The 68,241-nt window shown below is 38.3% G+C and overlaps 3 protein-coding genes and 1 non-coding gene across 7 annotated transcripts; all 4 read left to right on the plus strand.

Moving 5' to 3' along the window:
- The first annotated feature begins 10,181 nt into the window (after positions 1–10,181).
- On the plus strand, positions 10,182–18,678 carry LOC116312907 (sorting nexin-4). 2 transcript variants are annotated; one of them, XM_031730435.2, is made up of 14 exons: positions 10,182–10,263; positions 11,007–11,131; positions 11,478–11,613; positions 11,784–11,933; positions 12,215–12,262; positions 12,999–13,054; positions 13,407–13,479; positions 13,869–13,930; positions 14,344–14,409; positions 14,505–14,594; positions 15,937–16,036; positions 16,212–16,357; positions 16,827–16,941; positions 17,103–18,678. In XM_031730435.2, exons 1-14 carry the CDS (start codon positions 10,252–10,254, stop codon positions 17,148–17,150), a joined length of 1,227 nt encoding a protein of 408 aa, XP_031586295.2. In that variant the 5' UTR covers positions 10,182–10,251; the 3' UTR covers positions 17,151–18,678. The 2 variants fall into 2 exon arrangements, with proteins under 2 accessions (XP_031586295.2, XP_031586294.2); XM_031730434.2 differs by having other exon boundaries at positions 10,185–10,341.
- A 2,211-nt stretch (positions 18,679–20,889) lies between these two features.
- On the plus strand, positions 20,890–41,265 carry si:ch211-39i22.1 (CD99 antigen-like protein 2). Of its 3 annotated transcripts, none has more exons than XM_039600198.1 (12): positions 20,890–21,151; positions 27,132–27,238; positions 27,367–27,550; positions 28,025–28,125; positions 28,273–28,402; positions 30,346–30,396; positions 30,757–30,813; positions 33,285–33,314; positions 33,729–33,743; positions 36,305–36,421; positions 37,857–37,916; positions 38,049–41,265. In XM_039600198.1, exons 1-12 carry the CDS (start codon positions 21,088–21,090, stop codon positions 38,075–38,077), a joined length of 945 nt encoding a protein of 314 aa, XP_039456132.1. In that variant the 5' UTR covers positions 20,890–21,087; the 3' UTR covers positions 38,078–41,265. The 3 variants fall into 3 exon arrangements, with proteins under 3 accessions (XP_039456132.1, XP_039456134.1, XP_039456133.1); XM_039600200.1 differs by having other exon boundaries at positions 37,860–37,916; XM_039600199.1 differs by having other exon boundaries at positions 30,757–30,810.
- A 2,370-nt stretch (positions 41,266–43,635) lies between these two features.
- On the plus strand, positions 43,636–53,358 carry arsh (arylsulfatase H). Its single transcript, XM_031730436.2, has 11 exons — positions 43,636–43,709; positions 44,264–44,416; positions 46,105–46,226; positions 46,332–46,454; positions 46,732–46,934; positions 48,072–48,292; positions 49,787–49,923; positions 50,185–50,322; positions 50,432–50,591; positions 50,748–50,869; positions 51,945–53,358. Exons 1-11 carry the CDS (start codon positions 43,705–43,707, stop codon positions 52,352–52,354), a joined length of 1,794 nt encoding a protein of 597 aa, XP_031586296.2. The 5' UTR covers positions 43,636–43,704; the 3' UTR covers positions 52,355–53,358.
- Positions 53,359–60,281: 6,923 nt separating this feature from the next.
- On the plus strand, positions 60,282–60,354 carry trnar-acg. The gene has a single exon. It is a non-coding gene; the product is annotated as a tRNA-Arg (tRNA).
- Positions 60,355–68,241: the final 7,887 nt, after the last annotated feature.

The following is a 68,241-nucleotide window of genomic DNA, read 5'->3' on the forward strand; positions in this document are numbered from 1 at the left end:
GTTTTCATATGTTGTTTGTAGATAGCGTGCTGCTCTTGTTTACTCCCTTCGATCTTACATCATTACAACCACAGCAACATAATAACAGCATGCACTGCAGACACACACACACAAGCAGACATGCACACACACATCTCATCCCATCCTTTCATCGCACACCACATTCACACTTCCCGTAAAACCCTAGCTTCTTAACGATGGGTAGGAACCCAATATGGGTCACAGCCCTATTTCCGGTGGGTTGCCACATGATAAGGAGTCCTTACATTGTTTAAAGAGTAAGCATCACACACTATATTTCTCATTTTGGTTTTAAGGAAAGAAAAAAAAACAGCCAAAAACATCCTCTTTTATTGGTGATAGAGCTTTCCAACCCCCATCTCTCATCCATCCCCAAAATGTTCTGGTCTCTAGCTTTAATTTCTCCCTTTGAATCTCCATAATCCTTCTCTCTCAAGATATACCACAACCATGGAAAAGACTGCATAATTGTTGATTATTACAGGAAGGGGTTACTATACACGGCTGTACAGAGCACAGTTGTTCAAAATGGATTTGCATGTACAAGCATATTGCCTAGGTTGAGGACAAAGTTTCAAATAGACAGTCAGGGTTTTGTTTGTCACTAATCTGTTTTTGGTGAACCAACAGAAATAATATTTCAGATGGTAGCATTTTTTACCAAAAAGCACAACTTCTGAATCACTGGTGAAAGATGAAACAGATTATAATGGGCTTCAGTTGCTTCTTCTATGAACAAAGTAATAGACCGATTTGATCCTGAGAAATTAGCATTAGCAAACAGGAACAACACACAAGTTGTTGTAACTTGTTGAGGCTGTGTGGGGTTGTCACATATTCATTGACAGTTGCACTGTATGGATAAAAGTATTGAACCACACTTCTTAATTGTTGAATCCAAATGTTTCAATCAGTCCCATTGCCACAGGTGTGTAAAATCAAGCTCCTAGCCATGGCGTCTGCCTCAACAAACATTTGTGAAAGAATGGGCCTTCCTAAAGAGCTCCCTGGTGCTGTAATATAATGTAATGTCAGTTTATGAAATTTCTTCCCTCCTTCCATTCTATGATAAACTCTAAGTAGTATTATTGGAACAAAAAACATGTTTAACCTCAACAACTCATTGACAAAGTAGCAGAACATGTGAAGTCACAGAGCTGGGTTGCTTAGTCCCAATGCATGTAGCACATGAATGTCACTGCAGATTTCCAAACCTGCTCTGGCATTAACAGTGCAAAAACTGAGTTAGGAGCTTTGTTGTATAGGTCTTCATGGTCAACCCACTGCAAGCAGAGTGCAAATGTTTGATGTCCAAATAAATGTCTAAATGTCTGATGGAGTCATGTAAAACATGTCACCACTGGACTCTAGAGAAGTGGAAATATGCTTTCTGGAGTAATGACTTAATTTTCTCTATTTTTGTTGCATCCTGATAAACAAGTCTGGTTCTGGTGAATGCCAGCAGAATGTTGCCTACCTGACTGCAATGTGTTAGCTGTGAAGTTTGGTCCAGGTGGGACAATGCTATGTTTTTTGTTTGTTTGTTTTTTCTGGGGCTGGCCTGTGCCCCTTATCCCTTTTACCTTTGTGGGAACTGTTTAGTTCATAAAAGCATGGCTGGATGACTTTAGCATGGAAGAAACAGACTCAAACACCTCTGGAATGATGCAGAATGGAGATTGCGAGCCAAACCCCAAAGTCCAACATCAGAGTCTGACACAAATGCACTTTGGATGAACAAGCAAATATTCCCACAGACACACGCCGAAATCTTGTAGAAACCCTTCCCAGAAGAGTAAAAGCCAACTCCATATTGACGCATATGGATTTGGAGTGGGATGTCATAAAAGCTCCAGTAGTGGATAAGTGGCTCATTACTTTTGCCTGTATAGTATGTTTTGTGATTACCAGCCAGTCTTACAAAGGTAAGACTTTGTTCATTCCCTAAACAAGTTGTATCCACAAGGCCCACAATTCAGAAAATGCACAGAGAAAAAAACACATAGCTAAATAAAATGTAAAGATATTGCTTGTATTTACAACAGTCACAGAGCAATGAGAGTATCCCTTTTTGAAAACAACAAGGCCTTATACAACCATTCTAATGAGACCGCTGAGTCAAACTTGACCAAATTTGAATAATTTGGTCAAATTTGACTATGAATAATAGTCATCTCACAACTGAAGGAAAAGAATGATGACTACTTAAAAACATTCTGATTATTCATAAAGGTACAGATTTCCTTCAGTAAACTTTTCAGTGAACTGTACCTCAAAACTGTTCGTTATAACGTTTTTTACATGATTTTAGCACACTGGAATAAATATCCCTTAAAGACCCCTCCAAATAATTAAAATAAAATAAAATACTTAGAGAAACTCCTGGAGATAATCCATACAGACAGAGAGAGAACATGCAAACTCCACACAGAAAGGCCAGCTGGGACCTTTCTCTGCAGACTGCATTCTGGGAGCATGGGGTACAGTGGTTAGCAGAGGTGGCAGTAACGTGTTACAAGTAATGCATTACTGTAATACGATTACTTTTTTCAAGTAATGAGTAAAGTAAGGGATTACTTTTGTAAAAAGGTAATTAGATTACTGTTACTTTCCTGTAAGCACGCTGCGTTACTGTGTTACTTAACTGTGATTTTGCTTGTCTGAGTGACGTATGAGTGTGCGACATCCGTGGTAGCAACAAATGTGCGTAGATCAACAATGTACAATATGGAGTGCAGGACAGAGTATGACCATGCAGCGTTTAAAGCTTGGAAGTCCTGACATTACTTTGAGTTTGATTCCGTAAAAACTAAAAAAAAACATTAGGGTCCACTGTACTCTCTGCATGGGAAGAAAACGTCTTTCTACAGCGAAAAATTAAACTTCAAATCTGAGCAAGCACCTAGCACACTGCCACGGGAACGTAAAATTCACACAGAAACCCCCGGATCCCCCCACTGACATGACCGCTGGGGCACCGAGCAAACCTCCACCCGCCCCACTCCTGCTAGATTTAAGAGCGACAGGACAGGACCTAGTGCCGCTGAATCTTTGATTTTATTTATTTTTTACTGTGTTTTACTTGCATGTATTTGAAAGAGTCAGTGTAAACACAAAAAATATTTTATTTTATATGCTGGAATATGCAAAAAATAGCTTTAAATGTTAAACAAATTTCTTCAAGTCAAAGACTGTTGCATATAATTATATTTTGCTTGATGCAATGTGCATAAAGTCAAAAGATTAAAACTAATTAAAAAAAAGAGACTTTTTCATTTGATCCAATTTTATATGATGGATTATGCAGAAAAAATACAATTGGGCTGAAAGGTCTCTTGCTTTATTAAGTATTCAGGTTGTGTATCATGTTTTTGAAAAGTAAGTAATAAAGTAACTAATTACTTTTGAAAATAAGTAATCAGTAAAGTAACAGGATCAGTAATTAATAACTAACTACTATTTTCAAGTAACTTGACCAACACTGGTGGTTAGCACCGTCACCTCACACCAAAAAGATCCATGGTTTGAATTCACTACTTCATTCTCAACTTCTATTTGTTAACAACTTTGATAATTTTGTTTAGTTTTAACATTTTGCACAAAGGTATCAATAAGAAACAAGTACTGCTGTCTTAGTTTAAGCCATAGTTTCTGCTAAACCTAGGCCGAAAGACTTTGACCTAGCTATCAAGCTAAGATGGACCAGGAAGCAGATATGCTAAAAGCATGGCGACCTGTCATTGGTAGGCTTTCAGACTGCCCAAAATGATGGTCACAAGTGCTAATGTCTGCTCTGCAGACAACAAAATAGATCATATCTTCTGAGGTTTACCAAGCATAACTGCTTTCTTCTTTGCAGAAACATAGCTTAACAACAACATCCCAGATGCTAGCTATTTGCTAAGATGTGGGATGTCACAATGCAGACAGAACCTCAGTAAAGCATGTTAAGACTCAAACTGGCAGTATGTGTTTACATGAGTGATGCTTGGTGTCATTTGATAAAGTTAATATTTCGACTTTTCCAGCTGAAACATTGTTATTGTCTTTGCTTTGGCATAGCACCTAAAACAAAGGTATTTGAAATTATTTGGGTATTTTCTGTTTTTTGATTTCTTTAATTTTGGTTTTACTCAACTATCAAAATCTTTCTTTAGAATGAGATAAATAAATACTGCATTTTCCTACAGTTTTAGTCTCTTAAAAAAACTATGAAGTAAAACTTAGAGAATATTAATTGTTTTTTACTATGTCTTACTGTTTTGGTATCAATTAAAAGGATCCATAAACTCAAATAGGATGCAAAGGCCATGTCCCTATATGCACGTACTCTCTTCTTCTTCTTCTTCTTCTTCTTCTTCTTTCTCTCTCACACACATGTACACACACTTACATACATCTTGCTCCCAGCAGATGTTTCATTCACCGCTGCCTTCCCAGAAACCCACAAGTGAGCGTATTTTCCCGCCGCAGGGTCGGGGAGCAGAACCACTGAAGAAGACCGCTGCACCCCAACATAAAACAAAACACCAGAGGGAAAAAAATGTACAGAAAACCTTTCAAAAAGGAAAGGAAGGGAAAAAAGCAAAGGATTTTCTAATCCATCCTTTATTGAGGTGGCTGGTTTTCGGCAGCGCAACCTTTTTTATGTGTGAGAAGACTGGCCTGTAATTTGGGTAGCCACGGCAACCAGAGGGACTTGTAATAAAACGAGACTCTATTCTGGGATGCTCTGTAATAATGGACGCCACCATCCACTCCTCCTGTTAGAGAAGGATGGATGGATGGATGGCTGGATGGATGGATGGATGGATGGATGGATGGATGGATGGATGGATGGATCACCTAGTCTATAGACTGAACGCAAGATGGACTGTGGATATTTAACTACTTAATCATATTAGTCAGTCAGGCTCACACTAACGATATCATTCAGTACTGATCCTTATGCAATTCTAGTTTTGATCAATACTTGATAGAACTTCCTAACTTCTGAGTTCTACCAGGTACCAGGTATCTACCAGGTCATCATGCCCTTCAACACTGTACAAGTCAATGTGGTTAAATTTCTGTATTCAGACACCTCTCTATAATCTCCACGCCATGTTAACAGTCACCCATTATGCCAAGGCCATAATTAGGAAATCACGTTGGCATATACATCCTGTCATTAGAAGTGTCTATTGCTATTGCATTGTAATTACATTTTAGTAGGTTGTTATTACACCATTTAGAAGCTGTCCGTCTTACCTCAATCTCCTCCTTAATTGGTTATGTTGGTCTGTCCCGCCCCCCTGGGTCCGCCTACCTCTTTGACGGAACATTCCAGCGGTCTAAGCATTTTAAACTGGAGTATTACAACCGAGTCTAATATGCCACAGAATGAAAGAAATGAAGAAGAGGAAAAAATTTGGAAGAGAAAGGGAGAGAAATTGGAAAAAAAACTTGGAAAGAGAAGTTTTTAAAAAAGGATCAAGAAGACATGAAAGAGGGAAAAGGGTGAAAAACACAGTTTTTGTGTTGCATGACAGATTCCCTCCCAGCCAACCAAGGCTTGTCCTTTAATACCCAGAAGCTTTAATGTGGCTTCTCAACGATTGCACATGGGGCAAAGCTGACCACATTTCTGCCATGCTGCTTATTATACTGCATTGCTCACACTCACACTGCATGTGTGTGTGTGTGTGTGTGTGTGTGTGTGTGTGTGTGTGTGAGAGAGAGAGAGAGAGAGAGAGAGTCAAAGGTAACAGCATACACATGCTTGCTGAAAAGCTGTGGCAGTCATGCAGAGAAGCCTGCAATGAGACTTGCTTGTCTTAATTTGTCAACACGTTGGTGATGGATGAGAGAGAGGGAATCAGGGGGACAGCAGGAAAAAGAAAATAATATATTTTGGATTTCATGCAAGCATTGTGAGTGTTTAAGGAGTGGTAAAGTTTGTAAAAGTCAGTATTATATATATATATATATACCATTTGACTCAGTTTGAAATAGATAACTCTGAACTAGATGCTTCTAATGCTACTATAAGAGTATAACTATAATAAACTGTCAAATATTAGGTTCACGGAGGTCACTTAAAAAATAAAAACATGACAACCTAATCAAAAAAATGCAATCTTATTGAAAATCTGAATAACACACAAGGGCATACTTTAATTGTAGGTAATCCCAAGTATACCGCATCATCATGTGTGTGCTATACAGACTCACCCACGCAAATAAACACACTGCATGAGTTTTCCACCACTCTCAAAGGCAAGAATAGAAGGATGAATGAGAGGAAAATGAAGGATGGAGACTATGACATGGAGCAAAACATGTGTTCCTTTCTACTGACCACAAGGACTTCCTCTTTATGATCTTCGTGACCAGCCTTGTGCATACAGCATGTACACACATACACACATAAACATACACATAAAATGCAACTTCCTAAAACTTGTTATTGACCAGATCTGGTTTTTAAAAAATCCCATAAATGATTGTATCTAAGCCAATCATGGACTTATTTCAAAACCATAAGAAACATTTTTTTTAAAGGCAAACAAAAACACATATTCTGACAGGATTTTAGGTCATAAAGACAAAGTATGAATAAAAGATATGCGATCACAGATGTCACTCAAACCTTAATAATTATTGATAAATTATTTGTATATTTTTTCCATCCATCTATCAATACATCCATGCATTTTCTGCAGCAGTAGCAGCAGTCTAAGCAGAGATGCCCAGATCCAGTCACTTCCCCCAGCCCTTCCAGGGTGGACCCCAAGTTATTCCCAAACCAGCTAAGAAATGTTAGCTCTCCAGCATATCTTGAGTTTTCTCCCAGGTTTCCTCCAGATTGGACATACATGAAACATGACATCTAAGATGAGCCTGGTGGAATCCTATGCCCAAACCACCTCCATTGGCTTCTTTCAATATTGAGGAGTAGCAGCTCTCCCCACTGAATGACCCAACTCCTCACACTATCTCTTAAGGTAACACCCTAGAGAGGAAGCGCTGACTGACTTCTGTATCTGTGATCTTATTCTCTACCCAGAGTTTGTGGCCATAATTAAGAAACAACTGGATCCAATAGTAAATCAAAAACTTTGCTTTCATATTCAACTGCTTCTTCACCTTAACCTACCAAAAGAACCTATCTATTGCTACTGACACTGCACCATTCCCTCTTTCCATTCCACTCCTCCTGAACAAGACCCTAAGATACTTGAATTCCTCTGCTTGGGGCTGAACTTCTCGCCAGTGCCCAGAAATGTAGAAAGGTGGTCTAGAGGCCACCAAACATGAAACCCTGCACCACTTGGCTGCACCTAAAAATTCTATCCATAAAAGTCAGATGTATAATTGGTGACAAAGGGTAGCCCAGGCAGAATCCAACATCCACAGCAAACAGGTCTGACTTATAGCTAGTATTCCAAATCATGCTCTTACTATGACTGTACAAGTATTGAACAGGCCATAACAATGGGGCAGATTGCCCCAACAGACCTCCTAAAACCATTCTGGCACCTCTACAGTGATATATTATATTACTGTCTTCAAATAGTCTATTTTGAAAATAAAAATCCAGCTATGACATACACATATATATTTATGTTATGCAATATATTAATTGATTGTCCCTGCATATGTTTATTGCTGTACATCAGAATGAATTATGCAGTGATTTGTGCAGTGTATAATGGCTGGTTGTGCATGACAACTACACAATATACTTTTCCTTGTAGTGTTTAGGATGTTGTGTTGCTAGACCTTTACATAATGTATTGTAAACATTACCAAAAACCCATTAATATTGCAGTAATATGCTTTTTCATTGAAAGTATTCATTATGCAATAATAACACATCTATAATTTGTAAAAAAGACAAATTATGTCAGGGAAAATTGCATTTAGTTGTTTCACTTTCAGAGTACAAATGCTAGTCTGTCATGATTTTACAATTACAGGCAATTAGCACCACTAGTGTATTTCTTCTGTGATTGGTCAAATGCCTACTGTGAAAGAAACCAGTTATATTCATTCATATTGATGACTGTAGCCTGCTTTATTTGATTTTTGCTACCATCTGCTGTTCAAAAGTCAAAACACCAACAGAGAACAGTTTTCTCTAACAAATTAATTTACATAGTATGCAGGCAGTACAAAGGTGGGTATATGGTAATATTCAGTTAGTAGATATGAAAGATGTTTCTCTGGTCAACAGACCTGCATTAACACTAGATTAAAACTGCAGTAGTTAATTGATTTTGGCATGCACAATATTAATTTTATCAATAGAATCAATATTCACTTGCCAAAACAACAATAGTTAGCAGTCATTGTGACAGAGATAATGAGTCTCTATATGTCTATATATCTATATCTACATCTATGATAAAACCAACAGCTTTTGTTCAGAATCTCCAAATATCAACAGTCACGCGTACACACAGAAACTATGCAAAGCTTATTGTAGCTCAGCATTCAAGAACATTGGTCAGCAAGCTCTAAAAAGTTGTCAAATGGCCAATTATAGACAGCCAAATAGGGCTGGAGGTGTGTGTGTCTATATATTTGTGTGCGTGCGGGTATATGTGGACAGGAAGTGGTGGTGGCTGGTTTGAGGTCAGTGGCAGGAAAGAATGGTAGCTATGCTGTTGCTCAGACAACGGCTGGTCACAGCTCAAGCTTTTGGTTTCCTGACACACTGCAGCCTGAAACCGCATCACACCAACACTCCTTCCATCCACCCATACCTGGTGCATTTGTGCCATCGATAATTTTAAAAGTAATGATTATATTTTTCATTTTACCATCATTTCTCTATTTTTATGCCTTTTTTCTCACTCCATCCACCCCACATCCCATAACACTCCATCACACCACTCCATGCCCAGTGGCATCTGCTTCCTTACTAAATCCTGCTCCACCCTTCTCTTTAAACATTAAACACTGCACAACAGTGTGACCACAGGAACTAAAAGGCCGTGTTTCTGTGCTGTTTACTAGCCTGAGGAATACCACATCCCTCTCATTCAGAACTGGGCCCACAACCATCTACAAAAAAAAAATGAGGCACGAAAAGATATAACCACAGTGAGGAAACTCATCATGTATGACACCTTTTTCACATTTTTTTCTACCATAAAAACAATGGCAAGAAGTCATTGTGTAAGACAAGGAATACTGTAAATGTATAGGGCAATGGCTGCTACTTTTTCATTTGCTAAAAGCACATTTTATATCATGTTTAACCAACAAACCAGTGTTCTAGCCATATAAGAAAGCAAGCTTTTTTTTAACTGCACAGTCCTTTTTTACGAAAAAAAAAAATGTTGAAAGATACTTTGCAAAAGGCAATACACAGCATACAAAGCAAGAGCTAAATGTGACACAATTAAAGAAAAAAAATCAAAGCCTAAATATATATATATATATATATATATATATATAAAACCAAGAGAAAGAAAGCAGAATTGGATTCAAGACTAAATTAAAGGGAGAAATACTGAAATGAGAGCAATGCAAAATAGGTAAAAGTTCCAAAAACACAATGCAAAAATTCAGATAACTGTCTACATATATCACACTCACTGCTTATTATCATTCAATGGACATTTACACTTAGGAGGATATTTACACACTTGGGATTTTGCAACAAGACCAACCGTTTACAAAGTATAGGGTGGAAACGAATGAGTGCCACAATCCAACCAGCAGATGTCAGTATTGCCAAAAAAAGGTGTCGAATAAGCTATGCAAAGGGTAATGGGTTCAACAATGAGGAGTACTGTATGGAAAGCTGCTTTGCAACTTACAGAAACATCTTATGCAACTATTTCACACGTGCAACCATGTTATGTTTTTTATGGTTTTGCATAATCACGAGGGAAATCCCCTTAATTCTGTAAGATCTGAACATTAACAATTATGCTAAAACTAAATAAAATATTTGCTATTATTTTAGTTATAAAATATTTTTTATATATATTGTATTTGCTTTAATCTCGTGGGCTCGCGTGTGGGATAATAATATCCAGTAGCTTAATACGTACGTGTAATTTGCCTAGATGCAAAAACTAAAACACTGAAATGATCATCGAAACCAAAAGCGCAGACCCAAACCAAACCATTTTCTCAGCTTTGAGCTGCGCGTGCGCAGAAAACAGGCAACAGTCCACTCTGCCAGCTCAGCTGACAGCAGCAGCGGCGGCAGTACTCTGGCAGCCTATAACCATGGCAGACTCTGTAAGTAGCGAAGAAGTAGCCGTGATTAGTAATACCGACATCACTTCCACGGAATCTGAGAACAACATCATAAATACGGTCGTACTTTTTGTTATTCTTTATAATAACCATACTTGAGGTTTAAAAAGCATTTTTTTTTTACTGCTGAAAACCTTTCAAATAGGGCCTAATTTAATGTTAGCCAGTTGGAGCGTCGAAGACTTTTCCACTGTTTCTACAAAAAGCCTGCGGAGTTTTATGAAACGTTCACTGACTTCCCCCACTAGATTTAGCTTACTCGCTTCTGTGGCTTAGCGTTAAATTAATTAAATGACTTAAAGTTGCTTCTGCGAAGATTGTGTCAAACTTTAGTCCTAAACTTTAGTCCTCCTGACGTTAGCTTGCTAGCTATTAAGTCTGAACGCTAAACCTAAGTTTATGTTAGCCATGTTGCCCATTCTGCTCTTTGAGTGCTAACCTGTTAGAAAGATTGAATTACGAATACTAAAGCAACTTTCCCCCCCCCCAGTATTTCGGTGATTATGGTCTTGTCTTGTGACCTGCACACGCCTGCCATAACCCTGTGTGCAGTACTATTGCGTTATAGTATCTCCAGCTAACCAAAACAGATGACCCTTATTTTATACTCATCAAGTTTCATGCATATTTCTGTTCTTTTAGCCCCTGTCCGTTGCTGCTAACACTCTTCCATACGTTTACCTTTTTTTGACTTCCATACTCATAATTTATTCTGGTGTGTGCAGATGGTGGAAAGAGGGACGGCTTTGTTGAGGAAACTGGAGATAAATGTGGCAGAGGCAGAGAAGAGAACAGGGAAGAACACTGTTAACATGCAGGAAACATACACTGTGTACCTCATTGAAATACGGTAGGTTGCAAAGTGAAGCATTCACTTTTCTGCCCGCATCATAGGTGCATCATACGCAAATATTTATTGCTTATAAAAAAGTAGAGAGAGGTGGAGTGCGAACACTGCCATTTTTGCATTCTTCTGCATGTTTTACTTCAGATGTATTACAGTTTGCACTACAAGGAGAAATTTGCCTTTTTGTCTTGATTTTTATAGTATTGAAGTGGGAAAATATAGTCCCATCATGTACAGTACAGTTGTGTCAACTGGCAAGTTGCTATGAATGAAAGTGTAGTAGCTCAAACATCTACCACTTTTTTTGACACACCTGAAATACTATTTCTTCTCATTGGTCTTTGTCCAGGCCTGCTGAAACAGAGGGAGGGACACCAGCGGCACCTGACACTTTGTGGAGACGCTACAGTGAGTTTGAGCTTCTCCGAACTTACCTGTTGGTCACCTATCCCTACATTATCATCCCCCCGCTACCAGAGAAAAGGGTGAGTAATGCATAGGTGGTGGGAAAGGACTAATCAATAATTTAAAAAAAAAAGAATTAAATGGAAATTATTAAGTGACTATAACTAATACAGCTTACCTTCAACTTCATAGTAAATAATACTCAGCCATTTACGTTTTTTGTTTCCACCCTTGTTTGTGTCTCTTACAGGCCGAGTTTGTGTGGCACAAGCTTTCAGCAGACAACTTGGATCCAGACTTTGTTGAGCGGCGGCGAGTTGGCCTGGAAAATTTCCTGTTGCGTGTTGCATCACATCCAGTCCTCTCCAATGACAAAATTTTCTTCCTCTTTCTTACAGAGGTTAGCAGCCTAACATAAAGTGCATAATGTCCCTTGAAGATCTTTTGCCATTCATGTAGTATATTCACACCTTCCACATTGACAGTATAACAAATTTCAAACTGACGTTAAAGATGAACCCTGAACTGTAAAGAATTTAAGAGCTATTTATGCACCCATAGTTGGTAGATTTGAATACCCAGTTTTTGTTTTTGTCTTTTTTTGTTTTTTTGTTGGGGGGGGGGTTATACAATCTGGCTGATTTTCAAGTCTATCATGTATTTTTCCTGTCATTTCTTCAGGAAAAGGGATGGAGAGATGCGGTTTTAGAAACAGGCTTCCAAGACAAGGTACGACCAGATGGAGTGTGAAAGAGACAAGTTCAGGTCACACGCTGTGTAAAAGATGCAAGTAGTTTCCAGGTCTGAAAAGGAAAGCTGATGTAGGAAGTGCCAGAAACTGGCATTCTTTCTAATGGCCAGCAGGGGGCATCTAAAGTTATGGTTTCATGGAAGACCATGGGAAAACTACTGCCCTGGGATCTTTCAATTGATCAATGACTATCAATTCACTTGAACCAAAAATACTTTCCTGATGAGCTTATGGGCTGAATCACTCAACTTCTGCCTTTAGTATGATTTATCCCCCATAGGTGGCAACGTGAATTATTGGTCCCATCAGTGTCCAGAAGGACAATAAACCAGGGTAAGTCTGGTTTCAAAAGTTAAAATTGCGACAGTGAAAAATTTCAGCTCAGTTTTAAAACCAGACCAGCCTGTGGCTCCTTCTATCTTTTATACACTGTAAATGATTCTGTTGATGCTTTCATCGTTTTAAAAACACATATCTGGTATCTCTTGCTGAATTTCATTACCAATAACGTTACATTATCCGCATTTTTTGGGTGTTTTACAAAATCAAACTGAGTTATGTTTAAAGCACTTCTTCGTATATTTCCCTGTGTGTTGATGCTTTCATCATTTTAAAAACACATATCTGGTATCTCTTGCTGAATTTCATTACCAATAACGGTACATTATCCGCATTTTTGTGTGTTTTACTCTAACAGGCTGTATTTCTTTCCAGGCTGATTCCAGACTCAAGTCTCTGAGTGCAATGTTCAGGGTCAAGAATCCTGACAAGTAGGTGTAAAAACAGCCAAACTTAACCTAATTTTTCCTTTTTCTAGGATTTATGCAAGGTACACAATTTAGACAGATTTAAGACTATTGTGAAATACTTTCTCAGGAATTTTTAATAACTACAATAAATTAAATATTCATTATAAAATCAGGCAGCAAAAACAGGGTGTAAGATGTGTGATAATCACTTGGATATATTTATGAGCACAAATATGAAAATTTTATTTTTACCACCATATTAAGTAATAATTTATTCTGTTCCAAGGCAAACTGAAAGAACAAATTTCTAGAGTGAATAATGTAAAACAAAATACTGTTCAGTCAGTTACTTTTCTTCTCGTTTTGCCTCTAGGCGGTTTACAGCACTGAAACAGTACAGTGATGAACTGAACAGCATCATCTCTCAGTTACTCAGAATTCGAGCGGTAAGTTTTGGCACGTTTGTTTAGAGAGACTGAGGTTTATTTTAAGTTGATGCTTTTTGCAAGCTGTGGGCATCCCTTGGTGCCTGCTTGTGGAACTTCAAATTCCAACATTTTTGTCTCTGAAATACAAAAATCTGTATCTACTTTCCTAGAATTTTGACTTTCTTTTCCAGGGCACTCACCATTTTATCTTGGACGTTTACTCCATAGCATCCCAACGTTTATTATCTAAAAGTGATTTAAACGCTTGCTGCATCCAAGACTTTGAGAATAATTGAAAGATATTGATTTGCATTCTAATGCCAAATGTATCTCCAAGGTTTTTAAAGCAGACCATCTAAGGTAGTAACCTGTCTGTTTCTAATGATTAGTTTTGTTTTTTCTTCTAGCGAGTAGCAGACAGGCTATATGGAGTTTACAAAGTCCATGGTAACTATGGCAGAGTTTTCAGGTGAGGAACACCTGTTCTACTCTCACTGTGTTTTCTGCTGTAACAAATTATAGTTACAACCATAAGTTACTGTATCCATTTATATAAGCAGAATAAATACATATTTTAGGCAGATGATATTTTACCTTATATTGAATTAGGCCACTTAAAAAGTTTCCTTGCAGTAATAATGCATTTAGTATTAAAGGATTGTTGTGGGTCATTAGGGAATTCCTTTATTCATAGTTATGCCTCAATTGCCTTCTTTGTTTCTGTATACCCACACAATCTCCTTTTGTTTGGGTAATCATGATATAATAGATACTTAACTACTAAAAAACAATCATTATTTCAGACAACCATTTTTCTGTTTAGTGAACAAAGAGAGCTGCTGCATTCACGTCAAGTATACATGAACATTTTTCTGTCTTTAGTGAGTGGAGCGCAATAGAGAAAGAGATGGGAGATGGACTGCAGAGTGCTGGACACCACATGGACACGTAAGTAAAGGTGTTACCTGAGTCGGTGATGGACACAAACACAATGTTTTTTTGGCATTGCTTCAATTGTAGAGTGACTTTGCGTGTTATCTCAGTTATGCTGCATCAATTGATGACATTCTGGAGGAGGAAGAGCACTTTGCAGACCAGCTGAAAGAATACCTCTTCTACACTGATGCCGTCAGGTATTGTATTGTGTTACAAGTTGGTTTTGTTAACACACTTATCAGGGTAGACAGATGCTTTGAATATGCTGTAAGTTTGTGCAGTTTGTTACATTTTGCATAAAAGTTGTATACATGAATCTCACCATATGTAAAAACATGGAATTAAACGTTAGGCATAATACAATAATCATTGTGCTGAAGCAGGTATTCTAGCTCAGTTACCGATGCAGCAGTGATTTATAGCAGGAACAGGAAGCCGTCATTATCTTTGTTAATGTCTGGAAAGGTTAATGTCTTCCATAGCGCAGTCATGTAAACAGTAAAAGGAGACTTCATACCAACAAGGCTTCTGCTGGCATAACTTTGAAAGCCTGGACAGTTTGTTTTTCATACTTTACCTTCCACCTCATCTATTCCTTATTGTGTGAACACTTTTGAGATCCTGTTTCTCTTTATTCCATCTTCTACCTTATTATTCTATTTGCTCCATTCTTTGCTGATTAACTACTCCCTCAGTTTTCATCCGATTTTCACCATTCAAATTTTAAACTGTTCTGCTCTTTCTGCTAATGCCTGCTATATCTTTTGGTGCTCACAACTTTTATACTTTTTGAAATATTAAGCTTTATATGCCATTTTTTTGGCCCATTTTGATGAATGTGACCACATTATCAGTGTGATCACCAGTTTAGCTTGCCCGGCTGAGCCATGTTTTAGCTCAGTGAGATGAGCAGCCGTTCTCAGAACAGGAGGCCCGGGTTCAAATCCTGCTTATGGCAACATTTTTAGTAAACAGTTCAACTTTTTTAACTCTTCAACACAAATTTCAGCTTCTTTACCCCTTTTCAGGAGAATTTTCAGTTTTTTCACCTCTTTTTAGCACAAATTCCAGCTTCTTCAGCTCTTTTCAGCAGATAGTTCTGCTTGTTCAGCTGTTTTCAGCAAATTCATTCACAATGCATTTTCGCAGGAAATGCAACTTTTTCTAGTTTTGTTGTTTTTCCTCTTTCACAAACACACAAGGGTTGGCTTCGGTCAGTGTGTAACTTCATGCTTTATTCCTCTTAGTTGGTCTGTAGTGATGCAGCACACATTTCTGACACTCTATATCTCTTATTTTATGTTTGGTAAAATCTATTCTTCTGAATGAATTGAATTTTATTGTAAGCATTAAAACATCATTCAGCAGAGAAAAGAGTGTCAGTTTCGTTGATCAAACTTAGATCAGATGCAGCCCACATCTTTATTTACAGTAAATGTAAATACATTCTGTTGACTGTTGTAGCCTTTGTAGCAGAATGCATTCATGTTTTGGGACTGTCGGGGTTTAAAATATGTCTCAATTTGTGTGTGCATTAAGGTCAGTGTGCAGAAAACATGAGCTGATTCAGTATGAATTGGAGATGGCAGCTCAGGACCTTGTCCAAAAGAAACAACAGAAAGAAGAGCTGGCAACCGGGGTAACACACTTTCACACACTCTGGGTTATAATCTGTCTTTCTCCTCGCACGCTATGTGCAAATTAAGAACCAGAAGTGGGCACGTGTTCAAAAACGCTGTTGTGATCCAAATTGTGAACATAATTGAATGCGTGCGTCTGTTTGTCCATGTGTGTCTGTTTGTGTGTGAGTGCAGACGGTGCGAATCTTTTCTTTGAAGGGAATGACCAGTAAATTATTTGGCCAAGAGAGCCCGGAGCAAAAAGAGAGCAGGTTAGCAGCCCTGGAGCAGAGTATTCAGGAAGGAGAGGAAACGGTCAAGGAGAAGAACACCGAGTGCCAGTAAGCACAAATTTATCTTATCAACCAATCACCTATTTTGAAATTGTCCCTATTTTAAATTTCTCCTCCTCACTGTTCTTCCTCTATAAAAAAAAAAAAAAATATAGCGCATAATCTAACTGAACAACATAAATGCAAAGGATAATAACAGGAAACTAGATTAATTTTTCCCCAGCACAAACTGGTGAACTGAGGTATTTGCTCAAAGTGTTGAGAGACACATTGAGGTTCCATGTGTAATTAAAAAGTAGTTCTCTTCAATTTTTTTTTTTTTTAAACAGAAAAACAAAAGTCAGCTGTATCAGTAGAAAATACAGGAACTAGAACATAATAAAAATAAGGAACAAAGCAAATGCTGCATTGTTTTCCTTTTCTTCTTCCTCTACCTCTTCTTTTGTTCTTCTCCTTGTGCTTCTTCTCCTCGCAAACAGACTAACAGTATCATGCGTCTTTGTGATTGTGCCACCAGAGAGTTTGTGCGAGCAGCATGGGACGACATCGAACGTTTTAAGGAGCAGAAGGACAAAGATTTGCGTGAGGCGCTGATAAGCTACGCCATTATGCAGATCAGTATGTGTAAGAAGGTGTGGACATTTATTCTTGTGTGTATTTTGTGTATTTATGCAAATTCCTAGCATTTGGTCTTTTGTTCAGCAGTACCACTCCTTAACTCTTTAGTATTTCTGTCTTGTCTTTCAATGTCTCTAAGTCCCTCCTTTTCTCTGGTACTTGTGTACTGTTACAGGGAATCCAGGTGTGGTCCAATGCCAAGGAGTGTTTCAGCAAAATGTGAGCCAAACCTTCCAAAGCGATCGTACTTTGCACCAAAACTATACTCTGATTGTACAGACTAGGACCAACAGCCAGTGATTATACTGTAGTCCTGTGGAGATGGGTGGGAGCCCACATGCTGCCTTTAATTTGTTTTGCTATGCTCAGTTGAAGCACACACACATTAAAAAAAGTGAAAGTGGAACAATGCCTCTTTAACGTCAAGTGTCTTAATAGCACCTTTTCCTTGATTTTCTGACCTTCGTACTTCAGACAGTCCAAATACACACACTCATCCTTAGTTGCGCTTTCATTGACATGTCCAGGAAGACAATGTGGCATTATCATTGCACAATGGCAATATCCATGGGATTATCCATGCAGTATATTTCAGTTGTTAGCTCTCTCAGTCATTCACCATGAATAACACAGAGCAGTATACTAGTTTATGAGTTGACACAGGCTGCACTTTTCAAACAGTGGTTCATGTGACTTGTTTTAGAGTTGCCTGCCTTGATGAAAGGATCTTTACATGTTACCTTTCAACCCTCTCCAGAATCTCCTTGCATAAAGGTTTTCATACTATTTGATTATTATTTGATATTGATTACTATTTGATTTTAGGTGATTAATGGCAAAAGTGATGAGTTAAAGATTGGGGAACGTTTGCGTTCAAATTTCAAATTTGCAGCAGCAAGTCGAACCAAAAAAAGCAGAAGAGTACACTGGTGAATATTCAAATCAATTTGAAATGAACTGTGAGAAATATGACTGTAAACATGGACCGAGCTTTAAAAAGCCACTACACTTTTTACATTTACATTTTTTTTCTTTATTTTTTTTAAAGTTCATCACACAGAAGTAATCTTTGTTATTGTTAATCTGTTGCTGACCAAAGTATTGAAGACCAAGTGCTTTTATACTAATTACTTGTAGAAAATACAGAAGAAGGGTTGAAGAACTTCGGTTTTGTGATTTTGTTTTTTTGTGTGTTTTTTTTTTTTGGCTGAGGAAAGAAATCACTCTCACAATTTGAGTTTCATTGTTTACACAAAATGTAACCGTAAATGCGAAAATCGTATCCTTTCTTTGCTGTCAAGCATTGTAGCTTTAATGCAAACATTGGTTTTATATCATAAGAAAAAAAACATATAGAACTCAGCCCACTGTCAATGTGTCTCACCACTTATTCTGATATGACCCGAGTGCAGCTACACACAGATACTGACTTTTCTTTTTTTTTTTTGAGATCCTCACATTAGGCTTAATATATGTGCTATACATAAACATTCACACATGCTTGTGCTTCTTCGATGACATCAATCTGAGGGGGAGAAAAATTGGTGCAAAATGGATCTGACGTCTGAATGTTGCGCTGAGATCAGCAAATAATCTTTTTTTTTTCCCAGAATAAACAATCGTTTTACTGAAAGAATCTCAAATTGAAGCTTTATGTATGTTTTTTTTTTTTTTTTTTTTTCTAAATAACAAATGTGTCAGATGTAATCATTGTGTTATGACACTAATAAACATTTCCCTTTTTAAACTTACTGTTGTGTTTTTATACCGAATGGCAGAGGAGCCGAAGAGAACGGGGACGCGGGATGAAATGTGACTGCTGGTTTTGCTTTGCATGTAAAGGCGGCTGTGGGTGCGTTGATTCTTCGCGTAGACATGTTTGTTTTTCCTGTTTATTTGTTTGCAGTTAAAAGATAGAGAAAGACAAACAGGCTTTTTATCACCAAAGTCTAAAGGTCAGATCTCAGTGATTCATCTCTGCCAAGACAACTCAAAACCATCCTCTCAGTTTTTTTTGTTTTGTTTTTTTTTTTTTTCCATGACACCTGGTGGGAGGAAAGTAAAAATGTGTCAGTGTTCATACTTTCTCAAATTGCTCCTATTGTCTTTAGTGGGTACATGTGGCAAATGCATGCAAATGTACTACACAGCACACAAAATGTGTAAAATTCATGAAAAATGTCCACAAACTACCCTTGATGGTGGAATGTTGTCTTCTGTGTTTTTATATCTGGACACAGCCCCGAACATTTGGAGTTTATTAAGAAGTGAATTAATGGCGCCACCTGTGGATTAATAAAAGCACACGCATTTCACTTTGGCAGAGAGGAAAGGTTTTTTTAAAAATGGTGAGGAAAGGAAAATGTTCCCCTTTCGGATCCACCTTCTGGTCGGTTGGTTGGTGTGCATGAGGTCATGTGTGGTTTTCTCAAATGGAAACCTAACATTAATTTAACTTCAAAAACAGACCTAAGGCTTACATCAGTGATTTTCTGTCCTCTTCAGAAAATTATATTTTTAATAAATTGAAGCAAATTACAGACTTAATCTTAAATCTTAGCATAAGTTTAAAAACGCAGAATAGACAATCTAAGTCATGACTTTAAGCTTATGTGGGAATCTTTAAAGAAGTGATACGCAGCTGTAAGAAAACAAAACTAAAACCCTTTAGGTGTCTCAGCCAAGGCCATGTGAAGCAGGGGTACTGAGGATTCTGCAGCACCTCCTGGGTTCTCTGTTATTTTTATTTATTTTCTATTTAAGTTCTATTAGTTTAAGCAAGTTTTAGTAGTGTATGGTGTGTGTATCTTGCATGTATCTTGCATGTATCTTGCATAGGTTGTGTCCCTGACCACAGATTAGTGACTGCACATGAAAATGGCTATGCAAAACTGAATTTCCCATGAAACATCATTAGAATCAGTATGCTGCTCCTACAGTACTCATGAAGAAAGCCCAAGGAAGTTGGTTATTTCTTTGCTTCAAGAGAGCAGAAACCCAACCTAGAAACTAGACATGATGAAAAGTTTGTGGCTGGAAACATACTGTTGGGGTTTTGGTAATATCTGAGACCAGCCTTTCGTGCTCTGCCACCATACAACAAACATCACCTGTTATTAAATGTTAGTTGGATCTGAAACGTTGCCTGTAAATTGAGCATGGCCTGATCGACAAGATATTTATGTGGCTTTCATAAGAGCCAGCTCAGAGCTGCTATTGGCTGTTACTGTTCTGTGGTTAAATCGTGGCCTGCTTGTTATCTGGTTACCATTGGTTTTGAAAGGAAATGAGTGTTTGAGGCAGTTGTGATAAAGAGTGAGGCGCAGGTGCAGTGTTGTCTTCCCCGTCTGGATGGTTACAGGTTTATTAATGTTTTCTGTATAAACCTGGCTTTCATCTCACAGCCGTTCTGTATGTCGTTTCAGGGACCAACATTGTTTTGTTTTGGGGTTTTTTGCTTTATTTTAAAGGCAATCGTCATATTAGGTAACATGGTAACCAAAGTACATTTTACAAGATATATATGTTTATACAGCTCTTATCTAACTGCTGATGACACTACCCAACCCTAACCCTACCCAACTCAGTACCATCCCCACAGATATGACCAAAGCACATAAGAGATAGATCCTTTCGATGTCTTACTGGACCCTCTATATAAAATTAATGAATGACACAATTATATCCATTAGTGGCACTTTCGAGTTAAAATACTGCACGGCGGCTGCTATCATGAATGACACAAGTCCTAATCGGCACTAATCGGGGACGAGTATGCACCCGAAATGCTCGCAATACTCAACAGAGAGATACAGACAAAAAGCCCACTAATTAGTGTGGAAAGTCATGTGAATGCCAGCACAGCAACGTACCTAGCAGTCAGTCCGCCTCCCTTCATTTGAGAGAAGAGACCGCCTACCAATAAAAACCGAACCCTCTCTCCCAATCCAGACAAAGGGGACGACGGATCCGCGGCGGCGCGCACTGAGCCTGAGCATCTGAACACCTTGGATTGATCCGACGCGCAAGAACGCACCGGCACACACGCGAGCACGCCCTCAAGATCTACCTGAAACCTCCACGCCAGTTAATTGTCATTGTTGAAGGGCGAAAAAAGGGAGATTGAACCCCGATTTTATTCGCAGCCTAGCCGTGTTCCCATGATGTCATACCTGTGGATTCTGCTATTAGGAAGCCTGCTGGCTACGCACGCCAAGGCACAAGGTAATAATTTGTTTCCAGTTAATTCAGCGCTTTCTTCAGCAGCACATTTCATGTGTTAGTGTGCATGGTGGCTTCTATCCATCTTTTTATCTGCGCATCTATCTGTCTATCTATCTATCTATCTATCTATGTCTGTCTCTCCCCCCGTCTGTCTGTCTGTATGTCTGACTAACTGACTGTGCTGGTCATTATCTCACTGCCTCCATTTCTCCCCCCACCTTTACTCCCCTCTGGCTCTCACCTGTCTTTCTCCTTTTCTTTTTCTCTCCTCTTGCCTTTGCTTGTGTGAGCACAATTACCACTGTCTTTTGCCAGTCTGCCTGAATCCCTGTCACGTTTCAATTCAATTAACCTTTAGCTGATTAAAAAAAAAACTGTGTTATTATTGTTATTATCAGTTCTGACTGAGCGAATGAAAAGCCCTCCATCTTTATTACTATATTGGGGTTCTAGCTTTGTATCCCAGACATCATCATTAAAAAAAGGTGTGTCTTGTAATGTGGCCATTTCTTTTTGGACTGGAGTTTAGGTCCATAGGGGTGTGGTGGTTCCATTGTTGTTACATAAATAATTATAATTATTCATTTCCCCCATTCTGTTTCAATGTGTGATTGAGCCACATCTATTCTTTTCCTCTCTGCATCTCTCATTCTTCGTGTTTTCTCTCTCCTCTTCCTTTCCCTTCTCCTTCAGCTGGCCCATGGGCCTCTGCCCTTCCCTGCGGCACATGCAATGATTCCAGATTGTTTAAATGTGCAGTAAAACTCGCAGGAATAGAAAGAAGCATTGAGAAAAACACATAAAGTGAGGAAAAAATAAAGAGAAAAGTGGACGGCTTTTGGCAAAAGATAAAGGAACAATGTAGCTGATTGAGAGGGAAAACAAGGATACACAAGCAAGGAAAAAGTGAGACAAATGAGTTTTATTATCCTTATGCAAAAAAATTCAGTTGGACGTTGGTGCGCATGGATGCAATCTGGCAAAATCTCACTCTACCGGTTATCACCAGATAAACCATCAGAGAGGAACCACCTTCACACACACACACACACACACACACACACACACACACACACACACACACACACACACACACACACACACACACACACACACAGACAGAGAAAGAGAGAGGTTTTCTCCCCTTTACTCTTTTCACACACCTTGTCCATAATTGCAGAGGTTTAATGTGATTTTAAACTCAGTAGATGTTGGACTACTCAATCACAGGAAATCTCAATGGGTGTGTTTGCTGACTTGCATATGTGTGCACACCATTTCTTAGTCACACCAAAAAAGATGGGGCACTAGCTCAGCTGTATATGTGCACATCAGTTACAGTGCGATTTATAGAGTTGAATGATAGGGAGTGTCAGTAACTAGATCCAGCACCAGCTGTAGACAACACCCATCTACAGAACTAGTCTCAGCGCCTTACGCTTCCCGAGGGCCCTTAGCATATGTGTGCGTATGTGTAGGTGGGAGTGGGGTAGAAGTTTAATGTACAGAACATGTGGGAGCATGGCTGTGCTTTATTTATCGGTGTGCACAATTCAGCTAGAGAACATGTGTTTGCCTTAGAAACAAATAAAAGAAAAAAGAGCTGTGATGTGAGCCAGGTGTGAGTGCGTGTGTGCGTGTGTGTGTGTGTGTGTGTGTGTGTGTGTGTGTGTGTGTGTGTGTGTGTGTGTGTGCAGACTTGTCTGTGTTTACACCTTCAACTGCCAACACATAAATCATTCTTTCGGTGGATAAGGGAAACCCACACCCATGCACACAAACACTCCACACATGCATTATCTCTATGGGGGCATTGTTAAGACATACATGATTGGGGTAAACACAGCACTTTCTATCCCATAGTAACACAATAGAACCATACCTGTGTCAGCTGGCACACATGCACAAACGAGCTCATGTGTATTTTTATAAGGCAGGGCAAGCACACGCATTATTACTCATTCAGCTACACACAGGAAATCGCACAAAATCTCATGGCAGGAACCAGAAAAGCTCGAAAGTAATGTCCTTTTTTACTTCATGGTGCTGGTAACGTGTTTCAGATTCCAATTTATGTAATGCACAGTCCTGTGTGTTACATAACTAAAACTCCATTAAAAAACACCTTTACTCTTCTTCAGTGTCCAAAACAAACAAAAAGAGAACGTAATAGAAATTAAAACAAATTCAGCTTTTTATTGTCAGGCTTGCTAGGACGTAATATAAAATGCCAAGATAAGGAGTTCCATCATTGGACATAATGAACAGGACTTCAATCCACATACTAGTATAATTCCCAACTGTCCATGTTATTTATCTTTCTACGATAAGATAAGATAACATAAGATAAGTTTATTAGTCATTTCTTTACAAGGGGCTTTTCACAGTGTATAGATTGCTATCTTTGATATGGCAAATTTTTATACTAGTCCCTTTCCTGACACAACCCTCCCAAGGATTTGTGTTTTTCTTTATTGATCTCGAACGAGCACGTGAACATTTTCACGTGTAGTATAACGACAACACTATCGAGGCACTTCACTAATGTCCATAGCACATGCAAATTATGATATGATATGACAAAAAAAGTGCTGCCTGTTTCAAAAAGCTGGCATAGAAAATTAATTTGTAATAACCGAGGCCAGCAGCTATGATCTGGACTACTGCAAAAAACTCGAGTCGCAAAAATGAGTCGCAGATACAGCCCGTGAAAATTACTGTATCATACCCAAACTTCTGCTCCTTAAAGCTTTGTAAAATTCAGGTCTTAAACCTGTTTAAATGTGGGCCGGTTCTTTGTACCGTCCCACAGACACTATATCATTGAAAAAATTTAAACTAATTAACATGGTGTAAACTACAGAAACATCATTATTTAACACAGTATATTAATTGTTCATAAGAAGCACACCTCTATGTGGCATGCTTTGCAATCACATATATTTAAGTGGAATTTCCTTTTAATTAAAGTTCGTACCCTATTTCCCAAGAACCACTTTTCCTGATTCCTTGTCACAACAGTTCTGTGTCTTTTGTTTTTTTAAAGCATGTTGATTTATGCCAGATTGCCACCATGACAAAGCTGATGCCCATATCACTTTGGTATCCTAAGTGCTATATTAAAATTTCATCTTGGTTGATTATATAGGCGAGGTACAGCATACTTCAGAATGAACTCTTACATTTTGGCATAGATCCAGATGGCTGTTATCAGTCACCCTTCTTTCTAGATACATGTCATATAAAAAAGTAGTAAAGCAAACTGCCGGTTATGTAACACGGAAAGGTGAAGATGGACTCCAAATGAGCTGTTTGGAAAGATGCTTATAAAATTTCTCTCACGGAGCTAGAAGTTGCGCTTTGCCAGGAGTTATAGGCAGAAATATGTCTTTTCCAATAAATGTAGTTGGCAGTTGAAAGATCAAGTAATAATTCACTTATATCTAAAATGTTGAATACTTGCCATTTGTAGCTGCACAGATATTCAAAACAAGACATTTGATCATGTCACTGGGGCTGTATGAAATTATATCAGGCATTTCCCAGATTTCCCACATCTGTTTTCATTCTGTTACCCAATTAAATTAGTCAGTATTTGAAAAAAATCAATCAGCAGTCTAATCAATAATAATAATAAAATTAATAGTGGCGGTATTCATTTCCAGCAACTCACAGCGACGGCATAAACCCAACAAGACAAGTTCTCTTTATTACAGTTTAATTTTTGTTAATTAATGAGCTTCTAGGTGCTGTTAGAGAGATTTTTCCGCCAGTCTAATTGATAGTAAGATACGTTCCCACATGGGTGAACTGGTTTAACTTAGGAGCTTCTTTCTCAGGGGACATTTTTGCAGTTTAGCACAGTTGTTTTGCCCCACACAATAGCGTGCGGCCATGTCAGAGACACAGATGACTCATCAGCCTCAAGGGAAAGTAGCGGCAATGAAAGAGAGAGAGAGTTGAGACTTGGTAAAAGGGAAGGGGTGATAGAGAAGGAAAGGAGTGAGAGCGCTTGGGATGTGCAACAGTTGGCTTCACTGGTGTGCTAACACAAAACAGGGCTCCCCTTACTCAGAGAGCGAGGGTGAATGGGAACATGTGTGCACATGAACTTCACACGTGTGTGAACATGTAGCTGTTTGCATGATAGGGGACAGGAGGGGAGGAGGGAACATTACATGAGTTTGTATGCATGCATGTAAGTGTTGCTGGACGGGGCAATGCTTGTGGGAGAGGTAGTTAAATGAGGAAGTGGCAAACTAATAGATGGGAACAGAATGTTCTATGAAGAAGGAGTTTGCATAGAGGGGTAGCCTCTACACACACACACACACACACACTCATAAACACAAACACACATGCACAAGAACTGGGAAAATTATATTATATCCTCATGTCTCATACACACTGCGTTCTCACACAAATAGAGACTCATTATCAGAGTTAATGGTTTGAGAGATTATTAATAAGATTGTGGCAGAAGGTTACTGACAACTGTCTGAGGAACAGTTTGATGAATGTAGTGTTTTTTCCGTGCCTCATCATAGGTGTTCTGGTGAGACTCATCAACTTCAATCTTAACTTTGTTCCACCCCATTAGCCTGAAGTGGCATGCTACAGCACATCTTTGATGAAGACAGTCATTTCCAAACAACTGATTAAGATAGTGAAATTGATACATACCACACAGATCCATGCGCACAATATATGACTCTTTATGGAAACTGATTAATGTTTGTTAAGCTGGTGCAGTGATATTCAGTGGAACAAAGAGATTTTTTTTCTATGATGGTTTCAGGAACCATTCAGTGGTGCATGAGAGTTTGCATGTCAAATATTCCTGCTGCAGTGTGTGTGCACTTGCTTTTGTTTGTGTGTGTGAATTTTTTTTTTTCCTGCTATATAAATGTATGTTTGTGTGGATGAATGGATTCAGGGTGTAGCCAGTACTTGTTACCACTGAAAGATTTTCACCCTGATGGAAATACTTCAGATGTGTTGCTGCTCTCTCTCCAGGCTTCGCTGATTCTGATACAATCTCACTTGGCAAGCCCAGTGATTCTTTATTGAAAATCCACTCTGCAATGAATAGCTCTTAAAAAAACGTGGTAGAGGTATTTGATTTGATTTTTTTAATCAGTCCTGCCTTAATATTGGGTGTTTTGTGAAAGATCTGCTCAGATAAACCAGCATCAGGGTGCTGCTGACGTCAGCAAGCAAAGAACAATCAAGCCAGAGATCACTTTACTGCTTGAGCTTGTCACATGCGACGGGGGAATGTCACAGGCATACACGCACACATTGCTTGTCACACACAGACTGACAAAGAGCACATCTTTGTCATTTTCTCATTAGCACAGAGTTGCAATGCCAGAGCTGAGGTTAAGACTGCAGTTGATGTGGAAGCAGGTCACAAGTGATCGATGTGTATGTCAAGCGGGTTTTTTTTGTTTGTTTTTGGCTGAATCAGTGGCATCAGGCACCAATCAGGCCAGGGTGTGGCTCTGAGTTTATGTGTGTGTCATCTTAAACACCACTCAGATGATTTTAATGACTTAGAGGAACAGCAGATGGAAGGCGATTAAGGCATGCTGCTTTTTAATAATCAGCGGTTACACAAATCATGCCAAAATTGTAATAGCTTTTTAGTATATATTAGAAACTTTATTATATATATTATTATATTAGAAACCAATGCGATATTCCTTGCATTGGTTTTCAAATAGAAAAGGTACAAAATAGCGAATTGTATCATCGGGATGTTCTATGGGTTCAAAAGCATGGGAAAATATTCTTTGAGACACTGAGGTGGACTTTGAGTCGCCATGCCTGCCTTTATTGTTTGATTAAAAAAGCTTGTTGCACAGGTTCTGCCAGCTGTGGCACCATGAATTGGCTTTTTTCCCATCTGTTTCAAACTGATTGTCAGTATGTAATCCCACACTGTATTATTCTCTGACTTTCACTTAACTTTGTGCAGATGATATAATCCCAACAGTAGAGCCATCTATTGAAACTCCCACATCTAAAGCAGATGTAGAGGTCATCGACCAACATAACCTTGAGGAGGCAGTCACTGCAACTGAGGTGAGAAGTTGAGATATTTTGTTATTTGGTTTGAGCTGTTTAGTCCTGGGTCCCTGTCAGCCGTTTGAAAATCTCTCCTAGCGTTACATGGGCTGTTGCTTATTTAAATAAAATGTTGTGCCAAACAGGAAGTATTGCAGCCTGAGCCCACTGCTGACCCTGAGACTGAATTAATCCAAGAAGCAAATGCTGCAGATGTAAGCACAGAGCCAGTGGCTACAGATGCTCCTGCAGGTGAGGAGGGGGAATCAGCAAGTCCTACGACTGGAGAAACAGAACCAGTTATTTCTGAAGCACCTACAACCACACAAGGTGAATTTCATATATGCGCATTTAAAGCAATAATGGAACATGGTGCCTTTCTTTGTTTCTCTTTTTTTGTTAGATAAATAAACTGCTGTCAGTTTCCTCACTTTTTAATACTTGGCATTCATACTACACTGTTCTTTTTATTCTTTTTTTTACCACTCTTGCTGTAAAATGTTTCAGGTAGTTAATATCTCACAGCAAAGCTGCAGTTTATTAAAAATAAAAATCTTCATTCTTCATTGTAGCAAAAAGCAGGTTCAACTTTTGCACTATTACATCAAAAAAAATGATGTAACTTTGAAGGGATGGCTATTGTAATGTAAAATGTTTCTTACATGTCTTTCTTATATTGTTTTTAACTGTGCAGCAAAACAAGCCCTAAAAGCCCATGCCACAGAATGTGGTAATTGGGCTATAAAAGGAAAAATCAGTGATCTAATGCTTCGCTACTTCTGTTTCACTTCTATCCATGGCCAGCTGCTGATTCTGAGGATGACGCTCCAGAAACTACGCAAACAGCAGTTAATGAGGAGGAGCAACCCACCACAAATGCGAATACAACACCTGCTCAAGACAAGGTTAATACCATTTTTTAAAAAGTAAAACTTCTTTTTCACACCTATTAAGGTTTGTATTTTACAGGTGTCATTAATAGGCTGCGATGATAGTGAGTAAATGTGTCCTGTACTATGGGTTCATATGTGTTATGATATTTTTTTTAATAGAGTGGACTTCATGACATCATAACAACAGTAGGTCTAGAAGCCAATGAGGAGGCACCAACTGATCCATCTGCTAATGAAGAGTCATCCACAGATGATTTTACAACATTCGCAGATGAAACTGTCACTATGAGTAAGTATAGATATTCGAGTACGTATTTTGCACACTCTTGCACATGCATTCATGAATATGGAAAATGTACCTGAGTTTTGACAATGAGTATCAACTTCAGTGCTAAGACCACAGATAAAAAGTTGTAAACAGAGCCAAGCACATGTATTCTGTAGATGATGCCATCTCTTGAGTCTCTTTTATGATGGGATATTACACAAACTTCTTAGTAAAACGTCATGTGCTGTCCCTTGTTTCCAGTATAAGCATGTATTTTGTGTGAGAGTAGGACTGCAAGTCATAATAAGTAGTATAAAGATACCTTTATATGCCTCATATATACACAAATAATAGCATACAGACAATAAACATACCTGTATTTGCCCTTTGCAAATGCAGGTCGGTTATTATTTGGCATTATGGCTCCTTATTCTTTTGATCATATAACCTCTAAACAAGACCTAAAAACATTTTATTTTCCTTAAATTCAGTTATATGAAATGCACAGAAGTTTACCTGTTAAGTAGATGTTCAGAAATGTTCATTTACAGCATTTTAAATAATTACAGAAATGACAGAAGAGGATCTGCATAGCTTGAAAATGGTTTGAGCAGAAACATTGTTTTTAGAGCTGTCCTTAAGATGATCAGTTGAATCTTGGGGTTTTCCCATAATCTCTGAATACACGGCAGCGCTGCCTGTCCCTGAGCAAACACTTCAAATCAAACAGATCTGAAGAATGCCTTTCATTTTTGCAGTTTTGCTTTCTAGATTTTTGTCATAACTACATATTTTAAATTTGAGATTCAATCTCAACTGAGAGATTCTTTGATTCTGGGACTAATTAAATTACTCCTGACAGAACTTTTGCATTGTCACTCATTAAAAAATATGTACATGCTGTAATGCTTTTTTTAAGGTGTAATGTACTGTATAATTTTTTCTGCTACTCCCTGTTTTCTGAACAAAATAATCCATCTGTGCCTTTCTATCAAGAAATACTATTCCCTTAGGAAGGTTCTGAGGTGGGATTTTGGCTTGGCTGATTTTATCTTCTAAATTATGAATGTCATGAGCCTGCCAAATGACCTGAGTAAAGGTTTATGAAAATAGAAGTGTCTCCCTTAATTTATTTCTATTTATCTTATAACACTCTCTTTCTCAAACTGGAGTTCGTGCTCTTTCATACTAAATGTTATGCTGACCTCATGTCAGTATGTCCTATTCTAAGGTTATGTTTGGCTTTGCCTTTTTTAGATGGAGACATTGTGCTTTAGCTTAGCTTGTCCCTAGAAGTGCAAGCAGTGAGATGGGACAGGAAGTTAGTAATTAGGACCAATTACCCTGGAAGAGCTATTCAGACTAGAAGAAAATATGTGGGGGTCAGAATGAGAGTAATGTAGGTTTGTTATTTAAAATCCATCCTGTCAATAAATTACTTTGGTATTTTAATTGTATTTGTTGTCATGATGTTATTAACAGAAATAATAGGTCCCTAGAAAATAGGTCACTGAGGTTTCTATCAGTGATAAATTAATGCGGTGATCACACCCCACCCTGCCCTGCCCAGCCTAACACTGTACACTGAGTCCCACATGTTGTTTAAGTCACTTGGGTTTTCCCCAATAAATATATAGTAGGGTAAGGTTTTGTTCGTGACAGACAATATCCCTTAATCTAAGTCAACATTGGTTCACAAGATCACAGTTACACCCTTGGAGCTGGCTGTGTTTCAGTATTTCAGCACTGAGAACACCTCTGCAGGGCATTCACGAGGGTCATGAGGGACTGAGAACAGAGTGTTACAGTGTGTTACATGTGTTTCAATATGTTTTGGCATTATCTAGATAAAATTCCTCTAGGATGGGAAAATTCCTGTACAGTGATTGATTTTGTATTTCTGCCAACCATGTTTATGTGTGTATGTGTGAATGTATTTATTTATTTATTTGTTTATTTACCAGATCCAGGGTTTAACATTGAGAAGACGTCAATTGCAGAGCAGGAAACACATGGTCAGTAATTGCTCATAACAATTGCTATTGACCTTATTGTTGTTATTGATCAATAATCAGAATAAATGGAGATGCACAGAAGTACCTGTCCAATACAGCACCAACAGATACTGATGGAGATTTAGCCTAAAGTGTAGTTTTGATTGAAATCTCAAATCAGTACAATCTATGCGACGCAACGAGAGTAGCATTGTTTACCACAGCGACTGTAGATCTTAGGGATCAACTGTTATGGCCCCATCGACATGGAGGGCTACATGCTTTTTACTTCAATGTTTTCACAAACACATTGGCTAGATTGATTGACTAACAGGCTTATTGATTGATTGATTGATTCATTCATTGTTTTACTATATACAGGGTCAAACCAGGACACTCCCGTGAAGAGCAGGATGGGACCACAGCTGAATTCAGGTGGTTAGTAATTGCTCATAATAATCACAATTCAGTTTAGTGTTGTAACCAATAACCAAAAATGTCCAGAATAAGATATGAAACAACACAAACGGTGCAAAGAGAGTAGCATTGTTTACCACAGCGACTGTAGATCTTAGGGATCAACTGTTACATCCCCATCAACATGGAGGGCTATATGCTTTTTGCTTCAATGTTTTCACAAACACATTGGCAAGATTAATTGACTAACAGGCTTATTGATTGATTGATTGATTGATTGATTAATCCATTTATTCATCCATTTATTGACTGTTTTACTATACACAGGGTTAAACCAGGAAAGTCCCGTGGAGAAGAGGGTGGTAACACACCAGGACTTAGGTGGTTAGTAATTGCTCATAACAATTAAAATTCAGTTTAGTGTTGTAACCAATCACTGAAAACGTCCAGAATAAATAAAGATATGAAACAACACAACCAGTACAATGAGATTAGCCCTGTTTACCACAGCGGCTGTAGATCTTAGGGATCAACTATGAATAGTTGTATTTGTATATCCAGTTGAGGCTTTTGCCAACATGGTGGGCAACAAAAATTTTACCCCAATGTTTATTTTAAAAGAAAATAACAGTTAACTAGGTTTATGTTAATAAATGTCAATTTAATTACTGGGGCGATCGTGGCTCAAGAGTTGGCAGTTCATTTTGTAATCGGAAGGTTGCCGGTTCGAGCCCTGGCTCCGACAGTCTCGGTCGTTGTGTCCTTGGGCAAGACACTTCACCCGTTGCCTACTGGTGGTGGTCAGAGGGCCCGGTGGCGCCAGTGTCCAGCAGCCTCGCCTCTGTCAGTGTGGCCCAGGGCAGCTGTGGCTACAGTGTAGCTTGCCATCACCAGTGTGTGAATGAATGGGTGGATGACTGAATGTAGTGTAAAGCGTTTTGGGGTCCATAGGGACTAAGTAAAGCGCTATACAAATACAGGCCATTTACCATTTTAATTAGATAGCTGCCATGATCTAATTATCTATTATTTTTAAGTGGTGAAATTAGAGCCTTAAAGCCATTAAGATGTAAAATATTACAGGGGAAATTAGTGACAAGACTGTCATCATCTTCATAAAGGTTCAAAAAATAACAAAGTTATTCCTCTACCAAACATTTTTTAGCACTTGATCACTTGAAAACTGCATCACAGACTGTGGTTTGAGATGGTCCTCTGGTAGCTCTAGAGCCTGGTACAACAGGGCTAATGCACCACATTCACAGTAGGTCTTGAGCAAGGGTTAAATTGGGATTTGAATCTTCTTAGAGTACTTATTATTTGTGAATAGTGGTCAATATTTTAGTGGGTGTTTAGCCTACTGTATAGTACATCTACCACTGAATGTATTCATATTAACACTAATGCATTTCAGTGTAAAATTAGTTCATACTGTTAGCACCTCCTGTACAACATAACCAGCAAGAAGTGTATAAACTATGCATGATTTCGTTTAAGTCAAACCAAATGCTAACCGTTACTGTGTAGTTAAATGTGACTGAGCTCGAGCCGCTGGCAGCTCTCATCTAAATCTAATGAAAGGGGGACTGAAACACCATGTAATAATGTCTTAGATTTGTGATATGTATTCATAAACATCTGATAAAAATTCTGATAAGAATAATTTTGTTTACAATCCAGTTAGCATAACAATCAAAAGGGGAAAGACGAAGATAGTAAAGGTTGAATTTAGTTGTGTCCTGTTTTGATAAAACATTTTAGTTTGGTTTTGATAAAACATTTTTCTCATTCCTCTTGTCTCTCTGTCGGTTCAGTGCCTTGCTCCCATGACAAGGTGCTGAACTGACTTGTTTTACAAAAGCTTAATCACTAACCTTGCGGCAATATGACAGAAATGTGGGAACAGCAGATTTTCCTGAAGCAGCTTCTCAGTTCCCTCCTGAAATTTGAAAACTCAAAAGTAGTATAATTATTTATATACTTGCGAAGGGCGAAAGACTCCTCTTTAGTACTCTGTTATTAGCAGCTTCTTCAAGTCGAAGCAAGTAAAGGGCAAGGATGATGTCACAGACATATACAGACAGGCAGTGCAGAAGGAGATAACAGGGTTGTTTGAGTGTGGATAAAATCAAAGATCAGGTTGTGAAAGAGCTAGAGAAAGTGTTTGTCTCTCTCTCTCTCTCTCTCTCTGAGATATTTTATCGCTCTGATGCTATAAAAGTATCTTTGCCATCTTTGTAACTGTACATAAGGGATGTTTCATGCAACGTTGTGTGTATGCATGAGCGTGTGTGTGTGTTTGTACAGTTTAGTTAGAACAGAAACTTTAGAACTCTTAATGCCCCAGAGGTTACAAGTCACTGTAAAGAGAATAATCTCACCTTTTGTCTTTTTGTCCACTTTGTCATTTCAGCAACAACACTTTACATGCATCATTAGAACATTTAAATAATACCTTCTCTCTCCTTTCTTGTCTTTCTGTCTCTCTTTAGTGTCTGCTTTGGGTGCCTCAGGGAGTGATGGTAAGGATTTTATTTTTTCTGTTTGTCTTTGTGATCAAAATACGCATGATAGCAAAATATTACAGTGCAAATCCTAGTCAAATACCGTACATAGGATCATAGCCCGGGCAGCAGAAATAGGCCCAATGTGGTTCTGAACAGACAGGATATTACTGGCATGCCTTTGTCAATGCAAACAGGATACAAGAGTCACAGAGAAATGCCTCTCTCTCGTGTTTGAAGCAGGTCTTTAGGGGTGTGTCACCGTGAATTTTATTGGAAATAACTTGTGCTTTTGAATTTCAGTATGTGAAACAGTAGAATTAAAGGTTCAAATCAGATCGGATAGAAGGATACAAACAGTTTACCATGAACAACTAAATGTGACGTATTTGTGTTGCTAACTTTTTGTGTGTTCTCTCGTCTTTATCGCAGATCAACAGTCCCAAAGTGAGTTCTCTCTTCTGTTTTCCTGTTTTAAAGTAACAATCCATGTGTGCCACAAACCTGCATGCAACTTAGTTGGCTAAGACTCTCAACTTTTCACCATACTCTCTCGCCATATTCACTGGTCAAAAATCTATTCAGTTCTCAATCTGCACATACACATGACTTCACTGTGATGATTATTACCAGAATGTTCTGGTAGCAAATAATTCAAGCCCCACAGCAACACCCTGATTACAACCCCATTATTGATCGGGTCATCTCAGTCACTTTTAATTATAGTCTGTTTTCAGTGTCTTTCTAACACTACAGTTAAATGTGAGAGTTTTGCCTCTATACACTGCTCAGTGGACTTTAAATTAAAGAGTCAGACTTTTAATTTTGAATTTTAAACATTTTATACATAGTCCCCGTTTTTAGAGGCTCATAAGGATTGTGAGGTGAGGATTGGGCGATAATCCAATGAAGTTAGTGACTGCCCAAAGCCCCGAATCCATGGACATCACCAAATGTCACATTGTTTGAGATGCTGTGCTAGGTCATTACTGAAGCCACCTTCAGTTGCTGCTTACTTTCTGCATTTAGTTCTGTCTTCAGTAACTGAAAATCATGCTCTACCGGGTTAATATCAGGTGACTGACTTGGCCCTATCGAATTTCTTGCCTTGAGAAACTCTTGGGTAGCTTTGCAGTATGCTTTGTGTTTATATCTATTTGCACTGTGACGGGATCTCATCAGTCACATCATCAGTAAATACCAGTGGATCCGTTCCCCTTGGTAGCTATACATGCCTTTGGATCATGAGCTGTTTCTCTTTTACTCCATGCTTTGTAGTACTAGTTCAGCTTTATTTAATCTGTTCCATGTTTGTCAGAACTCTGCGGGCTGTTTTAGATGGTTTCCAGCAAAGCTAATCAGGCATTCTTGTTCTTGAGAATAACCAGGGGTTCACACCTTGTTGTAAATCCTCTGTGTTCGTGAAGGCATCTCTTGATTGTAGACCTTGAAAAAGGCACACCTAGTTCCTTGAGAATGTTCTTGACTTGGCTAGATGTTGTAAAGTGTTTTCATTAACCAGGTATAGTGGCTTTGATTGGCTGCAACAGGCTGTAATTCCAAAACAGTTAATGCTAACCTTTTTTTTAAACCTTTGAAGTCAGCATTTCAATCGCATATTGATTGTTCAATTTAGAATCCATTGTGGTGGTAAAGGGAGGTAAAACTATAAAAGCTATGTCTTTGTGCAACAAATCTGAGTTTAATTATTATGTGTAGTCAAGTAGCTTTGGTAGGTTTGCATGTTTAAACCTTCCTTTCAAGTTTAAAAGACATCTAAGAATAATTTTATAAAAGAAGCAAAAGCTGTGGAGTCTACCAAATGGATTCAAGGTTTAACTCACAAGTGCCCAAATGTTTAATTACAGGAGCGACTCTACTGAAGATATGGAAAACATATTTCGATGATAGTCAGTGCCGTTTAGTATTATTTCATGTCAATGCCTCTGTTCAAGAAACAGTTGTGTCCCAGCTGTATGTGATGAGTATATGCGCGTTCATGCTCATACACGTCAGTTTCCACCCACCTTTACTTCCTTTTTCTGACTCACTATAGTCTCTGGTTTGATTCCACTTAATTTAACTGACTAATTCCCATTCCCTTTTTATTCGTCTCACTTTCTGACTCATGCCACTCCCTTGCTTTTCTCGCCATGAGCTCTGGACTTCCTGTCCTCTTTTATTCTTTTTTTTCGAAGTTATCTTTTATGCCTCAACATCAGTTTCACCCCTGTAGCACTGAAAGTCTCGCTGTCGACTCAGGCCACAACAAGACAATAAAAGCCTCGCCTTTAAGTTGGAAACACAACAGCATGAAATCATGTGCCAGATATATGTAGTGATAGTGTTGCCACCTATTACAATGAGTTTGATAGAGTTACTTAAACCTTTTTTTTTTAATAAAAAAATGATTTAGATGCACAATTAATTACATTTACTGACAATTTAGCGATGTATGTGCCAGTACCTATACTTGGCTGTGTGCTGTCACACAGCATGAAAACTATTCATTTTGGTGTTGTCATAGTAACTGGGTTACAGGTGCAGACAGATTTCTGTGAATGCTCACTGTGAATGCTGTGGGAAGTTTAAATGACAGACGAATGAAAAGGAATCAGAAAATTCTGGAACGAGATGATGCAGCTCGCTCTCTCGCTCACACACACACACACACTGTTGCTTGCTCTTCATCTCTCCCTCCCTTTCCCCCTGTCTGTCTCACACATACACGCATAATTCACACATTATGTCATGTCAGTGAGCTTCTTTGCTGAATTGATATTCATTCTTTCAACTGCAAAATGGCACCCAGTGCTGACACTCAATGTTACAGTTACAGTTGTTATAGATGGATTTTCACAGATCACATTAACATTGTAAAGCATGCTCAGACCAATAGGTTTGCAGTTCCAGTGGCATGTTCATAGGATACTGCTGAACTTGACTGCTCATTCTCTGCTGGTATGACTTATCTTTATTTGTCTGTTTGTTTGTTTGTTGTGCTACAGAGGCCAGCTCAAGCTCTTTAGCAGCAATCCTTAGTGCGATTGTTGTGTCTGCAGTGGGAGCAATCGCTGGATACTTCACCTATCAACAGAAGAAGCTGTGCTTCAAAAATAGACAGGGTAATTATCTGATCCTTTTGTTGCTGGTGGAAAACTAATTAGTAATATTAAATCAAAGGGAAAACTCAATATATACAGTAGCTACCTTAACTGCTGTACGCAAGGTTTGGTATTTGATCAGACGAGAAATTCTTCTTGACCCTCATCAACAATGAATGAAGTGTAAGCCAAAATTGTGTTTGTTGTTCAGTTTGGTGCCCACATTAGCAATAGAAGAACTGCTTATGTCCAAGCTCTTTGAAATGAATGCCAACCCCCATCAGAGCTTCAGATCTGTTAAGCTTTAATGACGCTACAAAAGAAAATTATTAATCTTTTATCTGAATCTCAGCTTTAAATCAAGTTCCATCCTAACTGTGCACAGTGGGCAAGGTGTGTGTTTGTTTCTTGTAGTCCTAAAAGCACAAGTTTTCAAGTTTACCAGTGCTTTTAAATTCAGCTTTTGTCTCCCTCTCGTGAACTGTTGTCAGTGACATACGACTCACACGCATCCTGCATCCCATTACTGCCAGTTCAGCAAAGTTTCCATTTGCAGTCAACATGAGTAATAGGGCATCCAGTTATAGAAGTGCAGGCCACTAATCAGATTCAAAGTAACTATTATAATTTGAGCATTTAGAGTAATAGACAATATGTGTTCTTAATTTGACAAAACATATTTAGACATGTAGTTTTCCTCTGTAAAGAGTAGAGGTGGTAATTACAGCCAATTTCTACGTCATTAACAATAAATGAAAATACTTTACAATAGGTATAAGTTTTTCACTGTGACACAAAAAATAAGAAACAAATTTTCATGGTTTTGGATAATAAGCAATTACCCCAAGAAATTAAGATCCTTAGAAACTCACACTTCTGTATAGCTGGTGAAGCAGTTTAACACTGAAGGAATAAGAAAGAATACCTTTTCCTCATATTTGAGAGAAGGGATGCGATAACTTGATGCTAATTAGTAGAAAAAATATTTAGCTAAATCATAGACTGTATATAAAGGATGGGCATATCGACCATGATGTCAAAAAGTGATTGCGAATCCTAATTTTGAAACCTCAACTTTAATAGTATAGCTGTATAGCTCTTTTGGAGCCACAATGACATCTGCATGGAGTGTTGCGTTTTGATCTTAGTCAGTGAAAGTGAAGCCTAGCAGACAGGCGGTAATACAGTAGTGCTCACAAAGCTGTCCTTTTTTATTCAAACTATAAGCCTTGTGGGGATCTATGAGCATATACTCACTTTTAATTGTAGCCTTAAGGAATTGCAATTTTTTGGCAATTGCGCGTTGGCTTCATTTTTTCTGCTCTGGAGGTTGTTGCTTGGTTAAATGCTTGCGAAATTCAACTTGGCAGTACAACCTTGCAATTGAGCAATGAGTTGCCGCGTCTGTTATATTTTCTCATTTTGCTTTTCTCTGACTGTCAATCTTTGTGACTAGAAGCAGACCCTGAGGCTCCACACAAAGCTGATGCAGCAGAGGCTCGGTCAGATCCCCAGGGTATGACACACACACACACACACACACACAACGAAAACGTAAAGAACACATTTTTTGATATAAATATTTACATGTAGTACTTTAAATGTGTTAACCATTAATCTATTTTTTTCCTCCTTTCTTTGTTTACAGTTCTTAGCAACCTTCTGAACTCCTCCTAGACCTGAAACAGACACCTGACCGCCCGGGCCTATTACAGTCTAGCAAAGTGGCAATCTCACTGTTCGGCTCTATCCTCTGTAGAGCTAAATTACTGTGAGGCCCCAGAGTAGGGCTGCGTGTTTCAGTCTGAATTTCAATGTCTGTATGTTGCTCTACACGAGCCTGCGTGGATGTGTCTCAGTGTGCGTGTGAATAATATCCGTTCATTCTTGTGTGTGCATAAACGTGGAAAGAAGGAGCTAGATAAAGATCATGTGATCTTTAGGGGTTTCATTATTGTTATAAAAGATTTATTAAAATAATTGGTCAAACATTCTACTTTAAACCAAATTATTATAATTTTTTTCAGAGTGGCCATTAAAGAGATTTAATCTCAAATTACGTATAACCATAAAATGGATTAATTATATACCTACCTTTTAATTTTATTTATACGGCTACTATTAATTCAATGTAAATATAAACCAGTAACTGAAATTGATGTTGTAGGTGTTTAACTTGTAATTGTTTCTTTGGAATTTTATACAATTTTTGCCATTGTTGAGCTGCCCGTATGATTTTAAATCATTTAGATAAGACATTTCTTTTTCAATTATCTATAGTACAGATGCAGGTTAACTGGATAACAGGGGGACACAGTAGCAAGCATTTTGTGGATTCTGGTTAGGAGCTGTAGTAAAGGATTTAAAGACTAGTATTCTCGGTATGCTTTTAAGTGGTCAAATGTGTTTAGATGACCAACGATGTCACTGAATGTGTGTGCTTGTTTTCTGATAGGTGAAGGGGCTTGATTTAAAATCCTGTTAAGTGACTGCCGTTTCTCCTCGGTCGGTTGAATACATTAAAAGATGACACAAATCAAATACAGCCTAACAATTCAAGTCATATTAATTTAGGAAATACCAAAAAGAAGCCAACGAAAATATATTGTGTAAACTTACTAAAAGTACGATGAAGTAAAGTCTAATCCAGTGTTGTTTCTGTAAATGGATGAATGGTCACCTGACATGGACAAATTCAATGGAGGTCATGTAGTAATGTATTAGACTTTGTTCTGATGTAGTATGTGTGTAGTTGTGATGCAGTCATTTTTTTTTCTCTATAGTGCCTTTCACTGACACAGCCTGGCTTGAGCAATCTACAGACACACAGAGAAGATATAGAGGGTGACAAATTAAAGGAAAAGCCTAAACGAATGGTTTATGCTGCAGGGAGATTTTAGCACAATGGTTTTGTTGCTGTTTCAAATTTCAAAGTTCTGAGCTATTCTAAATTTAAAACATTTCACTTTGATGGCTGAAGTCACTTACAAGATGAAAATACAGCCATTTAGATGGACCGTTTAATCGCTTGTTAAGAATGAAAACCATGGGATCCATAAACTATGGACTTATCAGTCAGAGATCTCCTACCAGGTCTCCAACAACGTCATCAAAATACATAATGAGGGAATATTTTTTCAGAAGAATATTGTTTTATTCCTCCAACAGTTCCAGAGACTCACCAAACTGAAGTGCACTGGCTTAACACTTTACAACACCCTTAATGCTGGGTCAACCTTTAATTTTTTACCCATCTGTTACTGAGAAGACAAGCAAACCAGTAGGAGGCTATAACAAACAAAACGAGCAAAGAGTGTTCTGTATTCATTCTTAATCTGTCATTTATGCAGTTACATTTTTTTTAAATTAAACTGCTCATACATGTAAAATAATAGCAACACAAACGTAACAGCTGCTGTATGTGTGTCCACAGTCAGGCCGTTTGCAGTCTTAGTTATTTTAGCTAATCTTGCAATCTAAACTCTTTCAACCACCTCCGCTGGTGGCAGATGTAAAACTCTTCTCATTGTGTGTCTCTTTATTTGAGCAAGCCAGCTGCTGTAACAGTGTATTTTTATTGTTCATGTATCCACATTACAAACGCCATTCACTTGTGATTTTTTTATAGGAATCCTTTACATTTAGCAGCCTTGCCTCGGAGCCGACAGATTGTCTTTAGTCAACTTGTTTGCTGTGCTATTTTGTTAATATTATTGTAAAATGCAAAGGATGCAGCGCTACTGCTTTTTTCCAAATGTAGCACACACACAAAAAATCTTAACTTCTGAATGTCTTTTTTGTTGCCTTGAAGTTTTGTACTTGCCCTGCTCCCTTTAAACTTTGATACATGGCTATAGAGGCTGCATAGTGCTGCGGGTCATGTAATGTGTGTTACTTGTAAAGCACCATATAGCTGCAATACAGGACAGAGACTGTTGCTAACAGCCTAGCCTCAAGCTGAGAAATGTTAATAATCTGTGATCAATTCTACTCTACAAACTGTGGGCCGGACGCAGTGTCAGCGATCTGCCTTCTTAACCTGTAATCTGTAAGCTGTTTCTCTTGTAACACTGAACTACGTGGATAGTGTATCAGGGGTGACAATGCACAAAAAATACCCACTCAATAATAATAATACAAATAGGACTAGCCACTGATGCCTTCAAAATACAATTTTTTTTCTTTAAATGCAGTACTGCCCTGCAGTGAACAAAAGCACTGAAATGTCCTGCGATGCTCTTTTAGATAACTTCTTGTAATGGAGACTCATACAATAATCCAGAAAAATTCAATATGTGTTGCTTGCACTGAGGACATCAGGGTCAACAATACATTTTGTCCCAAACAATCCGGGTCAATAATTCAGTCTTATTTATATTATATCAATTCACAACAGTCACCCTCAAGGTTCTTGATCCCAGCAATACAAAGTATCAAAACAAAGCATTCAAACCAGAATGTAAACCTTGAGTGTTGTAAACTCACTGGGTCCTGAAGTGCACTTCCCACATAACACTAGGGCATCAATCATGGCACTGACCAGTCCTGCCTTATTCCTTATATGCTCTTGAATATTCCTGATAGGAAAACAAACAATAATGTCATCATAAAAAGCGACACAGCGACACAAGCAGAGATTTTTTGTAATCTCAATGGGAGAAGCACGTTCCTATCCTGTATACATCTTGATTTACTACACACATATAGACAGTTCATTTGTTCTTATTCTGACTTCCTGTTTATTTAAATATTCTGTGTGGTTTTTGTGTAGGAACTGTCCTTTTTATTTTTGTCATCTGGCACTTGTGTTTTTCTGGAGTTGTGTAAATAATGTTTGAGGAATCAATTAAACAGTTTTTGTGGGATTTTTCTTTTCTTTCATTTTTAGCCACTGTTGATAGAGCAGTTCATCACTTTGGTCCACATCACAAACTCTTCAGTGATGTAATGGATTAATGTAGAACGGACATTCAAGGTCACCAGAAGATTAATTGAATTAGCACCATCTAAAATGATTGTAGTTTGACGATTACTTTGGTTTATGCCAAAATACATTAGTATTTAGATTTCCCATTAGTCAAAGCAGTGTTTGTTTTTATTGCTAATTCTAAAATGTATGTTTTGTTTGTTAATGTGCTCAAATCTAATGGCAAACATGTAGACTGGCCACTTCATCAGGTACACCCGTTAACACAAATTTCTAATCAGCCAGTCACATGCTGGAAACTCAATTTATTTGTAAATAAATGTAGACATAAATGTAGACATGGTCAAGACGACATGCTAAAATTCAGAATGTCAGAATGTAAAAGAAAGGTGATTTAAGCTACCCTGTTGGTGCCAGACAGGCTTGTGTGAGCATTTCAGAAACTCAGAAACGCCACAACCATCTCTAGGGTTTACAGAGAATGGTCCAAAAAAAGAGAAAAGTTCCAATCAGCAGCAGTTCTCTGAGTGAAAATGCATTATTGATGTCAGAGATCATAGGAGAACGGCCAGATTGCTTTGAGGTAATAGGAAGGCAACAGTAACTCAGATAACCACTTGTTACAACCAAGCTACACAGAAGAGCATCTCCAAAAGTGCAATTTATCAAGACTAGAAGCAGATGGGTGGCAATAGCAGAAAAACACACTAGGCGTTGCTGCTGTCAGCTAACAACAGTAAAGTGAAGCTAGGATTCATGTAAGCTCACCAAAACTGGACAATGAAAACTGAAACTGAAAACATGGATCTATCCTGTCTTCTAACAACTGTTCAGGCCAAATGGTGGTGTTATAATGATGTGGAGAATATTTCCTTGGCACAGTTTCAGGCCCTTAATACCTACTGAGAATCACTGAAATCCTACAGCCTGCCGCAGTATTATTGCTGACCATGTCCATCCCTTTATAACTAGTGTATACATCTTCTGATGGCTGCTTCCTGCAAGGTAACACATCATTTCACAAAGTTCAGATCATCAGAAACTAATTTCTTGAACATGACAATAAGTTCAATGTACTCAAATGGCCTCCACAGTCACCAGATCGCAATCCAATACAGCACCTTTGGTATGTGGTGGAACGGCAGATTGTCGTCATGGATGTGCAGCCAACAAATCTGCAGCACCAGCATGATTTTATCATATCAGTATGGACAAAAATCTCTGAGGAATGTTTCCAGCATTTTGTTGAATTGATACCACAAAGAATGAAGGCAGCCATGTAGGCAAAAGGGGGTCCAACTAGTAGCAAGGTGTACCTAATGAAGTGGGCAGGGCGTGCAATTTTGTATGGTAAACACCAACGCCCTATGGGTCTTATGAGCATGTGGTTGTGACCAATGAGTAAGCTTCAATTACTGTTATTTTACCATACATACGATATAAATAAGTTATTCTATTTTGTGTTTGTGGCTTTTTGTGTATGTGATCTGTCGAAAAGTTAATAAAGTTCAGTGAGAAAAAAATCTTAGATATGTCAGGTATTTATAGGACAGCCACAAAATAAAAATTCATCCGTTGCAACTGATTTATTGTGACAGGTGTATAAAGACACACCTGATCAGTTTCTCAGAGATAGAATGTGGGAAGTTCCATAATGTTTTCTTGCTAAACCGAACACACCTATCTGCATGAACACATTTGGTACCCCCCAGGCATTACGCCCACACCAACGGTAAGCCGTCCAATTAAACACAGCAGTGAAGGTGACTATGGAGACGAGGTAGTGACTAATAGAGTTTATTTGCTCCCAACAAGTTAATCAGGCAGAATGATTTCTCATGAAAGGTCTTGTTTTGGTATCGAGATAAAATGAGTCATGAAAAATACCAGAAAATAATTTAGTGTAAAAATATCCCTCACAAATAGATGTTCTGAGGTATAACAAATGCCCTATAAGTCCATGAGTTTATTATATACTATAAAAGAGCTATAGTTATGTTTTTGACATCTATTTCCCATTATAGTTTCCAACATGTTGCATTTCCATACCACTTAAACCCCTTAATTCTTTAAACTGGACTGAATAACAATTCATTGATCATAACTTTGAAAAAATAATAGTAGATAAAGATATGTAAAAAGTGCACATTTAAAGTACATCACACAATTACAATGTGAGACAAAACCAAGGGGTGTCGACCAGTAACTTGCAGGCCACAGCAGTTTTTTTTTGTGCTTTTATGTCCTACATTACGGTAAAAATAAAGGTTCTGCGCTCATACTTGAAACAGTACTGTACAGTCTGTGAGGCGGGGCCAACGAATTTAGCTAAGAAGGAACTCCTGTGTTTATGGATTCATGAATGTGAAAGCCCATTATGAGGTGAGTTCGGATGGAAAAATTTTTCTGCTTATCGAGACAACTGCAAATGCAGTTGCTCTCACACGAGCTACGGTAAGAGCCCGTTGAAAGAGCTCAAATTAAAACAAAAGATGTAAGGCACCTATCTGATGTCAATTTGCTCTCCTGACAGTCCGAGCTTCAGTGCAGCAGCACCTATGTGTCACTCTTTTTTTTTTTTTTTTTTTTACATAAACTGTGCCACTGTTGCAAAACACGTATCACAGCATAGACGCGTCATATTCTGGATTCGTTTTATAACCAAAACTAAGAATCGTTATCACGATGATACATCAAGAAAAAAGGTTTGATATATAAAATGTAAGACATGCGATCCAAAAAACAAAAAAGAGTTGCACGTCACATCAAAGAGAAAGGTCCAGAAATTGATAATTTATATAATTTAAATATCGAATAATCGACGTCTCAATCACCAATGATGATAAAAAAATACTAACCTTGAAAATCCAAAAACTGTGAAGATATGGGGGGTAGCAAAAAGAGTTTCAGATGTATAACCAGTGTTTTGCTCTCAGGTCTGTCCTGCTGGCCCCTCTTCTCTTCCTGCTCCTGACAGCAGGAAGTGATGTCACAGGGAAGGGATTTGACCAGAAGCCCAACTTTGTTCTAATGGTTGTTGATGACTTAGGAATTGGTGATATAGGGTGCTACGGTAATGACACCATTAGGTAAGTCTGAAATGTGTATTCTTTGTTAAGTCTATTTTTTCACCTTTCTAGAATTTCATTACTGGCTAAAAAAATAAATAAATAAATACATTTTAAAGGACATATGTAATTTTAAAAAACTTCTGTAGTAATTATACACTTTAAAACACTAGCTGATAGTGAGGAACTACAATTGAGGAACTACTTCAGATCCTTTAGTAAACGTTGCAAAGCCACACCATGAGAATGGCCCATAACCCAAGCAAGTAAAGAAGTCAGGCATTTAATAAAATTACAAGTGTCTGAGAACTATTGGCCATTTTACAGTTGTTCTGGATCCCTTTGATGCACTTCAGTCATTTCCCCACCCATGCTAGCCTTTCTCATGGTGTTTGTACACACTGCTATTGTCTGTACATGCACTTCACTCCTATTTTGTTATTGTTTGTCCTTCTGTCACTCAGGACTACAGATCTCTCACTGACCTTAATGCCGTCCAGCATTGCATTAATGTTTTCAATCCAATGTTTTTCAGATATGTATGAAAGCACATGGCCAGTCACACACTGTCAGTGGCAATAGTGAAATTGGCCTTCAGTTGAAAACAAATATAAACATTCTCCTGTTCTCAGTCTTGTGTCACAGGTGAATGTCATGGCACTGCTAATTATTACACACAAGCATGAACTGTTCTTTGTGTATGGTAATAGTGAAACTGAAACAACAGACTTGCAGATGTTCTCCTAAATGTTTCCATATGGCTGAATTAGTCTTGTTTTCGGTTAGTGTGTATGTTTTTCACCAAGTAAGGTGGCTCTGTTGTACAATCTACTGTTACATATCTGAAGAAAAACTGCAGGTTGTAGGCTGTCATAAATATTTGGGAACTGTATTAGACTCTAAACTCTCCTTTAAGTCCCTAATAAAAAGGCATGTAATGTAGTTAAAGTTCATTTTAATCTTCATACCAAATAATATGTCTGTTCATGCAATTTTAAAGCCATTCCAAACTTTATGTTATGTAGCATTTAAAAAAATTTAATAAAAGGCCATATTGTTATCACCACAGTTTAATTTTACAGAAGTACAGCTTTCTAAGTTTTGAAAATATTGTTAAATACATAAATATTTGTGTGTCACTAGTTTCTTAAAACTGGGGTAAATGGAAACCATAATAATATAATATTATTACAATATTAAGTATGACAAATCAAAAGCGTTCACTGAAATTACCACAACCTGTTAACTAAGTGACTTCTCACATGTGATCATTTGAAAATCCAGTCCCTGCGCCATCATATAAACCCTCTCTTTGAAGTCTTTCCTTGTTAAAGTGCTAAAGGAGTTAATGAGATACTCCTTCACACTACATCCTAAATCCTCATCATCACACATCTTCATAATGGTGATGAGCAGGAAGGAAATCCTGTAGAGGTGATACACACAGTGTGATCTGTTCATTTACTTGCTACTCCAATGTGTTAAATGTGTATAATAATATAATGCGTGCCATATTGTAACTGATTTCAGAACAGTGCAATCTGCAGCAGGGACAGGCTAAACTAGCACACTTGTCTGTGGCTGATCTCCCATTGCTTTCCAGTCTAAAGAGCAGAATTACCAATAATGTGAATGTGCATCCAGCCAAAACAATGTGTCTCTGTTTGAACTTGATAAAACCCCTCATCATATCTGTTCAATCTCTTTAGAACTCCAAATATCGACAGACTTGCTTCTGAGGGGGTGAAGCTAACTCAGCACATTGCAGCTGCTCCACTCTGCACCCCAAGTCGTACTGCTTTTATGACGGGCCGTTATGCAATCCGCTCAGGTAACAGACATATTTACGCTCAGTCAGCAAGTGGCAACCTGGACAAACTCCATGTTCCATATTTGATTAACCTTATTTTTGTTCATGTGTGCATCTGTTGACTAGGAATGGTTAGCACAGGGCGTGTCCAGGTGCTGCTGTTCCTGGGAGGTTCAGGAGGGCTTGCACCCAGTGAGACCACCTTTGCTAAGAGACTGCAGCATCAAGGATACACTACTGGTCTAGTGGGTGAGATGACATAATGTGCTATGGCCCTTTGGAAAATGGCACTTAAAGGTCTGCACACAGGGCATGTTTTATTGAGCACAAGAAGGCAATTTGTGATGACATCAGCATTTCCTCACTTTACCAGTGAAAGTGAGAAAAGGTTGATGGCACTGGCAGCACTTGAAATTCATATGGTTTGCATTTTGCATGCACCGTAACTCATCTGAAGAAACATACCCAGGATTTATGGTTCTGGTATCTCATCTTCCTATATCTCATTTTCATTGTGTATCTACAGGTAAATGGCACTTGGGTGTGAATTGCAAACACAGAGGGGATCACTGTCATCACCCGAACCAGCATGGCTTCAGTTACTTCTATGGTCTGCCATTCACCCTGTTCAATGACTGTGTGCCTGGAGAGGGCAGCGACGTGCTGGTAGATCTCCAGCACACGCTCCAAAATTTGACCATGTTGCTCGGAGTTGGACTTCTCACAATCGTAAGTGTGATTTTTCTGTCAGTTTATCTTTAATTTCCTCTGCACAATTTTTTTTTCATTTATTAATCCTTTATTTATCCAGGTAAAAATCTCACTGAGATTAAAAATGTCATTTCCAAGAGGGACCTGGCATGATCATACAATTATAATCGTAACAAGATCAACAAGATGAGGTACATTTTATTTTAAAGAAGTCTCACAGAGGCATATTTACTGAAAAGAATGGAATTATAAGAAATCCTGAGGGATACAACATCCTTGTCAGACGATGAGTAAGAAACTGGAAAACAAAGAGTCGTTGTGCTAGTTGCCCCAAAGCAAAATTAAGTGATGTGTGTAATCACTTAGACATGTGCTTAAGAGGTTGGAGGAAAAAAAAACCCAAACTGGAAACACAAACTGCAAATGTGAAATTCAGTTACGCCGCCCAGAAACTTATTCTAGAAAAAAAGGATAACGTCATTATTGAAATTTGGTTAACACATGAACATTTATTGATGGTACCTCACCTGCAGCATTGGTACCCCCAGGAGAAACCAGTGGGTACCAGTTAGCTGTGCCATTAAAAATGATTAAAAGCAAATACAAAAACCAGGAACCACTTCATCTTTGTCAAATGTTAACAAATACAACTATTTTCTATTTTCTGTTCTAGTGTGAACAAAGGACACGATGTACTACTTGTTTCACTAAGGGAAAATAATTAACTTTCATGGTAGTTTTTGATGCCATCTAGTGGTTGTATCATGAAATTGCACAAAAGTAAATTAATAGAAAAGGGTCCCAGGAGTAATATCTGTACAATAATGTCTGTTATGGAGAAAAAGTGGTTAAATGGGGTATTGAGGCTTTGTTACAGAGGACTGAGTCAGTTATATATAATTTCTGGAGTTGTAGTTTGTAATCAGGTGCTGCTGGCAAACATTATATAACGAGTACCTAATTACCTGAGTACCTAATTTGTTCTCCTGCGTATAGAACTTAAGGTGAGAAAACCACTATAAAACCAAAACGCTTTCTAAAAACACTAGAAGTAAACTGGGAATAACTGTGAACATTGTCATTAGGGTAGAACAAACAGACAGACAAATCTTTCTGAATCCAGTGTTTGTGTGTCTTTGTGCTACGTGTTTTCAGGTGTGTGTCCGTGTGTGTGGCCTTTTTGAAGTCAGCCTGTGGCTCCTGGTACTACATTTCTTTCTCTGCATCCTAGCAACTGCTGTGTGGTATGTGCCCTTTAAGTTCTTGTCAACATGGAACTGCATCATTATGAGGAACCAAGAAGTAATCGAACAGCCGATGACCGTAGAGACACTGCCCCAGAGATTGCTGGGAGAAGCACAAAACTTTATAAAGAGGTAAAAATGGTGGAGCAAAACAAATAATCACATGGCTTTTGTGCAGAGGCTTTTACTGATAGTCTTTTGTTTGCAGTCTTATCAAGGAAGTTAACCTTGATATGAATGTATGTATGTTAGAGTTACAGCTGATTGATCTCCAACAATACTGATAATTTTCTGTTTCCCTTGTGAGGAAATTAACCTTAACATTTGAACTCAGACTGACATCAGTGCACATTCAAATGATTCTTACTAATTAGGACTTTCATTATTTCAGATAGTTATTACAGGGATCATTACCAAAATAAATCGTATCAAAATAAATCATAAAACAAGATCTATAAAAAAAAGTATTTGAGTTATTTTCTCTCTTTTTTTTTTATTGGATTTTAATTGGATTATGTGATTTTTTTTTTCCATATCACCATATGTTCATTATTAGTGGTAATGTTAATTATTTTATTTTCTGCCTAATTTTATTTAATTTATTTAATTATAGTTTTATTTTATGTTTCTATTGTTAATTTTAATGACCAAAAGTGTCTTCTTCTTAACAGTTTTTCATTTCCATACACCATCTGAGGCACTACCTAAATTTCAACATAAGATTGGTCACTAGTAATCGGCAGTGTCTACAATGATAACTTTCATATCATCAGTTAACACGACTGGAACATTTTTATGAAAGCAATGGCTTGAATGAACTCAAAACAAAAAATTGTTACAAAATCTGCAGCTTCTCTCAGCGACTGGGGGACATTTAATGGTGTTTTAACACCTACAGTCCATTTAAATCACATCTGCACAAATCGTCTGTTTGTGCAGATGTGAAGATGGTAATTGCACCCATGTGACAAAAAGATCCCCACAGAGATCTTTCGGAGGTGGTGATCTCTGTCTGGTTCCAGACAAACTCCAAACCGGTTTGTTTATGGTGTGAACGGGATCTGACCCAACAACTTGGTGTATGCTTGAAGTATGGCCTAAAATTCCTTCTTGTAGCCAGGTATGCTTTGAATTCTGAGGCATGTCAGGTATCATAGATGTGCAAAGTACACAAACGGTTGTACGGACTAGCAACTAGTCATTTTTATTTTTTATTTTCTGTATGAAAACAAACTAAAGCGCTGGAAAAAGATGCAAGTTTATAAACTCATAAACTGATTCGCACCAGAGTAAATGAACTCTGAGTGTGAAAACACCCTAAGATTCTTGTGTGTGTGGACCTGTGTTGTTTTGATTTATTTGAACTGTTTTCAACTCATTGAACCAGTTTAAAAAAAAAACTATATAGAGCACCAAATGTCACACAGACAATGCTAGTGGCTTAGTTTGCATCAGACTTCAGCTTCACAGGGCAATTTATGTCAGTGGGATTAGTTTATTGTTGGTTATGGTTGACAATGACAGGAAATTGCTTGTCCCCACTGCCATGACAAGAAAACAGGCAATAATTAAAAAGATAAAAAAGGCCTTTGAGAGAGTATTCAACTCCTTTTTGCTGCTCTTTAGGAATGTGGATCATCCATTCCTCCTAGTCTTCTCATTGGCCCATATCCACACGCCAATGTTTAAAACACCACAGTTTGCTGGCAAAAGTCGGCATGGTGCCTACGGTGACAACCTAGAAGAAGTGGACTGGATGATTGGTGAGTGAGGGTGGTGAAATAAGTGTGCCACCATGTGCATGCAATGTTAAATATTATCCAGTGGCTTGTAACTTTGTGGCAGTCACCAATCCATGTTTTCATAATCACTACAAAATATGGCCAAATTCATGAAATTAAGTTCTCAGTGAATCAGTTGCTTTGCACCAATTAGGAATCTGTGCAGTTCTTAATTTTCCTTTTGTTTACAGACTTTGAAATCAACCTCATCCTATTATCTTACCATGCCGCTTGTCTTTTTAGGTAAAATTACAGAGACGGTGGATTCCCTTGGCATTGCCAACAATACTCTGATGTACTTTACATCAGATCATGGTGGGCATCTGGAAGATTCTGATTCACAAACTGGGCAGAAAGGAGGCTGGAACGGCATCTATAAAGGTAAACAATGTGTCAAGCTGTTTGTTTGCTGATATTAAATTGCAAACAAAAACAAAAAAAAAAATCACATTTCTGTGTTTTATTATGTCTCCTGTTGTTTCACATGTAGGTGGGAAAGCTATGGGGGGCTGGGAAGGGGGGATCAGGGTACCTGGTATTTTCCGCTGGCCAGGCAGGCTGAGAGCAGGAAAAGTGGTGGATGAACCCACTAGCCTCATGGATCTCTATCCCACCCTTAAATATTTAGCCAAGGACACACAACCAGACAGGTATATCAATTCACTGACACAAGTGCTTTTTATATTATGTGTAATTGTATTAACTGAGTCTTGTTTCTTTCCTGTTTTCTTGAAAAGGTTAAACAGTTTCCAATTGTATTTTACCCCATCGTTCTGACCTCTTTCTTTCTTGTGATTCTATTACAGACAATCCGATGGCTATAACCTCATGCCGCTGTTGGAGGGGGAAGTTGCACGATCAGAGCATGAGTTCATGTTCCACTACTGTGGCATCTACCTGAATGCAGTGCGCTGGCACCCGCCTGGCAGTAAGTTTACACATATATACACCTAGAAGATCAACATTTTTGATTCTTTATTCCTTATTTCTTGTTACAGTTAGGGATATTAATGCCAAAAATTCCCAAAGTTTTTAAATAATGTGATCTGTAAATATAAACAAAAGAAATTTTAGTACTCAGTAACAAAACCTTGAAATAGAAAACAACACTCAGAGACCTCAATTGCTCCCCGAAGGGCAAAGGCTATAATAAAACATTGATGTTTTATCACAACATGCTGACATCAGCCTGTTTTTTATTACCATGTGATGGCATTAGCTTACAGTAGTAACAATAGCTGACAGTGTCTGGTGATTTGGCTAAAGGATAAAATAAGTACATACATATTATATGTGCTCTTATTATGTCTTATATTGTAAGCTGAATAAATGCAGTGAGGGACATAAAAAACTTCTTTCTTATTTCTTAGTGCAGCAAAAACTTTGTCCCACTTCAGAACATCAACTTTGCACAGTTCATCAGTTCATATACAAACCTTCCCTAATATTTGTGTTAGACTCATTAAAATGGATGCTTCAGTGATTGTTTTGGCCTTTAGCTGGTTCACTGTTACCTTTAGACTGATTAATATCTAAACTCTGGAGCTGCAACCTTTCCAGCTTCATAAAAATCAATGATTGATGACAGTGAGTCTTTCCAAATCAATGTTTGGGATACGTGCGTCACAGCAGAAGATGGTTTTTGTTTTTTGTGTTTTTTATTTATTTTCTTAGTAAATTTCAACCCTGAAATGTTTATTTGTAAAAGTCAAAGTAAGGCTGTTGCGAATAATTACGTTTCATTGGTTGGACTCCTGACTCTTTTTGCTAATTCCTGACTCTAGTTAGTCATTTTTTATTTGAATGATCTCTTCTATAAGAACAATGTAATGCTTTGTGTGCTACTAGTTCAAATTGATGGTTTTGTCATGATTATGATCTAGATGAAGATTTGACCTGATTTCAATGCATATATTTATATATAAAGATAATTTTTAAAAATTCACTTTTTGTCTTGCGACACTATATTGATGTCATGCTCACCGATGTGTGTTTCCATCCAGGTGACTCTATCTTCAAGGTGCACTTCTTCACTCCCAACTTTTTTCCTCCGGGCGCCGGTGGCTGCTATGACACAAGGATTTGCCTTTGTCATGGAGAGCATGTGACTCACCACGACCCGCCACTACTGTATGACCTCTTCCACGATCCCTCAGAGTCTCGGCCTCTGACTCCTGATACTGAGCCCCGATATGCTGAAATCCTTGAGCAGACCGCCAAAGCTGTGGAGAGACATAAAAGCACACTCCCAAATGAACAGGCACCTGCTGATGCTCATTCAGAGGCCAATACAGCTGAACAGGGCGTCGAATTGCAACTGACTTGGGACAAGATTTTGTGGAAACCCTGGCTTCAGCCTTGCTGTGGGACTTTTCCATTCTGTGGATGCAAAGAGAACACAACTCATATGTAAGAAAGACAAAAGTTAGAACAAACGACTTTGGCTTCATAAAGGTGCTCGCTGGTTAAAAAAATCTAATAAAATAGTTGAATAATTTAATTAGTGCTTTAGTTTTTGTAGATTGGAACACATTCACTGGATTTATAGCACATTCAGTTTAAAGATACCAGTTTATTGTGTGGAAATGAAGAGAGAAGCTGAAAAATTACTAATTAAATTAATTAGAAATAATCCAGAACCAAGTGTATTAGTGTTGAAGTGGACTAAAGACTCCACTCAACTATAGCTGTGATACTGTAATCTACATTTTTGGTGCAGTTGAGTCAAGGAAGATTTAGCTGTGTAATAATTCAGTGAAGTGAATTAGTGCTTTTAATTTGTATTGGGAAAAGTGGCTTCATGGTGTAGTGGTTACCACATTCACCTTACATGCCACGAGACACAAGTCCAGCTCCACGGGGTCACAAGCTCACGTAGCTTTAATGCCGGTTCCAAGCCCAGAAAAATGAGAGGGTTACATCAGGAAGTGTATTTGGCACCAAGTCAAGCGTGAGCATTCATCCACTTTGACAAGCCCTTGAGAAATAAAGGAGCAGCCGAATGTACCTTTTCATCTTATAATAGGAAAAACATTAGCCATGCTTTTTATATAAAAGAAGGAAGAAGAAAAAAAGAAAAACCTCGGTGAGTTTTAATGATTTTGCCTGCATTCAGTCTTCTGGTGAGGTCATTGTGCTTTACCCTGTCTGTTTCCGTTGTCTCTCTCTATGCTCTTGTCTTTCTCCTTACTCCAACTGGTTGAGGCAGATGTCCACAATCCCTGAGTCAGGTTTTCCTGGAGGTTTCTTCCTGTTAAAAGGGAATGTTTATTTATTTGTTTTAATCTACTGTGCCAAGTGTTTGCTTAGAGGGCATTATTGTGTTTATGTTTTAGAGTCATTACGTAAAATGGGAAGTACCTTGAGATGACTAATGTTGTGATTGGGAGCTATGTAAATAAAAATGAATGGATTGTATTTGCCTTGTCTTTTTTAAATTTATTTTTTAATAAAGTTAATTCATTCATCCAGCAGTGCAGAAAATGGAGGTAAAACTGCTCTAAAAGGTAATATAGGATGTGTTCCATTAGGGGGCAAAGTCAGACTGTGTTTGGTTTGGTGAAGCGCTTTCCTGTTTTGAAACAGAAGACTTAAGGGTTAAGTGTGAGATTATAGTTCTGCCACTGTAGGCTGCTATGCTGTGGAATAATGATCATAATTATTATAATTAGTAATATTATGTATATTTACATTACAAAAGTAAGTCTTAAATACGCAAATGAGGTAAAGTATATTGTATTAACTTCAATTAAGGTTTTAACACTAGTCATTACCAGAAATCATTTGACGTTTCCTCGTGGCCTTAAGTCTGCGCTCTCCTTAACCATCCTCAGAAATCCTCACCTGTGACTTCTTCCTTCCCTTCCTTCCCAACTGTGCCATTTTGGTTACATAATAATACTTTTTGATCTTGCAAACACTTAAAACCCTTTCATTAAGATCAGAGCACAAAGTCATCTGCTGAACTCCAGTGCTCAAGGACACCGAGGCAGGGTGGGTGGTTGACCTAGTTCGGCACGCTCTGGCTCCGCAGATCTTCAATAATAAAAGACTTTAAAGACTGTGTGAACTTCTCCATCATCAGTGTCATCACCATTTATTATCATCATCATCACCACTGTCTCCCTCCAGCAGTGGCTGGCTGTCAAAACATCAAAGTTTGCTACAGCAGCAGACTATAATTGCTCCCCTCCTTCCCTCCTCTCTTTACCCACTTCCTTCGTCTACTCATCTCCTCCTCCTTTTTGTCCTCCTCCTCTCCCTCCAGAAATTGAACTTGCGTCTGCGAGGAGAGAAATTTCATCATCATCATCATCATTGTAATTGTTGCCATCATGGCCGTAGTATTTACTTCTCTCCCTCCAGCAGAGACCCGTACATCAAACACTCAGCAAGTTCATTACAGTGGCCACTCCATTATGTCTCCAACAGTAAATCATGCAGTCGACCATACATAACGACATTTGGCTGTACATCATAGTTAATGATGGCTTGTGGGGTAGAATGTTACTGGCTGTACATCATGTCACACACAACTACCTAAAAACACGAACGTGCGCGCAAGCTCAAAAGCACACACGCTCGCGAACACGCATGCGCACGGTATATCATGTTTGTTTGGAACAGATCAGTGGTTTTCTGGAAAGGTCAGTGTTTCCTGGGACGCCATAAAGCATTTTTACAACCTACCGCTTGACACACGTAAACATATGTGGAGCATGAAATGATGGGAAAATTGTACGGCAACTTATGCAAACTGGAAATAGCTCTCCTGTATTAAAATACTAATATCTATAGGGGTGTTTTGGCTTTGGTGATATTGAGCATAAAAGACAACGTTCTGACAATCTGCTGTTGAAATTCAGCTTTATGTCTTGTCAGTTGGTTTCCATTAACATTTCAATTTAGAGACATGTCAAATGAAGATATGTTTGTTTATGACATTTGAAATTTCAGTTTTGAAAATGTTCAGATGTTGACCATTTCAATGTCACACACACACACACACACACACACACACACACACACACACACACACACACACACACACACACAGAGCTCTACTATCAGTCATATTATGAAGTGTTTTATATATATTGTGTCCAAAACTGTTTTATTTGCTCTGTTCAAATGAGTTTTTCTAAACTGCTGCCTCGTTTTTTTATGTTTTTACCCAAGCATACGGACAATGCGACAGATAAAAAGACTCATAATTTATTCCAAATAAACTTTTTTGATACCTTCAATTCAGTTACGTGTTTTTAGTGTCCATTCACCACAATAATCACTGGACGATAAACACTTGTATATATACACAAAAAGAGAGAAAAAAAGGTTGTGGTTTGAACCTTAGGTTCAGAAAAAAAGAAGGGGATTGTGCAGTTCAATGATTATAGAGATGCCACAGTGAAATTACTAAGTTTAGTACCACAGGAGGAAGGAACAGAAACCTATATTAAACCCTTTGCCTACCAGCCATATCTCGCAACTTGCTCAGTGACAGAGGAGGCTTCATGAAGCTGCTTGTAAGCAGATGGATAAACAATTAGCAACTGAAAACATTTAAGTTGTCCTAGAACCAGTTCGCTTAGCACCAGTTTTGTAAAAGCAGGACAGTTATTCCATCTGTGATCATTTATATTTGGCATCATGGGTCTAAGGACAGACCCATGATGCCAAATATGTGTTACTATGCACATACACAGAAAGACAAGGCAGGGAATCTGAAACCAATACAATACCCCCAGCACAAAAAAGAGCAATGACAGCAGAAAAAGTGAACCTGGGCAGAAGGTGGGTTGCAAGGTTGCTTGCAGGTGCAGCAGGAACAATAGCCATGCTAAAGCAACTTAAATTGTGTAAACCTATATGAGGTTTTCTCAATAGGTTGCACAGAAGAGTATCAGCTGAACCGTCAGCTAATGTGGAATAGCATTTAGTTGTTACAACAGCTGTTATCAGCTGATGTAACAACCATCAGCTGTCTGCATAATCATTACCACCTACCCCCTTTCGACCTTTAATAGCTTCAGTCTAAGCAGACCCATAAACATAGTAGGTGTTTGTTAGCAGTTCAGAGAAAATAACTGCTAGCAAACATCAATTTATGACAATAAATGCAGACTCTGAAACTGTTAACAATACTATTGCTCTGGAGAGCAAAAAACAACATATGCCATTACATTCTACATTTCAAGTGCAGAACAGCATGTATTCTTTGCTCTCCTGTATCAATTTATTCCTTTAATATTTCCTCAAAAGGAATTCTAACATTATCAGCCATGAGTTCAAAGGCCTGGAGCCAAATGACCAGGGAACTGAATCAAACACACACAGCATAATCTTAAAAAGTGGGCGCATGGGCAGAGAAGAAAGCAAAGTCAAGATTTTACAAACGCAATGTTTCCCAGGACCAGCGGCAACATTTTTTTGATCAGTGAGTCCAAGAAGAAAACCACTGCTATTCCACCAGTTAGTGGTGACCATCCATTTCTCCTTCTGGTTAATTTATCTACTTATCTCTGAAAACAGGACGCATCTGAAAGTCTCTGTGGTTCGTCTGCTGCCTGCTGCTCTGCTCTGCTTTGTTCCAATGTGGTTTCATCTACCACAATAGATTGCCATGGTAAAGCAGCAATTACACACCATTACAACACTATTACATTAGGAAGCACAAAAAAAGAAGAGACAGGCAGAGGGAGAGAGAGGGAGAGAAAGAGAGTCACGTTTGTCAATAGATGAGACTTTTAGTGCAGAAGAGATGTTCAAGCTGCTATTAGTGCTGATTGGATTTGTGTGTGCATTGTGTATGTGTTAATGCAGAGAAAAGGGCAATATATTTGCATGCATAGCTGTGTGCTTGTTTATACCCCAAATGTCCATGCAGCTGGCACATTTGTGTGCATTACATATTACACCTAGATCATATGTATGTATAATCTGTGCCAGCAGGGCTGGGCACAATTGTTACCATGTGAGATAGGCTCCAGGAGATGAAATGTCATCTCTGCTGGGGAACTTTCACTGCACACAAACATGCACATACACACAAACTCGTACTGACTCTAAGCCTTTCTCAATCTCTGCATGTCTGTACGCTGCCCTTGTATCTAAATGTAGATCTTATACTGATCCCAAAGACCTGCAGCGAAGTGGTGCTGCACAAGACCATGCTAGGTTTTTGTATGCATGTGTATGTGTGTGTGTGTGTGTATGGTGTTGCAGAGAGTCTGTGGTTTAAGTATGTGTCATGTTGTATACCATATGGTCAAAATTACCTCTCGCAGGGGACAAGTCTCCAGGCAGGGAATAGAGCATTTGTAGTGGCATGTCAACAGCAGACACGCATACCCTTCTTTACACACATAATTAAACCATAAAGCTTGCACACACAACCTAGACACACATTTTCTCACTAACGAAAGTATAGCTACTAATGACAAACACTTTCAGTCATTAATACGCTCATCTACACACACGGCTTTAACATCTAGCTCCTCTGATGAGAGAAGATGGTGCTGTAAGTGGAGTTTGATGAGAAGCAGATAGCTAAATAACTAGGCTAATGGGACAATTGTAACCCATTACACATGCATACACTGTACTTAACCTCTCTTCCTGTCCTTATGCCTCTTAAACCAACAGAGTTTGGCTGTAGCACTTTCACTTGTTTTTCAGCGTACCATTCAAGAGCAACAGCTATCTAGTGTTTGGTTGCCAAGACATGCTTCTTTGACTCGGTGGCAAAAAATCAAACCTTAGCAGCAGCAAAATGCAAAATTACACAAAGTTAGTAGACATTTCAGACTTGTGCATGTAATTTAGGAGAATTACAACTTTTCAAAGCACAACCCACCCATATTCCTGACACATCAAGCTAATTGCACACAAAAACACACGCAGCCCACACCAGCACAATTGCAGTGCAAGCTGCAGATGTCATAGTGATGTCAGCCAGGCCTGTAAAAAATTACATGTATGGCCTGCAAACATATGTTCACTCATTAAGGTGGGACAAGACAGCTTTTAGGATTTGCATTTTATTGTCCTGGATTCTAGTTTCCAGAGGCGGTTCACTCAGTTTATTCTGACATCAATTAGGTCAAAAAAATACCACATGGTCGTAGGATTTTGGGATTTTGGAACCAGCTCTTCTTCTGAGAACTTTTAAGCACTTAAGGAAATCTTTCTTTTTTCACAGTGATTTTCTTTGGAATTTTCTTTTCACAGGAATGGATACAAAAACTATTTTCTCTTTTAAAACAGCCATTAATTCAGCAATATCCACCCAGGGAATCTGTGTATTGTTTAGCAAACACAGTTACCGGCTAAGGGACCAAGATCCATTACTTAAGGAGGACAGAAATTTAAATTATCAAAATTAAACAATGTGGAGGGACTGCAAGTAGCTCCAGGAATACTTACACTGCACTTTAGTATTATTTACACATATTATTATATTATGCCACTGAGGGCAACTTGCATTTAAAACTCAAATAAGCAAGTTAACATTACAAGAAAAAAAAAAAGTACAACACACCCCTATAGATTGATAATGTTATGATTTTAGTCCAACAATATGAAAAAACAAGCAAATGCTGTTTGAATCATTCATAACCCCGCTGACCACATATCCCCTCTATAACTCATCCTGACAGTCTAGGCTTGTGGAGAGCTGAGGCAATAGGAAGCAGAGCAGGAATGAGTAATGCAGAAATGGTGGATGGTCAGTGAAGGAGAGATGGGTAATGTGTGATGAAATATATGATAATGGGAACAGAAGATGGCAACTACAGCAATACAAGAGGTGCTTGAGGTGTGACCAACAAGAGGAGGACCGGCTGAACACAAAATGAACAAAAAATGTTTTTATAGAAGAGTTAAAGGCGAGGGAAAGAGTAAGAGGGAGGAATAAAGAGAATGAAATTGTTCTTGAAGTATCGGCCAGCCTTTGTCATACCAGAGAGAATGACAAAAAGATGAACATGTAATAGGAGAGAAAGTAAGACACTCATACTGTAATGATTTTGTGGGTAAAATTGGAGGAGGCAGAGTGAAAAAGGGATGGGAGAAAAAAAAAATAATTGTGACTTGTTGACCTAAAACTTAAGGTCTCAGTCTAAGGGTGGAGGATAGAAAGTTGAAATAAAAGTGTCACAGATCGTAAGAAGAGGTTGATCTCTTCAAAAGCAGACAGGGACAGATAAACTGTCAACAAAGTAAGAATAAAAAAAGACATTTAGAGGGACTCAATTCAGGTTTATTTATATAACTCCAATTTACAACAACAGTTGCCTCAGAGCACTTTATATTGTAAATAAAAGACCCTACAGTATTAAGTGAGCCACCTGAGCAAGGGCTTTGCAACAGTAGGAAGGAAAAACTTGAATTTAACAGAAAGAAAACTGCAGCATTTTGGATTAAGTGAAGGTTTTTTTTTTTTTTAAAGAACATTAAAAAGAATTGCTAATAATGAATTACAACAGTTCAAGCTAGAATTAATGAATGCATCAATTCATTTTTCAGCATCATTCTAATTTTAGGGATAATGTCCAGATAAATGAGTCTTAAATATTTGTAAGACTACAAAAAGTGGAAATGAGACAGTGAGATAGGCTATATATGGACTGGGCCAACTACACATCACACCTATAGGATCTGCTCTGCCATGGAAAACTGGATGCCATGAAACTCTTGGCACACAGTATTTGCGCAGATGTTAATGCCAGAGGAGGTTTGGAACTCTGCAGTTGTTGAGTCTTTTACATATTATACACCTCAGCATTCGGTGACCCCGCTCTGTAACTTTACACGGTCTGCCACTTTCTGGTTGAGCTGCTTCCATTATGCAATAATGCCTGTTAAAGTTGATTGAGGATATCTAGAAGGGAAGAAATTCCATGAACTCATTTGTTGCAAAAGCTGCACGCTATTGCAGCACCACACTTTCAGTGGGTCATTAAGAACAACTCATTCTATCACAAATGTTTATAAAATCAGAATGCATGCCTAGGTGTTTGATTTAATACACCTGTGGCAAAGGGACTGCATTTAAAGATTAAGAAGTGCGACTGTGGTAGAAAGGACCGGAAGCACACAGCGATACGGACACGTGAATGACTTTATTTACAATTTGTTTCTTGTTCGTCTAGCTTTCCAGCTGCTTTGTAGCGCAGCTTTCCCCGTCGGGTCCAGGCATCCTACTGAAGTAAGGAAAGCATGACCAGGTGATGGAGAACAGCTGTGTGGGTCAGCCTCCCCTGACACCACGCCCTGAACCCGCTGCTCTAGCGCGTCCCTGCAGCTGACCTACAAATCACACCCCTTCGATCCGATCAATAGGGCCAGTGGCGCAATGGATAACGCGTCTGACTACGGATCAGAAGATTCTAGGTTCGACTCCTGGCTGGCTCGACGATTTTTCTTGTGAAGACCAAATGCTTTTATCCATACAGTGTACAATAAGGTCTCAAGATATACAGTGAAATCAACACAATATATAAACCCTTGTCCTATAGTCACTTCCTGTGTATTGTGTAACTATATATTATGCCACTCTAATTTAATGTTTTACTTCACTATTTTTAAAGACCTTGATTAATAGATTAATCTTATGGATTTTTAAAAAAAAAAAAAAAAAATTTATTTAAGAAAAATTGTGAATACCCTTGAATAGCTTTGTATGATTCCTTACCTATCGTATACTGCCTCTAAGTTGATCCTGTCTGAAACCAAGTCATTTTAGCATTTTAGCACCCATTATCTGAACCAGCCTTTCTAATACTGCTGGCTTCATGCATAAGCTGCTGCTGATTGGAAAACACTTCAGACACACAACCTAAACTAACAAGTAAACCTACCACAGAGCCTGTCATCTGGTTTAAGTAAAATATCTCTTTATTTCTTAGCTACTGGTTCAGTTTCACATTAAGCCCACTACCAGGAAATCTGAGTGCTGTGTTCCTATAACATCTTAGACAATAGTGGACAATAGTGGACAATAGTGAAATCTTACATCCATAGGTTTGGGAAGACCTTTTATTGCTTCAACAGATACTCTGCACAAGGTAAAGATCAATAAAACAGAATTTCCCTTCTTTTTATGTGTGAGAACTTCACTGGCTCGAAGAGAGATGAAGTGGAGCACCCGTTCTGATCTTATGGCCTAGCAACAACATTCCCAGAAGAGCGGAAGCTCTCTTATTTGAAAGATATTTAACAAGCATATGTACTTTTTGAGTATTTGGTGTTGATGTGTGGGTCATTCTCTCTAGGGGAAATGAAAGGACAGAGGGATAGGCATGTCATCTTCAAAGAGAAAGCGAGATGACACACCAGATTGAAGGAGTAAGAAGGAGAGGCGGCTTTCTTGAGAGATAGCCAAAGAGTGAGTGAAGTATTTGTCATCGCTGGAGAGATGAGAAGAAGAGGGTAAGATGAACCAAGGGAGGAGAGGGAGAGAGACGGAGCGAAGAAACGAAGAGAGAGGACATAAAGAGAGATGAAGAGGAGTTCAGAGGGCATAATAATGACAAAATGACAAGAGGATGATCGAAGCATGGGTCATGTTTACCCACAGGAGAGAGGGAGTAAGAGAGATGGTGAAGAGTCTGGAGGCAGAGAGGCGACAGCACTCTGAAGGGTCACTCTATTTACGGGGAGAAGGAGAGATTGAGGGATATTGATGTGAGGAGGGAGGAGAAAGATGAAGAGAGACAGCTTGGGATAGAGAGAGAGAGCCTCTGGCTATGAAAAGAAGAAGGGGTGATGAAGCAGAGGAATGAAGAGAAGGGGGAAGGAGTCACAGACAGAAGGGATACATGGAGGAAAAACATAATAGTTTGAGGGAAAAGAGAAAGAGCGTGAGAGAAGCTAAAATCCAATGAGAACATGAAGTCCACTGCACAGGGGGCAGTTATTTGATGTTTTAGAGAGATGCAGGGAACACCAGGGCTTCAGTCTGCAGCAAGCATTGTGTTTTTTTTATCCAGATGAGGGAGTCTACAGGGAATGAAGTAGACTGAAAGACATGAGTGATTTATCTGTGAGTAAGAAAGGAGAAGTACAGACAGGAGGAAAAAGATGGTTACAAAGCAGGAGAAGCTTCTGCTCTGAGTTGAGATAGAGAGATATGGCTAGACAGAGCCCAGTCTCACGACAATTCGTGGAAGGTTTTGTCTGCAAAAAATCAGCCAGAGCTGTGCCTTGACTGTAAATCAGGGAAGTGGGCTCACCAGAGACGGATTTAATATTATCCAGACAACAATATTTTCATTCTGAGATTGAGCAAACACCTGAACCTGGCTACAGATCAACACTGAAAAATCAAAATGTCTGAATAGAAAAAGTACCAAGAAAAGTACAACAAACAGAGAGTGCCAAACAAATCATAGTTTCATTTTCAATAAAGAACAATATAATTCCTTCAAAAACTTTAACCCTGTGATCCCACAAGTTCTGCGACACTAAAAGTAGAAGGTTGCGTCCCCTCAACCAGCTGCTTTGGCAATGCACAGCCTCAGAGTAGCCCACATTCACTCTGGATTAACCAAAGAAAAAGAAAAGTGCATTTAACATACAGCAACAGCATCTAAATGTCTCAGTTATACGAGATTTTATTTAACCCATTCTTATTTTCAGGGGCATCGAACCTGAGTGCATTGCTGAGAGGCCCTTTTGTAGTCCTTGATGGACTGCTATGCCCACAGTATATGTCCCTTTTGAAAACGCACACTTTCAAACAGGTTAACAAAGTTCACCTAAGGACACAGGGAGTCTGATGGTGGTGTAAATCAAATAACTCTAAAAGGGTTTCTGGAAAAAAAAAATCACCAAGAACGAAAAAACAAAACAAAAAAATTCCAGCAACAGTTTTAGTATAAGAAACAACCTTATTGTTAGACCAGCAGTTTTCAGCATGTGGCCTTCATCAGCATCATCATAAAATCTAATGGAAACAAGATTTTAAATAGAATAGTTTTGAGGCAGGAAACAAAGCAACCAACGCCCAACCAGGGATGGGTTGGGCATATGGTCATGTGGCGATTAGTTGTACCAGGCTGGCAGAGAGAAAAGGGTACTACCCAGTAAAGGTTTAGTTAAATCTCATGAAGTATTTCATATTTATACACCAGATAAAGAGTGCATGAATGTGAGGTGGCCAGTGACCCCCTTGGCCTCCATTAGTAGGGTACACTTCAGTAGGTTGAAATGAGTCAGACCACAGCCATCATCAAGCCTGACCTTCATATACACGTTTATTATCTGTATCTTTCTCAGCTGGAAGGCAATCAGGTTGAAAAAATCTGCCAATAGAAATAAAAACCTGCCAAAGTGTTTAAAACCACCTTTGTGCTGGCCCAGATTGCATTTAGCCGTAATGGCACACACACACACATGCACAAATTCACAAGGTGAAAACAATAATAAGCTGAGCAGATAATACCGAGAGACAGATTAAATGAATACTATAAGCAGCCAGAGACTGAGAGAGACATTACACACCGGCAATTGAAATTGTTCAAAATACACAAACCTGGCGTCACGGAAACAAACCATCCAGAAAGAACGTGTCAGTTCTGCTATCTGAAACTCGTAAAGGCAGACTACAGCCTCTGTGCAGCCATACCTTTGCAAAATTATTTAACTAAATCTTACCACATGTTAAATTTCTTTTTTTGTGTGCACAACTTATATTCCAGGTTCTTATATTTTGCCTCTAAACTTTGTGCAACATGCTTTGGCAATATTGTATTTAATTATGTCCAATAAAACTGATTCTGAGAGTAGATTTTTCTGCACACGCAGAGAGAGAATGTGATGCCCCGAGCGAGAACCAGATGAGTGAGAGAGATGGCAGTCAAAAAACTGCTGAGTCACTCCAATGGGAGGAAAATGGTGGTAATGAGGGTGAGTGAGGCAGCCAGGAGTGGGTGAGAGGAGATAAAGGAGACGAAGGGTGCTGAAGTGAGAGAGGAAAGTAAAAGGGGAATGAACAGATGTAGGATGGGAAGAATTGGGAAACGAGGAAAGATGAAAAGAATGATGAAGGCAGTGGCAGGATAAGGTCATGATTTTGCTGTCATTAAGCAGAGCACATGGGTCATGCCTCATTTTCTCTCTTCAGATGATCCAGGCTTGAACAACACCTGTTTCTTACTGATTCTGACAACTCAATGGAAACTGCCTCTAGAGTATGTGCATATGTGCACGTGCGTGTATGCACAAGTGTTAGTGGAACAAGAAAATAGATTGTTTTGGGCTGTCATTTCCTGTTAAAAGAACCCATTTGACCAGCATTTTCCAAACTGGTAAATGGACTGGTACTTATATAGCACTTTTCTGCTCTAGCTGAGCACTCAAAGCTCAAACCTTTTTACTACAAGCCACAGTCACCCACTCCTATAGCATGGCTTTTCTAACTATTGTGCACACAGTCTCCAAAAGATGCATCAGGGACAATTTGTGACAGTGTCTTGCTGTTTCTGATGGGGCCGTGTACTGACAGAATAGCATTGTTTTTCTGTTTCAAAACCATTATAATTTTTTAATTAGGTACAAAACTCATGGTTAATGTTAAAGTATAGGATATATGTAATTTTATACTTTTTTTAATTTCAGCAAATTGCAACAAAAGACCCATGCATCATTCTGTCTCTGCCTTTTCTTCTTTGTCTGTTCGCTTCTACTGAAGATGCCACACATTCACTTTCCTTTAATTAAAAAGGGTTCAGTAGATTTCTGGAATACATGGCTACTATTGTTTTACCAACTCTAACTCAAATATGAGCAGATTTGTTGGGCGTTTTCAAAATAAACCACATTCCTATATTTGTATTTTGTGATGCATTTAGATTTTGGAGCGACATAGAGATGCATGGCACAGTGGAAATAGCCATATGTGTGTTTGGATGACACAGTCAATATTTAGTAGCGTCAGCTTGATTTTGGCTTTGTCTTATTGTAGGCTCTCTAAGTATTATATCCAGTCATTGTTAATTTACCAAAAGCTACACTAAAATGAAGAATCAGTGTGTGAAAACATAATATATCCTTATGGCTTCCAAAGGAATTAAGAGGGTAAGCAGCAGTAAGGTGCTGATAATCAAATGTACTTGATTAAATGTTCACCAACAAGTGTGATCGCCTCTATTAAAAACTACACTTCTGGCAGTTTAAAGTTCATCATTCCACCTTAAGAACCTTAAGAGAGCTGTGCATAAAGGAATGCCTGCAAACCTCAATGAACTGGAGCAACATTGTAAAGAAGAGAGGACCAGAATTCCTCCGCAAGGATGTTACACAATGAGTGTACATACTTTCTGTATGACTGTTTTTTAACAAGCTTGTGGATCATGGGGTATTCTTTGTTTTTCAGTCAGCAGTTCTTTATTTTGGCTTAGTTTTTGCTAAATAAATATGTCATGGTGTAATGCCTCATGTGTTGTTCATTTTAGGTTGTTCTTTCCTAATCGTAAGACCTGGTAACGAGTGGATATATTTTATGTTATGTTGTTAAATGTGTAGTTTTTTGACACCCACACACCTCTACCTTTTCACATCTGCTGCAATCATCATTGATCGGTGAACTGCTACTTTGCCCAGAGGAAAAGGCATGTTAAAGAAAAAGAGAGGAAAAAAGACAGCAAAGTAAAATATGTGTGGATTTCGAAGAGCAGCTGAGATGGTGTACTTTCAAATAAAGGGAAAACTTTCTGGACTCTGCGTAGCGTTCCTTGCAAACTACTTTAATAGTACTGAGCTTCACTGAGCAACTACCAGGGTGGGACCTTAAGATTCACTGTTCAGTTAGATACTACTGAGGTAAGAAAAAATTCATTGCTATCCATGAATTTACTTGGAGTCGCATTGTTAATGCATTAGCTTTATCTCAGCATGTCCTTTTTCTCGGACCGCCACATTTTACATCATACAAACGACACATTTCCATCCATGCTAGTTCAGATGGGTTTTTTTGCTAAAAATGTTTTACAGCAACAATGTCAACTGACCTCATCTGTGTTAAAGTGACATCATAAAGTTGTCTTGACAGTTACAATTTAAATTTCTCCTAAAATGAAGAAATTTAAACCCAATAATTGGGTGACAAAAGGGTGGTGTCTCTGTTATCTGTCATCACCTGTCAAACCATCCATCATGGTGCAGTGATGCAATGGTGCACACTTGTTAAATTGCTGTTTCACTGAATGGTGGATTGGTGGATCCTCTGACAAAGATTATAGACAGTATTAAACATACCACAAAATACTCTCTCCACAGCATGTACTTGCATTTCCACACTGACATTAAAGAACTCCTATTTCTATGTTTTCCAGTTGTCTGATCCTTAAGCCTGGTTAGTGTGAAATGCTATCATCCGTGTAATTGAATGTTCATATGCTATACACCAGTGTTTTGCTATATTTTACAAGCAATTTATCTGGTAGAAAACCTGCAATCCCTCTGATACTTTGCATACTTTTATACTTACACATGCTGTTTTGTGTGCATAGATGTGTTCACACTGACAAGTACAGCTGCACGCAGAGCGCTAAGAGTAGCTGGATAGCGTACACGTGCATTGCATTGAAGTGATACTACAGTGCTCTGAATGGATGCGTACATTCATTCATGTCATAGTTCTGAACTTGCTACAATCAGTGATTTCAACACAGGACACTTAGCCACTGCCAACGAATTAAAATGGCAACCTCACTGTGTTACTGAGGTGAATAAACAAGAGGTTAGATTTCATGCTGGATTGCCCTTCAAAGTTATGTAATGCTAAGCACTTTAATACACAGTAATCTTAGATGTAAACATATTTTGCAATTACTGTGAATGTCAATCAAATCTCTGAGAAACAGAGGATAAAAGTGTTTGCTCAAACTTTGATTAAATCTCATCTCAAAGCAACCTCTGTAGAGCAAACATCAAAAGTTTCCTTTCACTGGATGATCTTTACTGCTGTCAAACCGGCTGCTTTTGTGAGTCAGTCATTTCATATACATTCTTATTATACCAGTGATTACTCAGTGTTCAACAAAGTCCCTCTATCTGAAAACTAATCGAATTACGGCTACTCTTCTTCATCATAAATACATGTGCACTAAATCAGTTACAAATGTGTAATTAAAAAAAAACAAATCACTCAAGTTCATTCCACCTGATTAAAATATAAACAAATATGCCTTACTCAGGATCCCAGAATGTAAACATGCCAAGCCTTAATACTGTACTATAGTTTGGCTCAGAACAAGTCATGTCGACTCCGTCATTTCATATTAGCGTTCTGATCTTACTATAATACTCAAAATATCTCTGTGTGTTTGTTCCTTTGGACAACAACTCCAATCAGGAATTGAACAACCAAACTTTTCACATTTCGCTTGCAGGTTCTTATCTATATCAGACATCATGATTTTGGCTTTAATGACATTTAAACAACAACATGACAACATTTTAATAACATTTAAAAACCTATAGCAGCAATGTCTCTATGCTTTTATAAATTATTAAACAATAACATCTAATTTATAACCACAAAATTGCTATGAATTGTATATTGTGATGCCATGAGGTTACCTGGCAACTACCTACTAACCAAAATCATCAGCTTGTGTTGACTGTGATTAGTGATGCACAATGCTGCATACTAACAGATATAACAAGAACCTGCAGAGAAAAAGTAGTTGAGGATAATGAATGTCTGTAAAACAACCTTAATCTGTTTTTTAACTTGATCCATTTGCAGATATAAATGATAAGAATCCATTTTAAAAACAAAGTACACTCATTGTTAATAAGCAAATCACATGTTTGGGGTCAGGTCTGCATAATGAAGAACTGATTTGAAGTTACTGTCTTAGCAAGTGCTTTCTTTCATGAATTTGTATAATTAAAGTTCTAAAAAATAAATGTGATCCCCAAAGAAAAAAAATCCAAGATAAGCTCAAAGCTATGAATAAATAAATAAATAATATGATCTAAGATCAATCTTCACATTTTTTCCCAGAATTCATAGGTACCAGATATGAAAAGGAGACAACATGAGCTTTATTTGTAATTACATTACATTTAGCAGATTACCAACAATTTCCATTTAATATGTAGCAAATTATAAAGTGTTAACACAAAAAATGAATTTAAATGCAAAAAATGAAACACCTTACAACACCAGTCTCTTCAGCTTCTGCTCTTCTGTTTCCAATTCCTCTGATCTTTTGAACAAATCTCACTGGGAGATGCAAGCGCACTTTTTTCATTGCTTACCGTTTGCCCAATCAATTTATTTAATATTAA

This window comes from Oreochromis aureus, linkage group 16, assembly GCF_013358895.1.
Source record: "Oreochromis aureus strain Israel breed Guangdong linkage group 16, ZZ_aureus, whole genome shotgun sequence".
NCBI classification, from domain to species: domain Eukaryota; kingdom Metazoa; phylum Chordata; class Actinopteri; order Cichliformes; family Cichlidae; genus Oreochromis; species Oreochromis aureus.

What these genes read in the sequence shown, in the direction of transcription:
- LOC116312907 (XM_031730434.2), top strand. Translation starts at nt 10,252, where the DNA reads ATGGCAGACTCTGTAAGTAGCGAAGAAGTAGCCGTGATTAGTAATACC. An exon ending in TTCTACACTGATGCCGTCAG is followed by an intron (nt 14,595 to 15,936) that starts GTATTGTATTGT and finishes GTGTGCATTAAG; the next exon opens with GTCAGTGTGCAGAAAACATG. An exon ending in AAGAAGAGCTGGCAACCGGG is followed by an intron (nt 16,037 to 16,211) that starts GTAACACACTTT and finishes GTGTGAGTGCAG; the next exon opens with ACGGTGCGAATCTTTTCTTT.
- arsh (XM_031730436.2), top strand. An exon ending in ATACACTACTGGTCTAGTGG is followed by an intron (nt 46,455 to 46,731) that starts GTGAGATGACAT and finishes GTGTATCTACAG; the next exon opens with GTAAATGGCACTTGGGTGTG. An exon ending in GCGCTGGCACCCGCCTGGCA is followed by an intron (nt 50,870 to 51,944) that starts GTAAGTTTACAC and finishes GTTTCCATCCAG; the next exon opens with GTGACTCTATCTTCAAGGTG.
- si:ch211-39i22.1 (XM_039600198.1), top strand. Translation starts at nt 21,088, where the DNA reads ATGATGTCATACCTGTGGATTCTGCTATTAGGAAGCCTGCTGGCTACG. An exon ending in AGGCAGTCACTGCAACTGAG is followed by an intron (nt 27,239 to 27,366) that starts GTGAGAAGTTGA and finishes TGTGCCAAACAG; the next exon opens with GAAGTATTGCAGCCTGAGCC. An exon ending in GTGCTTCAAAAATAGACAGG is followed by an intron (nt 36,422 to 37,856) that starts GTAATTATCTGA and finishes CTTTGTGACTAG; the next exon opens with AAGCAGACCCTGAGGCTCCA.